The sequence below is a fragment of the Neopelma chrysocephalum genome, unplaced genomic scaffold (assembly GCF_003984885.1).
Source record: "Neopelma chrysocephalum unplaced genomic scaffold, ASM398488v2 Primary Assembly neopelma1_96821, whole genome shotgun sequence".
Lineage (NCBI taxonomy): Eukaryota > Metazoa > Chordata > Aves > Passeriformes > Pipridae > Neopelma > Neopelma chrysocephalum.
The window spans coordinates 453,780-525,868 of NW_020925465.1; the positions used below are offsets into that span (position 1 = coordinate 453,780).

Sequence of the window (72,089 nt, forward strand, 5' to 3'; positions counted from 1 at the left end):
GGAAGAAAAGAGCGAGGCCTGGCATGTGAGGAGTGAGGGAGTGGTTCTGCAAATCGAAGGGTCTTAAAAAGGCTTGTCCCTCCCAGTCAGGGGTGCTTGAACCTGGTCACGAGTTCGGTGCACCCAGCGCGCTGTTAATAAAGTTCTTTGTTTCACTTTATTGGGCCATCTTCTAAATTTTAATTAGAGATATTTCTCACAGTATGAAAACACATAAAATGTAATTCAGAACCTTCTTACACAGTTGATAAAAGTTTCTAGAAAGGCTGCTTCCTATAAAGCACTAATTATTAAAACACAGATTCTAAGGTCAAATTAAAAGACTTACATGAAATCAAATGTCTTTCTCCTTGTGCTAGAGGAACCATACTCTAGGAAACCAATAAACGGGACAGACTTCACCTGTCCTCTAAAATATGTTTCACTTACTACACACACGATTCTTAGTTCCAGCAGGGCCTCCTCTATGACACCCCAATGGTTCAGATAGAAAACGTATTTCCAAGTACACCTAGTCACGCAGGTCTTTGCACCACAAATTGCCTGAGCCAATACATAGTAAAGCTGGTTGGGAACTTGACAATTATCTAAACAAACAGTGGCAAACTTTTGCAAAAGCGTGATTAGAAGTTAATTTCAATTCTTTTGAACTGTCCTGCTTCAGCCAGCACTGAAATGATAGTGGGGAGAGGAAGCAGTCGTTAAAACAGTTAGGCCAGAATTTCCGTCTAAGAGGGCTGGTCCCACCCAGTGCTGAGCACCTTCTGAATTAATTTCTCCTCTTACTGATACTCAGCTGGTTTCGATAAAAAAACCACTCTTACTACAGTTCTGGAAACTCCAACTGCTCTCAGATCTGTCTTGAATACTAATACAAAAACTCAATTCTGGTGTCACATGACACCTGTGCTGATGCTGAGAGATGCTTTGGATGTTGTTAGCATGAAACAGCGCAAAGTGTTAGCTAAGTGAAAATGAGATATGAGTGGGCAATCTCATGTTAGCAAGATAGATCAATGTTAGGCTGCAAAGAATGATTTAGAGAAAACAGAAAAGGGAGCAAAAGAGTAAATGTAATGGTCTGCTCCACATTCTAGTTTGTGCCATATTTGAACCTGCATTGGCATCAGTACATTATGCTGCTGACATGCACATTGGAGGATGCTGTGAGCAAAATAAATTGAGATCTCCTCCAAGACAAAAGCACTTCAAAAGCCATGGATAGTTGGGTAAAGCAAAATACAACATGGAAACAATCAGTGAGAAGTGGGGTAGGACCCAGTAGCAACTGCACGCTCAGAGAGAGCAAGTACTCGTGACACAAGCAAGCGAGGGCTGCTGACTTGGAACATGGACAAGGGCTGTTTGGGTCTGAATGCTACCAATTCCAAATCCAGAAGTCTCTTGAATCAAAGCAGGAGATCTCTTGCCTGTGACACGTGTGCCAAGATGAAGCAGAGCTCCTAATGAACTCCACTGGAGGGACAGTTGGACAAAAGTTCCTGTGAGTGGGTATATGTCTTCTTTTGCATTTGTTATTTGCATGTTGAACTTACCCTGCAGTGACACACTGTTTCTGGTCTGTGTGGATCTGGACATTTTATGAAGTTCCAACACCTGGCCTTTCTTTTGGAGGCCAGCTGAAAATTTTGTGAGGAATCGGTTACAGATTCTGTGTTTCCTGGTCCTTGCTTAATACTTGCACGCGTCCTGCTTTGTGCATCTGTGCTATTTGCAAGCACTCACTTCCACCCAATCTCCCCTCTGTGTAAGTGGGAAAGAAAATCAGGCTTTCAGCATTTATTTCTAACTCTTCCCCAGCTGCATTTCTCTATATCCCCAAGGTAAATCCTGCACAGGAGCAATAGAGACCGACCTGTTCTTCAACAATTACTGCTAGCTCTAGGGGTGCTCTCTCTCTCCCCAAAGACTTGAAAGCATTCAGGCCATGAGTTAGTTTTAGGGCAATTCCACCGGAGAAAGAGAAGTAGACTTGGAAAACTTAAGGTTAAATTTCACTAGCTAATACTTTATTAGGTTTTCCATGGTTCTAATCTGTTTTGTATGAGATGTGTAATCTACCCACAGAGAAGCTGCTTCATTTGCTTCAGCAATCATTATTTAGGTACCTGTGTTGAAGTAGGTAACATTTAAAGAAGACTTTAAAATGGTCTGTGAAACATACACATAGAAACCAGACAGGTCCTGAAAGGTCCTGCTGAAAGCTTTGTTAGTTTTTCTAGGAGACAGTATTTAGGATAAGAGAAGTTAGTGTAAAACCAGAAACAAGCATGTAACAGGTTACGTTTAAAAAACAGAAGACATGAAGTTTCTGTAAGATGAGCAATGACATCAGTTAAGCTAGAGAGACACACATTTTGCAATCTGTGATGTTTGAAAACTAGGCAACAGCCACAATTGAGCATCCTATACCCTGGTAAGCTGTTTACCAGGCCAAGATGCAATTTTCCAATAGCTTCAAGCTAGTACTTAAAACTGCTTCTCATGTTATGATACAGGAGCAGTGCCAATAGCATGGTTGCAAAAAAAAAATGTCAAGGATACACTCAAACTGAAGTGAGGCGATTTTCATCAATGAAGTCCTCTGCCTGTCATTGTCTCATTCTTGTCAAACCAGATACATTCTGAGTTTGAGAATGACCATGGTTCTCTGCTAGAATGTTTACTTGGTTTTAGTAAAGCAGTACATTGAATTTGTATCTTCTTGCTATCACACCTGCAGTTCTTCCTACAATACCTTTCTTAAGACTGTTTAGAAAGACAATTAAACCCACTTTTATTTGGCCCTATCTTTATATAATTAAACACTTACCTATGCTTTTCTTGCCAATTACTATCTCTGTTGTATAGTCTGCTGGATAAATAACTCCCAACACATTTCAGAGTATAAAATGTATGCTGAACTTTGCAAAAAAACCCTAAACACTACCACTGTTTTACTGACTTTACATACAAATTCTGCATGAGACACCTTCAGGTATCATGCCTATGTTGACAGAGCAAGTATCATAGAAGATGCTGGAAGGCATCTTCAAAGACCATATAGCCCAGTCCTTCTGCCACAGGCAGGCACACCTTCCACTAGACCAGGTTGATCAAAGCTCTGTCCCACCTGACTCTGAACACTTGCAAAGGTATTTACAACTTCTCTGAGCAGCCTGTTCCAGAGTCTCACCACCTCCATTGTGAAAAAATCATTACATCCAATATAAATATATCCCCCTTCAGCTTAAAACTGTTGCCCCTCGTCCTGTCATATGATGTGGTGAAATATCTCCCTCCATCTTTCTTATAAGCTCCCTTTAAGTTCTGAAAGGCCACTGTAAGGTCTCCCCAGAGCCTTCTCCTCTCCAGGCTGAACAACCCCAACACTCTCAGCCTGTCCTCATAAGAGAGGTGCTCTAGTCCTCTGATTATCTTAGTGGCCCTCACTGGACTTGCTTCAACAGCTTTCTTACAGTGAGGACAGCAGAACTGTTTGCAGCACTCCAGGTGGGAGTGCTCACCAGAGGGGAGCAGAGGGGCAGAATCACCTCCCTTGACCTGCTGGCCACACTGCTTCTGATGCAGCCCAGGATGCAGTTGGACTTCCGGGCTGTGAAAGCACATTACTGGCCCATGTTCAATTTTTTCATCCACCAGCACCCTCAAGTCCATCTCCACAGGGCTGGTCTCAATCCCCTTTGCCCCATCTCAAATGCAGCACCTTCCACTTGGCCTTGTTGACCTTCATGAAACTTGCACTGGGGCCCACTCCTCAAGCCCGTCAAAGTCCCTCTGGATGGCATCCTTTCCCTCTGGTGAATCAAGTGCACCACTCAGCTTGGTGTCTTCCACACACTCAATCCCACTATCTTATTTCACTGATGAACATACTACACAGTATTGGTCCCACACCTTTGAGGGACATCACTCATTACTGGTTTCCACTTGGACATGGAGCTATTGACTGAAACTCTTTGGACACAGTCATCCTTACCTAGTGTTGTTATCTAGCCTTGCATAGGAAGAATTTATAACAGAAATGTGTAACAAAACTCACTACCTATGGACCTGCTCTGTGCCACTGTCCAGTGACAGTAAGTACCCAATATATAAAACAAAAAAAATCAACACAACAATTATCTTTATATGTCACTACCAAATGTAAAAAGAGAAACCCAAGGGGGACTGAAAATGGACACCCACAAACAACTTTCTCTTGGAACAACCAAATATGAACTTCCTGGCTCCAATGTATTTCACTGCAAGTGCCCAGGGGACAAAGATAAAAATGGAAATAATTTCTAAGGCCAGACATCCAATTTGGTTTAGTGAAAGGCAGCAAAATGTATGTTCAAGCTCTGCCTCCTGCAACGCGAGTTCTTAAAAACACCAGGAAATACAGAAAATTGGTTAAACCACTGTCGCCAGCATCTGAAAAGCACTTGTACTGGTTTTGCTAGGCAAAGTATGTCCAAATCTAAAGGCTTTCACAGCAGGAGTCTGGGCATCTAACAGAACAAGACTATCAAGGTAAAATGCTTATATACCTTCTTTCTTCTGTTTTCCTTTGGATTAGTTTTTTTTTTACATTACCGTGAGAATCCTTACCTTTCACGTTTCTGGTATCTTCCTTGCTTGCCTTGCATTCTAATCCACTTGTCTCATCAATCCCTGTTGTTCAGGAATTTAGAACCTAAAGTTCTGAGCAACACAGTGTTTCTAAAAAGTGGTCTTTCTAAAAGCAGTGCTTATAAGGTATCACCACCAACCTGTCCCATGAATGGCAAAAGTCACTGTGAGATAAACAAAATTCATGCACTAATGACTAGAAGTAAATAAAAAACCCCCAATTTGCACACAGCTTGGAGAAGCATTTAATTTATTTACTAGACAAGAAGCAGCAGGTTATTTTATTAAAGTAAAATTATATTTCAAAAAATTGAAATGCATACATTCAAAGCACTGGAGCACATTAATCACTTAATACAGAAACTAAATTTGGAGTTGTTCAGTGAAGCAGAAAATGGCCAGCATAGTGGGACACTGGCACCAAAGTACTTCTAGGTACACTTCTGTAAGTCACATAAGTACATCTTTAGGCACAAATCTGGCTTAGGTATTACCTCAATTTTTTCAACGAGAACATTAATTAATTACACAACTGCTGCTGTGACAGAACCACCACAATTATTAAATCATGTCTTCTAGCACACAAATAAATACACTGCTTTAAAAAGAAATAAACAGAATTAAAAATAAGGATAATGTATAAAAATAGCATAATTTTTATTTGATATGGTTTGCTCAGTTTTTCTGCTATGTTTCAGAAGTGAATTATAATCACTTGCCGTATTTAAGGAAAAGATGGAGGTAGAAACAGCAACACAAACAGCCTATCTGTGAATCTGCTTTATTTTCTTACCTTATTTTATGAAACTGCAACAAGAGTATTACCTAGACTTTAATTTCTACCATCAATTAAAAGGTACTACTGAATAGAGCATACTGACTTTTTTCTTCAACCACCGTCCGATCCAGCTTGACAGTAAAGCTATTTCTAGTTGAAAACATACTCAATAGCTAATTTTAGCCATCTTATACATTATCAAACTGATAAAGATTTTAACAGCGGCCTTACATATTATCACTGGTTAACATTTAGTCCATTCTTTTATGCCTGTAACAATTTTTGGAGATAATATAACCTCTGGAAGTTCACAAGTGATCCACTCTTCCTTGTAAGCACTCCAAGATTCATCCAGGTTGTTACTGCTTTGGCAGGATGACCGAACACTGCACTGTTGTCTGAAATACAAAGTCACAGTAGATGAATGCTGCTTCTGCCAGTGCAGGGGGAATTACTTTTCAATGTAAAGGTAGACTACATAGCTTCCATTTGGATTACAAATAGGTGTAACCCCTTACCTGTGCATAGTTATCTCCAACTTCTTCCAAACCACAGAATTTAAAAGAATTACAAGATGGGCACACCCACACATGGAGCTGTCACTAGAACTTTTGAAAACCTATGTGACACGCTGATTGGTATTGAGAAAAACAACCATATTGCAGAAACACTAAATTATGGACTTTGGGCTCACACGATACAAATGAAAAACTGTGCAGCTTGCTTTTCTTGACTTCTATACGATTTTTCATCAGTTTGGAAGTACAGCTATTCAGAAAATAAACCTTTCTCTAAAGGTGCACTCACTGGGAGTGAATGCAATCAATACTCAGGTTATGTAGGGAGAGGCAACTTTGTCATTAGCCACATTCAAGGGCAGGACCTGAGAAACACTTCAATCTCAGCTTTTGTGAGAGGTCCTTAGCCTGTAAGTACCACTGCATGTGCAGACCAGTGCAACTACAGTTGAAGTGAAGCCTCGATGAATTTTTCCCCTCTGCCTTATTCACCTGAGCCAGTTTACTCTGGTCACATAAGTACATTCACTGATTTCACTGAGATATTTTTTGGGGAAGAAAATTATTCAAAAATATTTACAAGATTAGAGTTCTACATGACTACCTTAGGAATGTCAGTTTTAGTTTGTGATAGAGCAGAAAAAATGACTGAAAAATATTAAGCTTTATGCCCTTCAACCTACCAAACATAAATGCCCAAGTGTGTCAATGATGAAGTATGTCGAAACACATACATACGGTATCTACAGATACCTTACCTAATCTAAACTATTCCACAGTATTGACTTACCACAACTCTCAAAATACAGCATTATTCTTTGTATCAAAGGTCTGCCAAATACCATTTCAAAAAGGCTAGTACAGAAGTTCAAAAAAAGGCAGGTAGCATCAGCAGGTTTCCTCACAGAGACAAGAAATTTACCTGAGGAGCACTCACAAAAGCTCTGACACCTTACCACAAGCAGATTTGCTTGCAGCCACACTGTAAGAAAAATCAGTTTCCACAGGACATCCCTTTTATCATTTTAGTTCAGATTCTCTCCTGATCCTTATGGTGTTGAACCTTATTGTAAGAAAGGTACAGAGCTCAATTCCCAGTTATTATTAGCTAAAATTCAACAGGACGATTTTTTCCTCTCTAACCAATACTTTTCCTAGCAAAGATAAAAAGGAGTCTATTATATCAGTTCCCATTTGAAATTGTCTGCTGTCACCAATTCATTTACTGCCTTCAGCAATGAGACCATGTTTTACATGATAAGCTTGTGGTATCAGTGCAGTGGCTTAAGTTCTCGTTGCCTTTGGCATCTCTTCCGAGTGTCATCCACAGACAAGCTTTGGTTTTACTGAAAGAATTCCTAACATGCCTGCTCTTGCTTTTCGATTCCTTCTTTGTAGCTTGTCCTTGCTTCCAACCCTTGAACGTCATGTTTTCACACAGAGCTCTGTTTCCTGTTCAGTCAACTCAGTTTCCTGATTGGTCTTTCTTTGGATCAGTCCTGTACTTGGAGAATGCTGCCCTTAAGGACCTGCCTGATTTCTGGAGCTCCTTGTCTCTTCAGAGCTGCCTTCCATGAGACAATACTGCACTCCAGCACCTGTACTCTGCTAACTGCCTTTCTCGCAGTTAGGATGCAAGAATCCCATAGGATGTCAAACACCACTATTTCATGAGCATTACAGCAACAAGGACTCCCTGAAGCAACAACTCAGCCTCGGGCATATTGATCACCATAACTGGTCTACTCTGGCCTCCAATCGGGAGGCCTGGAGACACACCATCTATAACGCTGCTGATGCTTTTGAGAAAGCACGCAGGATCACCCTTGAGGAGAAAAGACAACGCAGAAAGAATCGAGCCTTGCAGCATATACCATCTAAGGAGTCTTTCTGCTGTGTCTTTTGCAACCGGACTTGCCTTTCTCGTATTGGCCTTTTTAGCCACCAACGCGCTTGCAAGAAAAGTGGGTAGAGCCCTTCCCAAATCTTCGTTCGCGAAGCCTGGCCATGATGATGATGACAGCAACAACTGCCAGTAATTACCACCTCACTACACAGCTCTTCTCTGTGAGCAGCATATCAAGCTGTATATCACCCATGACTGACCCATCCGATCCAGAAATTTCCCTGATACCAGCTAGAAATCACTTGGACCACTGTGATCACCAGCATGATCTGTGTTTCTTCATCCATGACGTAAATATCATGTGGTAGTACCCTGTCCTGAAAGAGTAAGGGCTTTAACCCAAGACTGGAGAATGACCTCTTTACAACAAGAGTCAGGAAATATTGGTCTAAAGACATCTTAAGCAGTCAGAAAATTAGTAACTTTCAAATTATGACTAAACTCACCGGCATATCACAGATGAAAAGACACATGAAAATGAAAGGGACCTTTAGCAGAAAAACAGCTCTTGGAGATTTTGCTTTAACACTGCAGTCTTTCCTAAAGACTACTGTGAGATTCAGAGGTCACACCAATGCACGTGTGTACAGGTGGGATGCATAACTCCACGTAAGGAGAGAGAGAAATGCAGGTGGGCAAAGAGACTGGTAGCATAATTTCTCCTGCCTGGTAAAGTTCCTTCAGTCACAGCAGCCAGATTACAGAGTTTGGGAAGGAAAAGCTCTTGTGTCCATGTAGAGCTTTATCATTTTACATGCTTCCCCAACACTAGAAACAGACATTGGCAAATGCCCACTTGAGATACCCAGATGCATCTTGGATATAGGCTGTCAGTGACAGCAGTGTACCAGCTGCAGTCTTATTCAGCTTGCCCCTTGTCTGTGTTCCTTAACACATTACTACAGGGCATGCAAGATGTGCTGCCTTCAAGCTCTAGGAAAAGGTACCTCTGGAACAGATCAGTTAAAAAAACCTCACCATGTGACCTTCAAAACTCCCAGTGTAAAATATGCAGAAGTACACTACAAGAAAATAGTTTTTTAAACTCTTTATGGTTCACCTACACATTTGTACAGAAGCACATACTTATATTTCTCTCTTTGCTGCATTGCAAAATTGCCTCTCTAATTCATTAACCCAGAAGCCTAGGATCAATCCTTCATCTACTTTACTATCATTTCATTCCCCCAAAACGACGATTTTTAGCCTTTCCTGATTTTCCTATGTAAAATCAGAATAAGCCTCCAAAGCCTTTGGAGCTTTAGAATTTTGTCACTTTTCCAGACTACCTGGTTGTGTTAAATCATAAACAGTTGTGACTCCTACTCTCTTGACATAAAATTTCAATCCCCACTGCCAATACCTACTTTCTGTTTCCAGTTCCTCAAATGCCTTCAGATCAACTCCCTTTCTCAGTATACTATCACTCAAACCAAGCCACTATCTGCAAAGAGCAAAAAACCCATAAGAATTGTCAATCTCAAGTGAAACTACCCCATTATTCATCATTGATAATGAGGCAGCACTAGATGTTTAAGAGAAAAAGGGTTTAAGAAGCTACATTAGGATGGAGTGACCCTTCCTCTGGGGCTTCATATTTTCTTCCCTCGGCAAATAGTACTTCAGGGACTGAGTTGGAAGAAACACTTTACAATGAACTGAAAGAAGGGTTGGTGTTCATTAAAGGGGAATCCCACACACGTAGTGACAGCTCTCTTTCACTTCTGATGAAGATTCAAGACAATAATGCAAAAGGAATGCAAGAGGACACTGCTCACTGAAGTACATCTGTCAGAAATGGAGGCAGATCCCTCAGTACTTTCACAGCATTATATAATTGGGAACCATTTCCTTGCATGTCAGTATGAAAAAGTAGCTAAGGAATACCTAGCATATGTTTTAGACTATTTGTTCAAACTCTGAGTTTTGCTGTATAGCCAGGCATCTGTATCAAAAAGAGCAGCCCCATCCTCTGAAAATGTTGTTTTCTGTGGATTAGAGAGGAGAAGGAATACTGATTCTGTTGCTTCCCTTATCCATCCATGACACAACTTTCTAAAGAATGCAGAGGGGAAAGGGAAAAGTCAGTCACCTCTCCCAAATATATAGAGGGGACATTAAAATAACTGGTTCAGATAACCAGGAAGAAGAAGAGTCATAATTCAGACACTCCCAATAAAAAGTAGGTTTTTCAGTGAAGAATCAACAAGACTAATTTCAAGGATTTGGGCTAGACTTCCACGAACCTGACCTGGTCATGTATGCTTAAAAGTGTCTGAGGTGAATTTTGCTTCATATATCTTTCCCTTAGGACACTGACTAAACTAGAGATGAGAATCAGTGACAAGAGAACCACACTGTAAACAAACCCCAAAATTTGATTCCTATTAGAAATCATGGAAGATTTTTATAGCACGTGCAGTTCTGCTCACTGTTGAATTTCAGGGACACACTTTCGGTAATGTGAAGACATGACTTATGCCTGTGTTCATCTTTCTTACCCATTCAAATTACAGTCAACACAGTGATTTTTGGAAAAGAGGAAGAAAGAACCTAACAGAGGGAAGCGTTATCAGACTGGATTCTCTCAGAAGTTTCCTCAATAGGCAGTTTCCTCCTTTTCAGACAGCTGCTGCTTCCACCAAGAGAGATTCTTGTGGCCCACTTCTGTCTGCTCTCTTTCACACTCCAATTATCTTTCCCTACCTCCCACACCACCTCAATATAATTCTCAGTTACGTTCACACTACAAGCTCTTGTACTCTTGGGAGTAGCTATTTATCAAAAAACGCTTGTTGAGAAGTTGGGTAGACATCCAAACCATTTAAACATTGTTTTTTCCCTCTTGCTACAGCCACAAATGAATCTCAAGCATGCTTGTGAAACAGAGGAAATACAGAACATGTAAGTAAACCTTGTCTAAGGAAAAATCTGCCTAAAAATTCCCTTGGCAATATGTTTTGAAATGTTTTTCTTTGTCGTTTTTTTTTCATGCACTGTGGATTTGAAACCTGTGGGAGAACACACTTCCAATAATTTCAAACCCATATCTTGTAACAGACTCTTCTTCTTCTACATATTAAAGTCAGCACAATGCTTTTGGTTTGGTTCAGTCTTTTCCATTTGACTCTCCATTGTGCTAAGACCAGGTTTTTCATTCGGATACTCACATATATTTGTATCTTACTTGTGCTATGAAGGATAACACTTCATCAACCATATATAGCTAACCATTTTTTTAACCTTTCATAAAACTTCTTGTAAAACTGAAGCTAGATCTTTGCAATAAAGCTTGCAAGAATCTGGTAGAATGTTTGCCCATCTTGGATGGATTTGGTTTCTTGAAGCATCTACTCTGAAACATTGTGATTTAAACAGAAACACTCTGTACCATACACCTGTGTTATGTACTTATACACATACACTGTTTCTTGTACTCATCAGCCTCATGAGTGTACTTACTTTCAGGGTGTGCAGGGTGTTGGTCCATTCCATCGAACCTATCTGAGGTATAGCAGTAAGGAGTATGCTAGTAGCTTTATTTGCATTTCCTTTCAGCGTCTTTAAAACTTTATCCACTGAAACCTAGAAATACAATAAAACTGAATGATGTCTCTCAATTTTGATGGCACACGTTTTTAACAACCAAATAAATTTAACTCATAAGTATAAAGGTGAAGCCTTACAATGTCTTTTTAGACAGTAAGAACACCTTTCCTCTCTGTGTGTATGGTGTATATTTGTGTATTGAACACAAACAGGAGAACTAAGGCATATGTGCTGTTTTGCACAGAGCTGCAAAAGAAAAAACACGAGACCAAATACAAGAAGACAGAGCTCATGAGCTTCATACTCAAAGACCATCTGATTCAGACAAGAGGAAACAAAATGTTTGCTAATATTGAGGCAAGTTTGTGAAAACGAAAGAGAGCAACAACTGACTCGGTTCCTACTTTCACAATCATACATCATGAATACCTCAGGGATACTGATGTAGGCAAGAACAGATTTAGTTCAATATGTCATCTCTTACCAAAACCACATTCTCATTCAAATCCCTGATGACAAGACCAGAGGAAAGAAGTTTCACTCACTGCTTCTTCATGTTCCTTCCAGCAGTCATAATCTGTTGCCATGGCAATACTAGCATAACTCATTCCAGCTTCCTTCGCAAGAATCACTTCAGGCACTGTGGTCATGTTGATAACATCAGCTCCCCAGCTGCGAAACATACAGCTTTCTGCTCGAGAACTGAAACGTGGGCCTTCAATTGTGACCACTGTCCCCTTGGAATGACACTGGAGCCCCAGCTTCTTGGCAGTCTCAATAAGAACCTGCAAAACATGCCAACATTAGGAAAAGGAAATAATTCCCCTCCCGCAGTGCTTTTGCATCCCACCAAAAAGCTTATATACAAAAGAAGTTAGCTTTACGCAAAGCAGTCAAACTTCATACGGCTACAGCTGTCCAAAACCAAGGATCAGTTTAGTTTTCCCCACCCAACAAGAGAAATTAAGAGTCCTACCAACAGGAACAAACTTGAACTCATTTGATTTTGTTGGTATCAGCTGGATTATTGCTTTCAGTGCAGATTAAGAAGACTGGAAAACAGGATTTTTTTGCATATTTAGACTGTGCTTACACTGCAAACAGAATGGTGGAAGTGGTCCACTGAGCACTACATTATCACGTGGCAGAGTTGAGCTAGTGAGAACAGTAATAGGAAATTTATGTTTTGAAGAGTTGTGGTCAATGGGCCACTGTGCACATGGAGACCAGTGATGAGTTGTGTCCCTCAGGGGTCGGTACTGGAGCCAATACAGTTCAACATCTTTGTCAGTGACACAGACAGTGGGATCGAGGGCATCCTCAGCAAGTTCACTGACACACCAAGCTGTGTGGTGCAGTTGACAAGGTGGAGGGAAGGGATGCCATCCAGAGGGTCTTTGACACACTCAAGAGGTGGGCAGATGCAAACCTGAAATTCAACAAGACTGAGTGCAAGGTGCTGCACCTGTGTTCGGGCAGTCCCAGATACAGCTACAGGCTGGACAGAGAAGTGACTGAGAGCAGCCCTGTGAGAAGGACTTGGGGGTGATGGCTGATGAAAAACTCAATGCGACTCAGCGATGTGCACTGGCAGCCCAGAAAGTCAGCGGAATCCTGGGCTGCATCAAAAGGAGCATGGCCAGCAGGTCGAGGGAGACGATTCTACCCCTCTACTCAGCTCTTGTGAGACCCCACCTGGAGTACTGCAAACAGTTCTGGGTGTCCCCAAAACAAGAAAGACATGGAACTGTTGGAGCAAGTCCAGAGAAGTGCCACTAAGTTGATAAGAGGACTGGAGCACCTCCCCTATGAAGACAGGCTGAGCAAGTTGAGGCTGTTCAGTCTGGAGAAGAGAAGGTTGCATGGAGACCTCACAGCAACCTTCCAGTATCTGAAGGGGCCTACAGGGAAGCCAGAGAGGGACCCTTTGTCAGGAACTGTAGTGATAGGACAAGGAGTAATGGGTACAAATTGAAAGAGCGGAAATTTAGGTTACATATTAAGAAGAAACTTTTTACTATGAGGGTGGCAAGAGACTGAACAGGTTACCCAGGGAGGTTGTGGATGTCCCAACCCTGGCAGTGTTCAAAGCCAGGCTGAAAAAGGCCTTGAGCAACCTGGTCTAGTGGGAGACATCGCTGTCCATGGGAGGGGAGATGGAACTAGATGATGTTTAAGGTGCATTCCAACCTCTTAACATTCTGTGATTAATTCTGTGCTGTAAGTTAATCTAATATTAATCACACCTAATATTTTGGTTTGTTGCTGATGTTAATTCTGAATCTATGTTTAACTGAATGTCAATTATTACACATTGTTAATAAATCAATAGACAACTTGAATTGTGACTTGACTTAAACCACAGTTGAGGAGTACTTTCCCAAAATACTTTATAAAGTTCCAATTTTACTGCCTATAAGATGTTGCATTGAGCCTCAGTTTCTGAAAGCACTAATAACCAAGGCACTCCGTGGTATTCAAAACTTCACAGTTGGAGGAAAAGATAAACTCAGTTCAGATGCTTATTTAATTTACAGTGCATAAACCAACTAAACCAGAGTATTTTAATGTATTTGCAAAAATGCAACATAATATAAAGTTTTCAGATGTTTTGATGTAAAATTCCTTAAATAGACTGTTACATTCACAGTTTGGACTTTATTATTATTGCATTTATTCATGAAATTCCCCTGCATTGGGCCGAAATTATTCCAACTATTTTCAGGGATAGTTTCATGGAAAAAGTTTAAGTCACTTTCGTCTGGTATTTCAAATAAAGTAAAAATATTCCTTCTCAGCCTCACAAAGAGTCCAAAACCACGTCCTTTAAAACATCTGTTAGACTGATTAGAATGCAGATGACATTATGCTAATGAGATTATGATCACATGTGAGACTGGGAAGTACCTAAATGTTTTTTCTCTGTTTGAAAAGGTGCATTTCTCTGCTGGCTTTTCAAAAACTGTATTACCTTGTCTACAGACAATAACATTGTCTCTAGCTAGTTAACAGCTGAAAGAAAACTAGTTTAGGTGTATGTCTCCTCCAAGCCCAGAAAATGCCTTATGCATGAGTACTTTTTTTTTAAAGTGAGAGTCAGTGTGAAGTGCTGCCAATCACTTCAGAAATAACAGTTTTCAATCAATTTCTTAATAAACTCCTTGTATCTGTTGTGACATGACACTATGCTCACAGTTAGAAAGCAACTCTATGCCAACTAACTTTTGGTAAGAGCATTGACTAGATTCCTTTTTGCAAGAAAAATGCAAAGTGTATAATTTGCAGCTCAATAGAACAAGGTCAAACGCATGCATATGTTTAATATGCAGTGGTTTGTTTCCTCATGAGACTTGAAATATCTTTAGTTCATTGTAAAACATCTCAATTCCCAGTGTGGACTTGCTGATGGTTATCTTTAAACCACAGTGTGGCCAATTAACAAAAATAGCCCACAAGGACACTGAAGTGAATTGGTGTCAAAAGCAGAATAGATCAGTAGTACAGACGTTTGTATGTTCTCTGGGTATAGATTGTGCCACCTGCTTCACAACTGAGCTTTGTCTTGCTTGCAGAGAGCAAGTCTGTTAGATCGATATGACTGCTTTTGTAAGTATTTCTGTTCCCCTGAAGAACATACCTCCTTGCAGCTTCTGATCAGAGCATTCAACAATAGCACAAAATATGAAATTTAACCTTCACCTTCCTTTTTCCTCAACTCTAAGAATACACTAAGACGACATATTTAATTACAGATACAGCCCTCCCAGAAGCTTATAAAGGTATTGGAAAACAGAGAAATGTTTCACACTCCCAAGTCTAAGTGGTTATGAACCCTGAAAATCCTGAAGTGACAAAACTGAAAGCAAAAGTTAAGAATAAAAGGTTACTGCAATTTGGCATGTTTTCACATTTAACATCCGAAGCCTTCACTCTCCACCATCACCCAGCTCTACAATGCACAGACCTACAAATGCTATACTGTAATTTCTGTGAATGCTAAAGTACTATTTATTTAAATATTTGTATTAAGTATGTGGAGTGCCTCTACCATAGGTGCAGCTTTATTCAGAACAAAATGGAACCAATTCCTAATCCTAACTGCTTTGTTTACTTCATTGCTCTCTTGGCCGGTTACCTGATAAATAAAGATCTTTTGTCCATTTATTAAGACTCTAGGGAAATCTAGGTTGCCAACTGACATCTTCTGCATACTTCCCTTAGAAAGACAGACACAAGATCTTTTACTTCCCATGCCTTCAAAATGTTACATTTGTCCTTAATATCATGACATATCGGAGAAACAGGACAAAGAGGTGCATATTGTGACTATATTCTAAGAACACACAATTAGACTAATATATCACAAAAAAGTGCCATAAAAATAACATTTCTAAACACTATTACAAAATTCACTAACCTCTCTGGTTTTGGTGCAGAATGGCTCTGCCATTGGAATATGACATACTCCTGGAAGACTGGAATGTTGCCCATCATATAAAGTACAATGTCTTTTAGTTGTCCTAGAAAAGCAGTAACATGCTTAGAGAGAAGAACGGAAATAAAACAAAAGAGAAAGCAAGAAATTTCTACAAATCAAAAATCAAAGCATCCCTGGGAGGTGGGTGGAAAAATCAGTATGATCTTAATGACCACCTGTAATCCTGTTTTGTCTCTGTTCAAACCCTTCAGAATTGAGCTCAAGACTATAAAGTGTTACTCCAGGAGCGCATTATCAAATAATTAGAGAAAATCTTTTATTAACAAGATGCTGAAATGCTTATTTGTTCCTCAGTATTTTCACAATGTTCCTCAGCTATGTCCACCACATTATGTTGCAATTCTACCCAAAAACAATCAGCTAATTTAATAGTCAGGCATGTAACCTCCAAAAAAAAGAGCACAGTAAGCTTTCAAGAAGGCAAGGAATAAAGTCTGAATTACCACAAGGCTAGTCAAAATAGAACTTGTTCATATCATTGCATTCCTACAATGAAAGGATGGGAATTTATAGGAACAGCTTCCTGCACAAAAGAGGTGTGAATTCAAGTAGAAAAATTTGGCAACAGGTTGTCTTCTTGTTCTCAGAAAGATCATGCCCACCCAGCACTGGCAGCTCCCTGGTAGGAGAATCCTTTTTCTCTTTTCTTTCAACTGAGAAATTGTTTCCATGCATGCAAATGGCCAAACATGCTGCAGAAATTACCATCCAGCAGGTCATTTTGGAACACACGGAACTGTTGCCCAATATCACTTTACCTTCAAATGCACCACCTCAAGCTAACTCACCCAATTGGATGGCACAAACCCTCAGGAACAAAACTCTTTGAGACATTCCCTTCTTCCTTGCAGGGTGTTACATATTGTACTTTACAGGAGAAAATTAAGACAACAGCCAAATTCAACCCACAGTTAAAATACAAAACATCTACTGCTAATACTGTTTACAACAGCCCCCCTATACAAGTTAGCAAATATTTTTTAAAAAAGGTTTAAAACACAAGTTATATGTTGAAGTAGGTTTGGGAAAAAAAACCAAACAAAACAATAGGGCAGCCTTAAAAATGAGATTATAAAATAGCAAAGAGATCAACAAATTAAAAACATATGTAAAATGGGATACACTGTTAAAATCAGTGGAAACACTGATATTATTTTTTTCCTTACAGGATACTGAAAAGGTGCAAATAGAATGTATCTGATTTTTCACACTTTTCTTACTCACCTGTCAATGAACTGGTCAATTATGACAAGATCACCAGGTTGTATTTCCTCTCGTAAGGAACCACAGGCAGTAGTCACTAATACGTGGGAACAATTTTCTTCTTTCAACGCCCAGATATTGGCACGGTAGTTGACGTTCGATGGCATAACTGTATGATGCCTTCCATGTCTGCAAAGGTACATGTTGCAAGAGAGTAAAATAAATCAGACCGAAATTGCCTTCCTTCTCCCAGATAAAGAGAATTCTGAGAAACATATTTTCCCTAACAATACTGGAAGTGGAACTGATCATTTCAGCTACTTCCAGTGTACCTTGTTTTCCTAAACATACTAAGGTCCTCTCAGCATTCAATTTAGAAACAGTGGTGTAATTTTCTTTTTAAATGCAAAAATTTTTCAGTTCAAGACTGTAATGAAAAGAATCTTAAAAATACAATCCAAATATACTTCAGCAGATTCAAGAGTAAAATAAGCATTTTCCTCTGAATTTTCTAAGTCAGCTCCATAGATTCCAAAACTCTTTCCACACACTACAAGAAATTTCTAAGATTTATATACACCTCTAGGAATTTTCCTCCCAGAAGTGCTGCTTGTATTCCCCCACACAGAAAAGAGTAGCCCATCACAGAACACTGTGTTCTAACCTGTCATCTTTCCAAAGAAAACAGTAGAATCATCACATTTTTCTCTTTGCTTTTGAAGTTATCTGACAGCTTTCATAAATTAAAAGAATGACTTCACACTGCTGCAGTATTCTTCTTCACCAAGACAGGAAATACTTAGTCTTGTAAGCACAAGCTTTTGTGCTATCTCTGCCTTTGCTAAAGAAGTACTTCACTCATATAATGATTAAACACATTTGAAAATTATTTTCAACCATGTAAGAGAAAAGAAGGACCTTTATTTCCCAATTGATTTTTTCAGAGATCAAAAAGTCCTAAGAATTTGATCATTTGGGAACTGAGAGTTGCACACAACATGACCAAGCACTGTCAGGGAGGATTCCCATGTTGTCATTACCATTTCTGATAAGCTATTAGGAATGCAGATTTATTGCTTAATGTTGCAGTTGCTGTCATAATCCTCTTCCAGAATACATGTGCCTTTTTTTAATTTGAAATTTGACATTCAGAAACCAAAACACAAAATGAAGTTTTCAGGTACCTTAGCCCTAAAAGTAAACTCACAAAGGTCATATATGAATGGTCATAAATTCCAGTGAGGAGGTAAACCACAGCCAAGTTGTTCAGACATCTCTGGCTCAAGGTCTAGTTTGACACAGCACAGCTATGATATCTTGACTTAGCATTTCATTTGAGAAAATGAGAAAAATGTTGGCCAGTTGTAAAAAAATACATGAGCAAAGTCCACGAAAGATAAGAAAAGTAAAACCACAGACAGAAGTGTAGTTGCAGAGATGGTTACCAGTCAGCAGCTTTAATGGAAAAACACTGGCATGAACAGAATCAGGGCCCTGAGTGCACCACCGGGTCCTAACTGCCCTGGCCAGTCTCACCCTGGGCCTCCACCCAAACTGGAGGTGCTCCTGCCTCCAAGCTCAGACCCCAGCCTTCACTCCTGGCCCAAGCCATGCCACAGGTGTGCCTGTCCCCAGCCCTATCTCCCAGACTGTACTGTGTCTGCAGTCCGAGGTGGGCTTTACACACACGCTATAGCCTTGTCTCCCATTTCCTACTGTTCCTGCCTGGACTTCCTGGATGGGTCCTGGAAGATCCCAGACAACTTTACTTGTCTGGGCCTGCTGCTGTCATTAGTATCTGGCTCTGCCCATGCTGTCTAGATGTTGAGAACCGTGTTAGTATTCTTATGTTTAATCTAGTAGCACACTGGTCCTAGACATCCTTGGTTATATTAGTGAGAAATTGCCATGCACTCATCTGCAGATCCTGCTTCCAGAGTCTCTTCTGAGTATAGTAAGAGATGTCTGAATCATTTAGCGAAAACTGCAGGGGATGCAGCCCCCTAAGCAATAACTGTAACAGTCAGAGGACTCGATAATCAAAGGAAATGATTTGGAAGAGTCTACAGTGGTATTAGAGACAAAATTCATCTGGAAACAGGCATTTTCTCCATTTCACAAAGGAAATCTGCAAACACAGTGAGCAGGTTAATTAATTAGTAAAGTTATCAGCACCACCTACCTACCACCAGAACAGGTGGCCTTGCAGGCTGCCATTCTCACTAGGGCAGTACCTCCCACTGGATTTCTCTTTCCCAACCTAGACAGTATTTTTAATATTCTCTGTCCCTGCAGCATCAAATTTGCTCAGGAAACAAGAGAGACTTCTGCTTGACTTTGTTAGCAACCACACAGAGCAAGATGAAGTCACAGCAGAAATTCAGTTTACCTAATGTAAAGAAAAAAACTCCTGAGAAAATTTTAAGACACATAATATAAACCCCCTTAAAATGCTCATTTACCTTGCTAAGAGCACACAGTCCACATTTTTGATCTTTCCCAAAATCAAAGCATCTGATGGCTGCAAAACAAGCAAATAAGAATGAGTCACAGCCTGACAATCATATTAGAAACCTTTACTACTACCCAAGTATAAGCACAACAGTTATGAAAGGAAGTACTAGCTACCACTGTGGTCTCACATTTTCTTAAGCTCAGCTCTGTAATTTGACATGGTAGATTAGTAAAACAGTCTGGTACAGGAAGATCAAATTTCAGACCAAAAGGATTATCACAATTTTCTGTGTTAATGTACTAACATTAACATTGCAACTCTTTAGGGTTTGAAACCATAATACTTTCAAACATATCAAAAGAGCATTTCAAACAGTGCTTAATAAAAAAGCAGCATGTACATGTTCCTGTTAGATTGATTAGCATGCCTCACTCGTTCCTGTAAACTTGGGTTGCTTTTTGCTAAACAAGTGCCACTCTCCACTAAAGTCCCCTCCCAACATAAATCACATTTAATCTGTCCCTTTCCATAACACTCGCCATTCTCTTCTCAGTCTTTCTACCAGGGGCCCCTATCTCAAAATAGGGGTGTGCAGAGTTCTGGATTCCTCCAACTCACCCCCAGCTTCCTGAAAAAAATCACTCTTCCCTGCTGCTGGAAGTCCTGCTTTTGGGAAGTGAACTGTGATATGACAGAGAAATTCTGGTACATCAGTGGCAGAGGCAGTGTTGTATTTGCTCAGCCCTGGGACTTCTCTCACAGCTACACAACAGGAAAATACATTCCTCCTAACTACCAACCAGCTAGGATGACAGAGCATTTTCATTTTAGCAGTCTAGCTGGCACATGTACCCTGCCTTGGAGACAGGACATACTGCCCACACCCGGCAGCTCCCAAGTCATCAACCACCATTACAATAAATTAACTGTGCTGTGGGCTGTATTCTCCTCCTGGGCATTAGGAATTAGAAATACAAAATATGTCTAGCTTCTCTTTTTGTTAAACAGCTACTAATAAAATTATGATTTATTTACTGATCACAAGTTTGCAAGTGCCTTGAAGGACTCACACATTTACATCTAGAAATGTCCTGTTGCAGGCTACTTGATAAAATACAAACAAAATTATAATGCTAGCTGCAAGATTTCAATCAGAACTTAGTTTTACAGCTGTCAATTCTATTACTCACTAGAAAATTTGCAGAGTTCTAGAATAAAGTGATATGTGAGTCCTATGTAGCTGCATTTTGAAGATACCAATTTCTAATAAAATCATCACCTTCTACTTCCTATTGCACAGATCTTTTTGGCAAATATTCACGTGAAAGCTCTTCAAAGCACCACCAACGCTTCAATTCTGTCAGACACATATTTACTACTTTTTTTTTTACGGGAATGTTCCAGAACATTTATTTTTAGAACTGCAGTGTATTTTCACTTCCTTTGCAAGTCTCCATTTAATATTAAACAATTGATATTTAAATGTTTAATCTTTACTGCACCTTACATATACTCTTCTGAAGCAAATATTCCTTTAAGAGTGAAATTTCAAACAGGGCAAAAGCCTTGTTGTCTAGTTGCTAGCTGTGATGTTACAACATTCCATAACAAGGAAGGTTCACAATAATTAGCAACCGGGGGTTTGTTTTGTTTACACACATTTGCTGTGTGAAGTAATAAGCACTTAGTTCACAGCAGGATACAAAAGTACTCCTATAAACTAAAGAGGACGTCCAGCAAAAGTCCTTGCCTCCTATTCAAATCAAAAGTAAAGATTAGTAAGTTGAAGACTGGACCCTTTGCTTTAGAAGTGACAGATTTAAATTTATTGTGGGTGGTAGATTTAAGTTTATATTCAAGGAAAACAAAAATCAAGGAACACTTGAGATGAAAAGTATCCAGAGGTTCCCCAAGCCTTCATTTAACCTGTGAGCTAGTTTACAAACCAAATTATGCACCTTGTTTTCAGGAGGCAGAAGAGGTGCGTAAGTGTTGCATTACATGGTCTGATTTTTCCTGATGCAAGCACACAAAGCTCAATTCAAGGCCAAATTCCCTCCTGCTTTGTTTGCCAGATACACCTATGACCAGAAAAAGAGGGGGAGCCCCTAGAATAATTTTCTAGAACAGGAAGATATTTTGCCCAACTGGGAAAAGGTGATTCAGAACCAAGATCTGTCATTCAGAAAGTAAAACAATCTAACTGAACTTATATTCTGAACAAAGCTCTGTAGTAGCTTCAAATTTCAATGATGAAGATAAAATTGCTCAGAACAGCATCTATTATCCTGTAGGAGAACAATATTTTCCATATGTGGAGATAGAATCCCCAATGGTTTCAGGGTGTTTTCAACAGAACACCAAATTTTTGATGCACTGAAAGCGGACAAAGGAGAAAGACAGTTGGAATACTAAGAGCTGTAAGCTTATTTATTTTTTTAAACTAATGTAGTGCATTTTCATTATCATTAATGTAACTTGAAAGATCATAGGAGGACCAATGTCAACACAGAGAACCACAAAAACTACCACACTAGTTTCCTGTAACCTTTTCCATATTTCACCTTAAAAAAATATCTCCACATTCCTTAATATTTAGTTTTGTTATCAAATGATTCTTATGATTTGAGAAGGCCAAGTAGAAGACAATTCAAGGACTCTATAGGAACAAAATGTAAGCTATATTCTTTCTAAAAGAAAAGAAACAGCATTAAAGACACATCACAAAGGTTTTCAGCCAAAAATCTCTTGGCTATGTTCTTGCCAAGAAACTTAAGAATTAAACTCCAAAATTTATATAAAGTAGAATTGTACAGTTTGCTTTTTTACATGATAGAAGGAAATGGACATACTTTTTTAACTATGCCTTGCATTTTCCTTTTGACATCCATTCACTTTCACTCTTCCTACTTTTGCTTGAACTAAATAGGCTGATGTTGCATCTCCATTTCTCTCAGAAAATAAAGACCAAAAAGTTCTGAAGTTTATTTAGATTAAGCCCTTTACCTCTTAAAATTTCAGGCAGATTCTCTCTCCACTGATGCCACAGCTCTATGACAAAGTATCTTTACAGCAGAAAAATCCCCATTTGGTTTTCTTTCAAGTAACAATCGAGAACAAGACACATCTTCAGAAAAAATACTAACAAACCACAAAGTTTTAAACTTTTCAAGGCACACAAAAAAAACTACAATTGCTCTCTTGCAATAGTTGCTCTTCTCAATTCTGTAGTTCTAAAATGAGAGGCAGGTTGTGTAACCCTCCTCCCTGAATACTAAAAAGTCTCAGCAGCAAAATAAGTGAATTTTGATCCACCTAATGATAACAGTTGAATTTGTGAGGTTTGTTTCTGCTTCAGCGGAAGTCCATCAACTTGACCCAGTTCAGTGCACTTTATGCGACTGTAACTCATTCACTAAGCTCTGCACATCTTACACTAAGGCTGATCCATCAGTTGCTCCATGAGGATGCAAACTGCATTGAACCACTGAAGTTGATGTGACCTTATAGAGGAGGGAATGTACATGAAACAAGCATCAGGTCAATGGCCTCATTTCTTAGAAGTTCAGATCTAAGAGAAGGAAGACAGGCCATCAGGGTTAAGGATAAAAATTTGCTGTTTGGCTGTGTTCTCTTTCACAGTCCATCCAGGTCAGCTTCACAGTCCCAGTTTAACTCACCCCACTTTCTGGAATTCATGCTTGGATTCTTACCATGACATCTCAGTTATACCCCCACCTCCCTTAGACAGAAAAAAACTTTAATGAGCTTTTAAGTTGAGCCTATGCTAAGTACATAATAGACAGGCTCAGACAAAGCCAGTCTATTGATCAAGGTTTCTCACAAACCACAACAGGTACCAAGATTTATTTTCACCTATTCATGTTGCATTCTGTGAAGAACACAAAAAAAAAGACACCAGCTAATCTGCTTGCTAAATGAAATTTAAAAGCCTTCCATATAGACTGAAGATACAAGACTGAGGAAGCTTTTTCTACTCCCTTGTACAGGACCTATCCTGCAAGTATTCCCACTCCTCTCAGTAACAGTAAATCCTCCTGCACTGCAGAATTTGTGTCACCCAAATCCTGTTGCATCTCAGTGCCATGACACAATAGACCTTCAAATGCTGTGCTGCCACTGTGCCCTTAAATCTGATCCGAACAGAACCCTCTGAGGGAGAATTGTTTAATCCTTCCTAGATAGTAAGGGTTCAGTTAATACCTGCTAAAAGCATAGTGTTACTTTTGCTTTGTCAGCAGTCTCCAAACACATCCGTGCTGTGAACATTCATGACTCTCAAAAACCAGGGAATGTACGGCAACTGGTTTGGTTTAGCCAGTGAATTCTCCTACAGAACAACGCTGGCTACGTTTGGAAAGTACAGTACAGAAAAACACAGAAGGCCAATTCCCTTCATTTTAATACAGTTTGTTGACTCATTTTGAAAGACGGTAGAAAAGTCAAATGTGTTTTTTCTGATTATGTTTTCCCCTCCCTTAATCTTGATCTCCTTCCCCTTCTTGAATGGTGTGCACACAAACTCCTCTTGCTTTTTACATTCTTACTCCCACCTTAAACCATTTTTGAGGGGAGGCACAGATTTAGATGTTCAATCACACACACACATCACCACTGAGCTTTCTGGTAAACTTTTACTCATAAAATAGCACTTGTTACCACATACCAGATGTTTTATTGTTATGTATACTAGCTTACCCTGCTAGATTTCATAAGATATAATTCCAATGGCAATAATAAAGCACCCAGACTCCCTATGTCTTATGACATTACAGAATATCTAAGATCCAATTCTTCTGTGAACTTCCTGTGTCAACTAGAACCTCTCTCACCCTTAATTTTCCTCATCCTTTGTCTTGCCTGTTTCTAGTGAAAATGCTTTGTGACAGGACCTATCCTTCACAATACCACCAATGCTGCATACAGAGCAACAGCCTCAGCCTCCACTTCCTTTTACTGAGAGAAGGGACTGAATCAATGTGAAGGAGAACTGTTCAAGAACATCTGTGTCACAAAAACAGTCTCAGAGCTTCATTTGCAAATTATGTGGTTATAAGCACGACCTTACATTAGCATGTAAAGCATAACTCAGTAGTTACAGGGAAAATGGTGGCCCATATACTTCAAACGACAGTTTTCTGCAATTTGAAAAGGTCCCTGGATGGATCTGACAGAATACAGGTCATATAACAGCATAAACTTGAAAGAGAGGGTTTATCTCTTGATTGCAAATTCAGGACTGAGTTTGTAAATTCATCCAATCTACAAATGAGAAGAGGTGTAGTCTCCTTTGTACATCATCTTTACAATACTTCATTTCTACAAATTAACAATTACACAATACATAGCAAATAAAAAGAACTTGTGCCGGGACCTCCCTTATATATTCATTTAACAGTTTGAAAATTCTTAAACCACACACACACGCATCTTGAAGAATGGCAGAAAGTTTCATAATAAATAAAAAGGTTATACAGACCTTGCCATAAGGAGTGTCAACATATTTTTCTGTTCTTCCTTCTAAGATATCCGGATCATCCAGGCCAGTTCCACCGATAATTCCGATCTTACACAGAAAGTACACATTAGTCTTCTTGCAATTTACATTTAATGGCATGCTGAAAAACTAACCAGCCAGCTACAAAATGTATTTTTTGCTCAAGATGGGACTAGACTACAGAACAACAAAACATAATACGCCCAACACAGCTTCCCAGAATGGAAATTTCAAATAACTGATTTCAAACAATTGTATTTAACTTGCCAATGCCTTACCCTATGATTTTCTCTTTGAAATACCAAATAAAAAAAAAGCTATGGAAAAGTGCACAAAGATGTGCCAACTCAAAATTTATTTCCAATATAAAAATGAAGAGTGTTATTTGGGAATGCCTCTGATGAGTGTGAAATGCATGTAGAAAGCATATTACAACAAAGGCTTCTTGTTTACATGGAGAAAAACAGTCTTATGCATAACCACCATACTGAATAGCAGGCTGTCGTGGTTTAACCCCAGCTGGAAATTGAGCAGCTGCTCACTCAAGCTCCTCCTCTCTCCCCCCTTACCAAGTGGAATGGGGAGGAGAATCAAAGTAAAACTTTTATGTTGAGATAAGAACAGTTTAATAATTGAAAATGAATAAAACACAGTAATAATGGTAAATTATAATAACAATGAAAACGAAAAGGGGAAAAAAAGTAATGCACAGCACAATTGCTCACCACCCCGACGCCAGACCTCCCCTTCCAAACCCCAGATCAGATCCCCTTCTGGGTAACTCTCTCAGTTTATATACTGGGCATGATGTTCTATTGTATGGAATATCCCTTTGGTCAGTTTGGATCACCTGTCCTGCCTATGCTCTCTCCCAGTTTCTTTTGTGCACCTCCTTCCTGGCAGAGCATGAGACAAGAAAAAAAAATTCCTTAACTCAGGATAAACATGACTTAGCAAAAAACTAAAACATCAGTGTGTAATGAACACTATTCTCACTCTAAATCAAAAACACAGCACTGTACCAGCTACTGAGAAGAAATTAACTCTACCCCAGGACACAGGCATTACTATATAGCATTGTACATCCAAAATAATGAAAACATTATTGAAAAAAAATTTGACTTGACAAAATCTAAGAAGTTCCCCAACTAAAATCCCCATTGTGTTTTGATACAATTTATAGTGAAAAAGCATGAAGTGACTCACAATTACTACCTATATGTCATCCTTTGGTAATCACCAATTTCTTGTTCTCACTCATCTGTTCTAGTTCTTTTGTAAAAAAGGAGAAAGAAAAAAAAAGGCTAAATTGGAACATATGTTGTTACTGAGACTAAATTTGCCTGCAATTTCATCTTCCAGCTAAAGAAAAATCCATCTGAATTTTCTTGTTTCTAGTTTACAATGGGAAAGTAACTTGTTTTTGTCACTCTTTAGACAATTCAATTTTCAATCAAGTCAGATTTTCTCTTGAGTTCAGAACACTTTTAGCTCTTTGGATGGAATGGGTACTGTCAAGCTTTTCACAACTGAAAGCTTAGTAATGGTATTCAAAAATGATGTCACTATCACCACCGAGAAAATGCTCTTTTTTTTTTCCTTCAATTTGTTGTTGCAAAGTTCGTATCACTTTCATATTGAAGAATTCATAACTGATTTGTTTATCATGGTAGGAAAAATTTGAACCGTTCTGACATAACTTGTTACCACAAAGACTGAAGACTTCCCAAGTAAAACCTCCAGATTTCAACATACAACACCCCCGCTTCCACAACACACACAGAACTGCCTCCTTCTGTGTTCATAGAGACCCCATTTGTTCAACCACTGTATTAGCTGGCTATCATGCATTTCTTTTCAACAAGCAGACGCTCTGTGGTCTTCAATACACACCCGATACTTCTCTAAGGAAGCTTTCCACACCAGATGCTGTAAACCCTGATACGATGAGGTAGTTTTAACCGATCTCCTACTTCCTTTTGCTACCCCCCTGTGGAGCACGAGGAGCAGTGCAAAGGAAAATAGCATTAAAACCTACGACTCCAATCCTGAACACACAGAAGTATTAGGGAAGACCTAGATCGTTGTTTGCAGTAGTATTGATGGTCTGTTCCCACGTTACTCGTGTTGCTTAGTTATCACGAACATTCAGACTGTTAGGTTTCTAGTGAAAATCCAGAAAACTATATACACTTTAGGATGAATAAAATACAGCCTTAAGAATTATGGAAGGTGTGCAACAGGAGCAATCATACAACACAAAATCAACAAAAGACCATATTTAACATTGTTCTTGCATGCATTCAGTAAACAGGGATGATTGCCACACTAACAGAAGATGTTACCAAAAAGGTGCTTGTTTTTTTCCTTTGGTTTTTTTTGTTTGTTTGATGGTTGGTTTTTTTTGTTTGGTTGGGTTTTTGTGTTTGTTTGGTGTTTTTTAAATCTAAGGAAAAAATAGTCCCTTCAGTAACCGAACTAATTTTAGCTTCCTATAACACTTGTTATGACTTAAGTATATTCAAAAGGGAATGCCTACCTTCCTGAACTTTTACATCTGGCAAAGTGAAAGCTGTTGGGACTGAGGAAAACAGTGCAATGCTGGAGATATCAGCTACAGATACATGATATAAAAGTTATTTTGGAACTGCAATGCTTTAAGGTCCTTATGAACACACAGATCCATCACTATAACAGACTGTCCCTGTACCAGAAAGCAGCACACCTGACCTGGGGCAGCATAGGCCTGGTGTGGTTGCTTTCAAATCTGCTCTCAGGCTTCCTACTCCTGCAGCTTCATCAATATGTGCTTGTGCTGCACTGTTCATTTCCTGAGAAGGCTTTAACACCAATGGCCATGCTGTCAGAAATGGCAGCAGTGCAATGAGCTTGCAAAATATTCACAGTTCCCAGGGTGGAGAACACAGAGCACAGAAGAAGAGCTGGACTATGTTGATTTTGCTCCTGCCTTCTTCCCCACTGCTAAACACCTCAGTGGCCGTCTGGTCAACCCTCAGGCCACCAAAGCAACATTGGCTAGAGAAATGCTGGGAAGACTTATAATTTGCTGGAGTGCTATTCCAGTGGAAGGCAAGTTAGACCAGCAGAGATTTTTGAAGCAGCTGCTTCTCCAACCATGTAATGTCAACTTGGAGCTGGCAGCTCTAACCCTAAATTTAAATTTATCTCTCTGACAATTATTTTTCCTCCAGTATATATAATCTCCAGAAATATTATCTGCATCTGGGAGCAAGGCAATCTGATTCTATATTAAATTCTGCTTTCCAAACCTTCTACTGAATTACCAAAAGGAATGTAGATGCTCTAGGCTCAGTGGGGGAGATACCCTCTGTTCTGGTTTGGACCAGGACAGGATTAATTTTTGCAGTAGTCAGGAGGGAGCATGGCCAGGACACAGAGGTTATTTTATACCACCTCACATCATTTTCTGGGAGAAGACCCTTCCCGAGGTAGTGCGAAGGTGCAGTGCTGAGCATTTGCATATGAATCTCTCGCCTCTCTGGTACACTTTCCTTACTAATATTGTTGCTGTTACTGTTTGTTTTCTTACCGCTGTTTCCAGTAAATTGTTCTTATCTCAACCCGTGATCTGATCTTTACCTTTTGTGCCTCCAATTCTCCTCTCCATCCTATCATAGAGGAGGAGGAGGGGCGAGTGAGCCAGCGGCATGGTTTGGAGTGGTTTCAATGGGAACACTAAATCGAAGAATATCATTCCTAAACCACGACATCCTGTCAAGGGAGCTGAGTTCTATTCCCACCGAGCCCAGGCACGGAAGGTATGGAATGGTAGAGAGAACTTCACCCGGGGAGAACCGTCTCACCTTTCCTCAAAAGCCAGAGACAGTCACATCTAGGAGTGACCTCAAGAATGGAAAGATTGTATGCTCCATTCCAGACACTGATTGCATCCTACAAAGGGATACAAAGGACATAACTTGTAAAAATTAATGGAGGCTGTATCTAAGGATATCTGGAATTAAATCTAAAGTAAAATGGTATTGTAGTAGAGTGAAACATGAATTATTTTAATATTGTCCACCTCCACATTGGGATGAAGAGCAGCAAAACTGAAACCTAACAAAAAGTTATCACACCAGTAACTAAAAAATCAAAAGCATTTCTCTGTGGGAGTCCAAGCAACAATCACACTGAAGCATATGCCATTCTTCACCTGGTGTTTGTTGAAATTCCCCAAGGAGGTTTAAGCACGAGCATAGAAGTATCAGTGCAGTAACAGCCTACACTTGTCCATCTGAGGGTCCTAAACATTGTCATGGTCACCTACGAGTCTCTGTGACAACTAACGACCAACGAATCCCTCTGTATTCCTCTCTTCTGTTTTGGGGATATGGCGAAGAGGGAGAGGATGGCATTACAAAGACTTTCGCTTAAAGAAGAAGAACATCAAACTGCATTAAGAGAATAAACCTGTAAACTGAAGACAACTTGGAACTGTTCTCTACACACCAAAACAATCGGGCGAGTTACTTCACCTCAGAAAAGGAATTTGTAGTTTACTAAAACGCAGTCCCGGGGTTTCAGCCTGCCCACAGGCCTGCTCAGCGCTGGTACCACCGCCGCTCTGAGCCGCTTTTCAGACGGGGCGGGCAGGTCTTAGCGGGGAACTTTCGCACCGCTCGCTCCTGCTGCAACTTCGGGCTCCGTGCACATCCACAGACACAGTGCACAGTTACGAACCCGGCACGGTCCCTCTCACTGACAAACCCGACACACCGCGGCCGGGTCGGATACCCGGAAATTTCAGCAAAGGCCTCCGGATTTCATTAAAAAAAAATTTTAAAAGATGGTCTCTCCCGAGACGGCCGCGGCAGCTCCCGAACGGCCCCGCCCGCGGGAGCGCTCGGCCGGGCACCGCCCGCCACCGCGGCCGCTCTCCCGCCCGGCACCGCCGGGCTGCCGCGCCCGCTCCCGGCGCGAAGGCGGGAAGGGCGGCCGGGAGCGGGGAAGGGAGGGAGGCAGCGCTTCCGGCCACGCGCTCGGCAGCGGAGGGAGGGTGGCGGCGGGGCCCGCGCCATCCCGCTCCCGGGGCGGGGGGCGGAGGCGACAGGCGGGGAGGGATTGCGGGCGGCGGCGGCCGCTGCCCCGCGGCGAGGCGGAGGCGCGCTTACCTTCACGGGCCCCGAGGCGGCAGCGGCGCTGGCGGCGGCCATGTTGGCGGGAGGGCGGGGCGGTGCCGCGGGCGGCGGGGCACGGCCCCCGGAGAGGGGGGAGGGCGCGCTTCCCGCCGCTGGGGGGCAGCACCCGCCCGCGCTGAGGGCCCGGCCCGCCCCGCCGGGACAGCGCCGGGACGCGGCCCCACTGATCCCCCACAGAGCTCCAGCCTCGGGAGCACTTTTGTTATTCAGTCAGTGAGAATGCTGCCGTGTTTAAGTACCTCTTGAATTCACGACCTGAGCACACGTCCTGCTCTCTTCCTAATCCTTCTGACCTGCACGTTTAGCTGTGACTCTCCGGGAGCATCCGCTGCTTGGGACGGGAGCGGTGCTGCGGTTGGCGTGATCGCAATGGTTAAAGGTGCAGGTATGTTCTCGAGATGCCAAGCATTGGCTCGGTCTCTCTGGAAACTTAACTTTCAGACGGTTCATATTTCGGTCAGACCTCCTTCCCGTGTTTCTGGAGACACAGCGGTTTACTTGACTCCCCGCCCCAAATTCATCAATTTGTCAACAGAAGTGGAATTGAGGGTGATCTTTTCAATACCCCAAAATGATTCTGAGAACAAACTGAAGCATGTTTGGGGGGGAAGGGGAAATCCTTTCTGAAGTACACATATATAAAAAGTATATATGTTTAGGTCTCCAAGCTAAATAGAGCTTCAAGTGATAGAATAATGTAAAAACTATTTTATTATAATTACAATTTTCCTACCTGTGGTATTTTTCTTAATTTAAGTGGAACATTTGTTTTGCCATAACACGATCCTGCATTTTGAGAAACATCAATATGTTTATGTATTTTGCTTCTATAGGTAGGTATAAATATCAGATGTAGAGCTTTCGAAAATAGCTGTTACCTTGTTAATTGGAAGTACGTAAAAGTGTTTCACATATTTTCTTTAAAGCAACATTATCTATTGGAGACACCTCGGGCACCCAGACATGCCATTCTCACATGCCCTCAGTGCTACCTGCCTGTTAAAGAAATGTCACATATCTGCTAGTAAATGAAGACTCAGACTCGTCACTGAACATATGTCCTAGATTTTAGCTGCTAAGATCTTGAGGCAGTTCTTTGTATACCGAGAGGAAAAGAATATTCCTGATGATCTGAGACGGTAGCAGCTAATGCTGAACTTGTGCTTCAACTGGAATGTGCTGTCTGTGCAGCTTTAAACACTTTATCCTCTTGTCTTCAGTGTTTGTTAGAGATCTTCATGCACTGCTGAGATGTTTGTCACCAGGGCTGAAGCCTTCTTGCTGCAGTTCAAAATGTAGATTGTACTGATGAGAAATATACTTTTGGAAAATTGTAGTTTAATAAAGGGAGAAAGAAGGATGTGAGTAAAGTTACATGTTAACTTCTTCAGTGTGAAATTACACTTTGTCAGGTGAAGTTACAGTTAAGTTCTTCAGTGTGTAGCCATAATACCACACTAAGTCTGAAACTTACAGTATTTTTCTCATTGTATTGAAGTTATATATTCTACTCTTAGTGTACAGAATCTCTTAGTGAATAATTCCTGGCAATTCCTTCTGTTTAATTCTACTACAATGTTCATCCATTGAATTGATTTCAAGAAGCTGTGTCAGTTGTGTTGCAGTACTCCTCTTTTACCACAACTATGTGCAATCTATTTGCTTTTTGAATATGAGAGCTCACTTTGTTTAAATAGTGTGGAAGTATTCACTATTTAAACTCTCAGAGACAATTGGTTCTTACTTCTGTTTAAAACATGCTGGCTGTTCCTACACAGGCTGTTCATGGGAGCTTGATACTGTAGCTGACCAGAGAGGAATCAGCTTTCCAACTTCACGTCTGTGGATTCTCTGTTACTTTGTGTGTTTTGTGGGAGTATTTCTCTGCATAAAGCTTTCCATATATCCACATTACATGTGAGCAGCAAGCAGGAATTGTTGGAATTGTTGTGGAATTGTTAATGACAGAAATAGTTCAAGAAAGGTTGAGATGGAAGCTAAAGGAGCTTCATTAGGTGGAGTTTCTGAAGATGGCTGATCTGAGCCCGTTTTGGTGCAGTCCTGACAATGGATGAATAGCCTAGGCTCGGAATCAGAAAAGGAGCTGAAAAACTACAGTCTTGCAGACAAACTAAGTACCTTTTCACATTTAATACCATGTGAGTTTCAATTTAGCAGTTTGCTAGAGGAAAAACCTGTATCAATATGAAATTTTGCACTTCTTCAAGTGAGCTGTTTATCAACAGTTAGTGAGTTCCCATTACTTATATCATTTTATAACCTGGATTAAGGCATACATGTATTTAAGTCTTCTGAATGATTTAACTAATCAATAACAGGTAAGAAATGGTGCTCTATGAAATTAACATTTTTAAATGTTTTCATTTCTATAGACCATATGCTTTTTTATTTCTCAGTTTTGAATATCTTAAAATTAAAATCCCGTGATGGGATTCAGAGGTGGAATCCAGTACAGTGACTGTTCATCAGTAAGATGTAATCTAGAATTTTTTAACACAGCATTTATTATTGTGAGAAGTCAGTTTTCTGCAGCAGCCATTTGGATTTGGAAGCAGGTAATCGAACACCACTCCAACAATACCATGATGCTCAGGAAAACATGATGAACTTACTCTCTTAAAAAGACACAGGTTAGAGAGTTCCTATAGAAGTTGCAGTTTCAGTTCACAATTCCATTTATGACTTTATAGAAAACCTTGAAATAAAGTGATAGCTTTGTATATTCCTAGAGGTTGAACTTTGTACTTCATGTTCTAAGTGATGGAATGTAAATCCATTTATCTGAATAAAAAACAGTAGTTTACTGACATTTCGCCTTTTCAAAAATAAAATAAATGCACAATTACTTGAAATCTCTTTGCTTTGATTTCTCAGGTTGTCTGTGTCTCATGGACAGTGTTTTCTTAAGTTAAAATAATATGTAAAAACTAAGTTTCATTTACACATTACACCATTCATAAAATACAAAAGAACCCTTAGATGAAAATAAGTAGTTTATATATCAGATGAAGGCCTTTTGAACTTAAATGTAAAGCCATTTTTTATGTCATTTTTTGTGAAAATTTTGATGAAAATCCACATGTAGTCAGTGCCTGAAAACCCTGTCCTTAGAAGTCTGGGAAGACCTGACAATTTAAGTTTTGTGCAACTATGTTAATAGTTTTGGTCATATGCCTCACAGAGCTTAAAAATCTTGGTCAAATAAACTGAAACATTCTTATTAGTGTAAGAAGCACTTTAATACACAAATAATATAACATTTAGTTAAATATAGAAAACAGTCAATTTATAAGAAGGTAATTCTTTACAGTGGAAACCAAAGTTGAGAGAAGATCTAGTATGGGCAGACAATTAGGACTTAGTGACCCTTGAGTTTTAATACCTCTTCTGACATCAAATACTTTTACACATTTAAGTAATTTAAACTCTGTCCGTCCTGTAAAGTCATAATCATGGTGATAATCAACCTTAACTGCGTTAAAGGAGTGTTTAGATTAGCTAGAATGTATTTGTGAAAATGCTTTGAAGATGAAAAGAACTGTTTCAAGGTAAAAGGTCCTACTTTTTTCTTTTATTACAAGAAAAGTTGCTGCAAAGAAATACCAGTGCTGTGTACACTGTAGCTGAGCTTTGAATTGCTTTTGCCAATGCTACTTCAAAGAAGCAATATTTGCATGAAAGAAGGGAAAATAAAGGCTCAGTCAAGTCCTGTTTATCTTCTACATTCATTCGTGCCAATCTCAGTGTCATGAGTTCCCATTATGCTGTACTGCTTGTAAACTTTCCTGTTTCTGCCCTACAAATTCACAGAATTTCTTTCAGTAGTGATGGAGTATTACAAACATCTTAAAAGAACAGTATCTTCCTTGTCCTTCTGTATCAGCCAAGACTTGACCCATATTTACTTCCAAAAGGAAGCCCATATTTAACCATATGCCCTTACTGTGAAACTAGCTTTCTCTTGAATATTCAATATTAATTTCATTTTTTCTCCTGCATACTGGAAACAATTTGTTGGGCCCTGTCCCCAGAGTAATGATTTAAGATTTCAATTGACTTCAAAAAAAAATTAGTGTGTGTTTTGTGTTAGGACAAATAATTTTCAAGCGTAAATAAGCTTCAAGGCTACTGTATGTAAGCACCCAAGGGTCACGTTCAGGAATAATTAAAAAACTAACTTTCCAATTTTTTATTATGATCCACTGCCTAGAGTTTATTGTTTCTACAGATCTCTCATGGAGCAGAGAGGTCTGTTAACCTTCAAAAGCATGTCAGCAAAAGGCTGATGGAAGAAGTTCAAAAAACCTTTATAACAGCTGAAGTGAAGTTGTCTGTCTTTACATTGACTCTTCTGTGGGACTGTAACATTTTACATTGGTCCATTCCTTTGCAAAATGAACAGGTTTTTTTCCCTAATTGGAAACAAGTGGAAGTATCTTGAAGGGACCATTTTAGAAAAACGAGCACCAGAAAATTCCTTCCCTAGCACGTTTTTTTTTCCGTCAGGGAGGAACCATCAAGAAGATGACCTCATCAGCTTCAAAACTATTACCTTGAGCACTTAATAATCTTAATGCAGTGAAGATTGCACAGTCCACAGACAGAGCAACTCCACCAATTTCAGGTGAAAGAAGGAGAATTTTTAAGCTTACAGATAATTTACTGATATAATAATTTGAAAAGCTTCCATGCAAACAAGCATGCACTATGAGATCGGGTATATAAAATCTGCAAGATAAGGCAGTGAGGTCAAGGAACTTGACATTTGACGTTACTGACATTAGTTCATAAATCCATACTTCAGTTACACAGGCGTACTTTTCTTCCTGATTGTAACGTACAGACTCAAAGTCCCCATTAGCTTTAGTGATGACACAGAAAAAAGGGAACAGCAGATCATGTAGGAATGGTTACAGAATATGAGCATTATTTTAATTAATAGCTGTATTGGTCTGCTAGTGTTAAGACATGGACTTCTCCCTAATATTGCCCCCATACCAGTTAATTAGTTTTTGTGCATGAAGTACATGAGTGCATTGTATCACCTGTGCATAGAAGTGTTTATAAAATTAATCTAAGTAGCTAGACTAAAAGTTGCTTCTCCATGTGGCTCTGCTGAAACTTGCTCATCTACCACATATTTCTACTTCCAGCATTTTTTCTAATATGCATATCAGCTTAGCACTACATCCACCACACAATTATTAAAAGGGGAAGAATGAAAAAAAGATTGGCATAAAATTTTCATTGGTTTATGTTGAAGTGTAGTTATTCAAACCCCATTTGGATTTTGTTTACCCTTAACCCCTCTTTGATTGCATTCTGACGTCAGGTGCCTTCCTTGGATCTGCTCAGGCATCACTTCTTTATGACTTTGATGACTAAAACTTAGGTCCTGGTGATTGTAAACTGCATCCCAGGGTACTGGCCCAGAAGGCACAGTGACTCAGAGGCATGTGACGCAGAGTGCCTCCCCCTCTTCCTCCTGGCCATGGGCATGCAGGTACACACTGCTGGCCTAATGCATCCTTCAGTTACTACATGTTCTTGCAGCTATCTCACACAGCCTTGCTCTGAATGGTAAGTAGCAGGAGTGGGACCATATCTTCACCTTTTTCATGCCTCTGCCTGCTCCCACTTAGTGGGCTCGAAGTACCATTTCTCTGTGGTTAGATCACTGGTCCAGCAGGTCCTGTGTGTAGGTGACTGCTCACTCAGTGAGCATTTTATCCTTTGTTTTGAGGTTTGCTGGTGCTTCTAGCCAACATCTGCTATGGTGTGCCAAATAAAACCCACATCAGTGTTTCATGTGAATCCATTGCAAGTACAATTTATGTCCTTCAGCAGTGTGATTTACCTCTGCCTTTTTATTGTGTGGGTGGCTTCTTTGTTAATGTAACCTGTGTGGCAATCCTGGTTAAACCTTGGTTATCTTCTAGCTCATCATCCTGCTTTAAATAGCAATTAAAAATTAATTCCATGGATGTTCAATGAAAAAGAGTTTGATGCATCTTTATTTTGCCGTTCTCCAAAATATTAAAGGAGTCTTGAGATAATAAGGCGACAACTTAAAAAGAATTTAATTCAGTAACTATTGTAAAGTATTTGGAGTGAATCTGAAGAGGTATATAAAAGTTTATACCTGATATTTTAGTTGATCTAATTTAGGGTGACTAACACAATGGCCTCAGAGCAGAAAAAAACCCCCTTAAATCACAGGACATATTACTTTCCAGCTTAGTAAAGGGACAATGCTTTGAACAAAGACTTCATATCTGCTGGTATCCATTATTTGTATGGCATTTATCCTATTGTAGTTGAGAAACATGCAACATTTTTAAAATGCTTCCCCAAACAACACCCAAATGAGACAGTAAAACTACTTACGGATGACAAAATTAAAGGCGTGATAAAAAAGATGTCAGGATGTCAAAATACTGAACATCTCAGCTGGTTCTTAACTCTCTAAATAGGTGATGAGTTAATGCACACTTTGTAATGAGATTGAAGTATCCCAAATGTCAAGAGAGATATCAGGAATAACTTTTGTGTTGTCTCTGCTACAGTGTGAATCATTTGGCAGTCAGCCACCTGAGCAGGAGAGCTGTGCCACTGAAGGAAGTAGTTCTGCCATGGTCGCATCTGCAAAGAGAAAGAAAAGAATTTCCCAAAAGTCCTTTTTCAGGAGAATTCTCTGGGTCTCAATCAAACACATCACTGCCCAAGTGTCTGAGTCTCATCCAACTCATGGCACAAGGAGAACAACTCTTGGATTGTAACAGGTAATCTCCGTGTTAGGGAAACTTCCCTGTCTGATCATTGAAGAGCCACTCTGGCAGTCACTCTTGCACCACCTGAGTTGGGACTAAAGACCCTTCACAACTACACACCCCACATTCAGAAACCAGACCAGGTTTCCTAATCGGCTCAAATTTTCCCGTAACAGAGTCTCAGACATCCAGGTCTTTTAAATAATTTAATCACGGTGCAATAACTAAATAACAAAGTAACAGCCTGAGCTGGAGCCTCTGATGAGGAGCCCCGAACAAAGCAACCCCTGGGCTTTCATACCCTCACAGTCTAAGCACACATAAGTCTGGGGGTCATTGGCTCCTACTGTGTCTCGGTGTCTGGTCCCCTGGCTGCGTCACAGGTCCCTGTGTCCTTCGTTGTGCAAAGGGTCAGCATTTCATGGCCTCTTGCCTCAGGATCCCACCGTCTCACAGAGCTAAACCTGCAGCTCCCACTGCAGCTGCACATGGAGCTACCTGCACTGCATGTGTTCTTTAATATCCTTCAAATGCTTATGTGACAGAAGGAGTTTTCAGCAGCTGAAATTTCATCTATGAAGAAAAGTCTATCTAATTTCCACTATTTGCCTTTGAGCAAGATTTAAGAGACAGCTGTAAGGTAAAAAAATCGCAGTTCTTGGGATCAACATCCTTTGCTGCTGTTTTTTAGCTGCTGAAGTAAGTCGAACATGATTAACAAGAGTATTACTGTGCAGGGTATCTCTCTTCTGAAACTATGCCATGCTGTAGCCACCAGTATATCTTTGAAAGGAAAAGTCTTTAGTGTAGACAGCAGAAGTGCTGTTAATTTTTAGAAAGAAAATTTTTGCATATTCTATATTTCGCAACAATTGGACAGGATCCTGTTTCACAACCTCCTTCTCATTCCCTGTAACTCTCTGGGCAAATTGTTAACTATTTGTGATTCTTGAGATGTCAGCATCATGAAGATGGTCTTTTCTTCAGACAGCTTGCTGTTTATGCATATCCTAACAGGAAGAGAGGATAGACAGAATCAGAAGCAACTGAAGATACTTGAGCAGTGAAAATACAGAAAAAGAATCCAGGTTGTCTGAATCCCAATCCCATTCTTCCACTGAGCCAGACTAAGTTACAGCCACTGAGCTTCCTCAAACAGTGACAAGTTGTAGTGGTCCAAATCCTAGTTTTGAACTACTTTTTTTGTTAAGAATTCATACTAATGCTGCTATGCTCTCATTATCCCTCCACCCTATAAGAGCTCAACCATCAGCACCCCTCCCTGCTTAAAAAGAGGGCTTTGCCAAACCTTCCCCAACTATCCTCGGGACAATTTGTAAGACAGATTTAAATTTCAACGACTTCAGAAAATTCTCAAACAATTGTGGAAAGCAGAAGGAAAACACCAGAAGACTATGATTATCTCTAGATTTTATCTGCTTGAATTGAATGAACTAGGAATCTAAAAAAACCCCCATGGATAGCACAAATTGTTTGACAGATTTCTGAACCCTGTGGAATCACTACTGTGCTTCTAAAAATGTCTTTTTTTCCTGCTTTCTTGTTTAATAAAAGTAGATTTATTTAACAAGATCATCTTTTTCTAAGCATTTAAGGTAAGTCTTTAGATAAAGAAAGGGGCAGGATTATGCTGTGGTAACTGATTTATCTTGTTACTATTATAGTAATATAGTAATATAGCATTACCAAAACCATTCAAGTTTAAAAAGTTTCAGCAAACTGTGAAAAACTGTTAGCACTGTAAAACCTCCATTGATGAAAGGTTTGCATGTTGATAGTTCTGCCATGAGGAAAAAGCAGAGGTCTAAAAGGAAACAATGCACAGACGTATTGTGGGCCCCTGTAGGGATGTTCACAGAAGGCCTGTGATTGGGATTTGTGCAAAATTAGGAGTTTGTGGTGGGTTGACCCTGGCTGTGTTGCAAAATGTGGAATATGTAAAAAAATTCATAAGAAGGGATGTTTTCTGATGTTTGATTTTTGTGTAGTTTCAAGCCTAATCAGCAAGAAGGGAGATTTAATCCATGAAACAGCAGCTAACAAGCTCTAAGTGATGTCCATGTGTTAGAAAAGCAAATGACTTGTCAGTAGAATTGCCTTGTAAGATTTAGGGCTGGGCATGCTTCAGTGATCTCAGACCTAAATGGAGGTTAATAAAGCTTGGGAAGAGGGATGTCCACTGATAGCAGACACAAAGAATGCAGAATTTATGGGCCACAAGGACATTTGGCAGAACTCCCAAGATAAGGAAGAAACTAATAAAGCCAGCTCAGCAATTGTGCTGAAATCAGCTCCATCTGGGTAAAAGGTAATTCCAGCAGGGGGATCTGCGACCACCGACTCTGGACTCTGGACCAGGGACCAAGAAACCCATCAACTCAACAGAAGAGACTGAACATGCAGACAACTTAGCATGAGGAGGGAGAGAATAATTAATCAACAGAAGATAGAATACTAATTAATAAGAGAACTATGTAATTTATAGCCAATGTACAGTAACTCCTTTGTTTGCTAAACTGTATAAACTAGTAAAAAGTGTTGATAGTTGGTGTGCTTGATTTGTGCAATATCAGCAAACACCCAGGCTTGTACAACTCTGAAATAAACAATCAACTTCTCTCTCAAATGTGTAATTATTGGCTTGTTGCACAGCAGGGAACAAATCCGATTTTTATGAACAACAGTTGGAAGCCAGGTGCCCACCAAGCCACTCTATCACTCCCTTCCTCTGCAGGACTGGGGGAGGGAAGAAAATAAGATGGACAAAAACTCAGGGGTCAAGAGAAAGGCAGTTTAATAAAGCAAAAACAAGGTCTGCACATGGAAGCAGAGGAAAACAAAAAACTTATTCTCTACCAGCAGGTAATGGGCAACCGCTTCCTGGGAAGCAGAGCTTCTGTACGTGTGATTGCTCTAGAAGAGGAACATCATAAGAACAAACACCTTCCCCCCCACCTCCTTCTCCTTTCCCTTAGCTTTTATTGCTGACCAGACATCATATGGTATGAAATATCCTTTTGGCCAGTTTGAGTCAGCTGTCGTGACTCTGTCCCCACACAAAATCTTGCCCACTCACAGCCTACTAGTGGGGTTGGTATTTTGGAGAGAGAGGCTGGTGCTGTGTGAGCACTCCTCAGCAGTGGCCACAGCACTGGTGTGTTGTCAACACCTTTCTGGCCACCAGAGTTCACCACAGCCCTGTAAGGGCTGCTGTGGTGAAAATTAGCTCCCTCTTATCCAGATCAAAGACAAGAGTTGAACAGTCTGAGAGACAACATGGTTGAAGAGCGTTTCTCAGCAGTCTCGAAAGAGAATAGGCCACATTTTACCAATTTAGGGAGAAGCTAAAAGACAAAAATATTTTTGGAGGATGCGTTATGAAACGGGGGTACTTCAGCTGCTAAATAAAGTCACATCTACAGAAATAATTCTCAACGCCCTATTTAGAAAGTACTTGAAGTCACTGCCTGTAGTGGGGCTCTCAGGAAACCAATTTCAACAGGTGTGTAGGAAAACTTCTTATATTACAACAGATTGCAGGATCCCATGACTCATTTGAATTGTGGAAAGGAAGGATGACTGGGAGAATAAAGAAATATTGGCAGAATAACAAAGTAAATGTAAATTGATGTGTGAGCAGGCAGGACACAGTACTATCCTGGGTGGGTGAACATACTGAGGGTTTGAATGTGCTGCTTACTACTGTTGTGAAAAAGGCACGAGTTTAAATGGCAGAAGTGGGGGATTTCAAAAGCTCTTGGCAAAGAGCTACTGACTCATTGGGAACAGTATGACTTAAAACCCATCTGAAAGACAGCAGATAAAGTACTCCTTTATCTCTGCTATTATTAATAGCTGAGTCATAGACTTTTGAGTGAAATTAGCCCAATAATAATAGCTTGTTACATAAGACAAAAGATAATGGCTATGGAAGGGAAGAAAAATAAACAACAATTTAGAATACACAACTAATATGTGAGCTTCTTTGACTTGATTATCTAAATTATTTTTCAGCTGATATTCTTGTTAGGGGAAATTTCTGTTTAGTTATATCTCTAAGTCAGTAAGAAATTGAAAAGAAAGCAAAATATTCTTGCTATTAGTTGATGCTCTGCATTGTATGTGCTCTGATGTTTTGGACCACAGCAGAAGAGGACAAGACCTATGGAAACAGACGTGCGTGTAAACGACATGTTACTTTGTGCATGAGCAGAAACAGTTCTTGAGGAAAACTTTTTTTGAGGAAAACTGTTCCTTAAAGGGAAATTGGATCAAATACTGCATTTTGTTATTCAGGTTTTTGGGGTTTTTTGTGGGTTTGGGGGTGTGTGTGTGGTTTTTTGTCTGTTTGTTTATTTGTTTGGATTTTTGTTTGTTTGGTTTTTGTTTTGTTTTATTTTGTTTTACTTTCACCCAAGACGGCACTTAGCAGGCTCTAAAAAACAACAACAACAAAAAAGATCTAAGGATAAGGTCTTTGCATAACACTTAAAAATGAGGCTTTCTCTAGTCAAGATATTGGTTGTAGGAGTAGTTAAAAACAGTGTCAAATCCCTCTCATTATATGGCAAGTAAACACAATCACTTTATTTTGTTATACTAGAGCAACTGTTCTAGAGAAGGGCTCGTGTTAATCAGGGAAGATGACAAAATTCCATGCAAATTCAATGGCAATTGTTGGGCAATATACCTGATTATAACATTTAACCTTTATAACACTGTTAACCCAAGCAGTTAATTGGCTCACAACTTACACATTGACTAAACCCAAGATTTTTTAAATTTTGGGTAGGAGTGCCTAACACCCATATCTAGCTTGTGGATAATTGTAGGGAAGTTAGTTATATTTGATGTTTTGCAAAATAACATACAACCATTCAGTAACAGCAGACCTTAAAAGAATGTCGCAGTTAAATACAGCTTAGCAATGCCAACGTGACAGTATTTCTTATGCTAAATGACAGTTGTTTAAACAGATACAAAAACAAATCATCCCTATAAGTATAAATATTTTCTTATCTATTCAAACAAATATGGCACGTAACAGTCACTCATTGAAGAAGCATGATTAGACTATTAACATTTTTACAGCTCAGTGCATTCTTAATAATAGACTGGATTTGTGGGAGCAAAGAGCAACAATATTTTTTAAAGCTTTTTGAACACAGTCCATCAGCTGCTTGTAGAAGGGAAAGCTGATGTAAAAGAGAACCACATTCTTTCATGAACTGAAGATATCTAACATTTAAGTAAAACTTATTACAAGAGGAATGATTAGCAAACTCATTCAGAATCTGCTTCTCTAAATCCTAATAATTTCTGTAAGTTGGAAGTACTTTATTCCAAAGAATCTGCCATGTTCAAAGTAGAAGAGAGAGTTGCCTTATATTTTATTACCAAAAAAAAAAAAAGACAAGTCACAAAATATTTCACCTTCCCAATCTTTTGACACTGAGCTCAACCCACCACTTTTGCTAAGCACTCATTATTAGTATCAATTTTGTAATGTATTACTGAAAGGAAACTAGCACTATTTATGAATTCCTTTCATTTTGTATCACAAGCAGGGTATGAGAATGTTATTACTTCAAATTAGACGGTGAATCATTTCTTGCTTGACCTCGTGCAGCTTAAATTGCACACGTATGCCTTACATTACTTTTCTTCAAGCCCAGTCACTGTGAAAATAATTATTTCTGAGAAATTTCTGAAATCACAAACACCTACAAGATTCAGATTAGATGTGGTATTTTTTTTCTGAAATATTAGGCACTTCTCAAGGATTTTGAAATAAATCTAACATGGAAAATAAGTTATTTTTTGCTTGTTTGTTGGGATGATTGTTCTATATGACTGAGTAAACACGATTATTAAATGCCCATTGACCTTTAAGCATGGAAGCAGTCGTGCTACTTTCAGTGCTTGTCATAGAATCAAACAAACCCTGTTCAAACAATATATATTAATGAAAAATTGAAGAAAAACACCTATGTAACCATTCCACCTTTCAAAGAGTGGACTAAGTCTTGAAAGTCCAAATAGTTGGACTTAAAATATACTCTGGTGACTTTGGTGAAAAACACTCACAGCTATTTGAGAACCAAGCATCCAGTGCCTATTCATCAACTATATTAAGGATTTGATGTCCACACTGAAGTGTGATAATCAGCAAACAAAACCAATGGGGGAGAGGCACCACAGGTGGCCCCCCATGGCCAAACCTGAACTATATCTGCCTCAGGAAATGGGGATGTTCCTACTCTTGTTCATTTAGCTGCTTTGCTATGCAAATTCTTTCATGGGATTTCATTGGGAAACACCTGGTGAAATGGGTTTGGCTGACGTGGAGCAGGAAGTTTGGCAAGCACTGCACATGTAGTTAGTACTTTTATGCACTGGTGGAAAATCAGTATTTGGCAGCATGCTTTACAATTGCAAAATTTGCCTTTAAGGAACTAGAACAAGGCCAGTGTTATTAGTCTCATTTGCTGCCTTATCTTGAGTTTCCTTGAGGAAACTGACCTGTACTTTTTGATTTTTTTTGCAGGATATACTTGCATTCTTCTAACAGCCCTGAAGAATCAGTGTTGTGTTGTATAATACAACCCTGTAGAAAAAGCATGGGAATGTGGGATCACCTGTTGGAATCCTGCTTACATACAGAAAGAATGTAATTGTTTCACAGGCCTAAAGAGCACATCACATTACTTATAAATACAACTTATTACCTATGGATTAACTACACATCATGAAAAAGAACTATTATTTTACACTTCACATCAGTTAATGTATGATCCTATGTTTCTGAAAAAAGAGTACTTAAAACGTTCATCTAAAAATCACCAAATGGTACTCTGATGACTTTTGTGTCCAAATATGGAATGGCTTTTCCAGGCAGAAAATATTTCATTGCATTGATGGAACTTGAGATCTGTGAAGGAAAAAAAAGAACATAATCATAATTGAATGCCAAAACTATTACAAGAAAAATGTGCAATTAATATGTTACGACTGTATTAGTGCATAAATCTTAAGAAAATGTGGAGGATTTGGACATCCTCCTACATGACACAGTTCTATGGTTGTTGCTACTGAGCTTTGTTAGTAGGACTTAAATGGCTGAAGTGTTGAAATTATTGGTGGAGACATATTTACAAATTGGTGAAAGGAGAACTATGGTGGTATAACGCTGATTTTATCCAGTGTATTGACACTTTAAGGGTCAAGTTATTGTGTCTAGTGAATAAATGGATAACATACTCGTAGAAAACCTTTTTTTTAAAAAAAACAGTCAATTCAGATTTAAGAGCCAGCACATTAGAGGGTCTGGAGCACAAGGCTTATGAGAAGCAGCTGAGGGAGGTGGAGTTGTTTAGCCTGGTGAAAAGGAAACTGAGGGGAGACTTTATCCCTCTCAGTAACAACCTGAAAGGGGACTGTAGGGAGGTGGGAATCAGTCTCTTTCCCCAGGTAACAAGTGACAGGATGAGAGAAAATTGCCTTGAGTTTCACCTGGGGATGTTTAGATTGGATATTAGGAAAAAACTCTCCACTGAAAGGGTGGTCAGGCATTTGAACAGGCTAGAACAGGGAAAGTGGTTGAGTCATCATCCCTGGAGCTATTTAAAAGATGTGTAAACCTGGATAGTTCCCAGAAGTTCTACTTCCTCTGCCACCAATGTAATGCAAAAAGGTGACTAATGCTGTGTGACAGCTCATTCTGGTGAGGCTGGCATAAATTTAATCACTAAATTAACAGTAAGTGTCCTCAAATGATTAATGTCTTCTGTGCAAATTGGGCACATATTTATCTATTAATGTATATACTTAACACTATGAAAATGCCGGTGTTCCCAAGAAGAAATTATTATTTTAGGGAGATATTTCTACAAAAGTTTAAATAAAACATAGTTATGGTACAATGTAACTGAAAAAAAAAGCAGCTCGAATTCCTTTTGTTGAAAAAAATGGCTACTTCCATCAAATGCACCTCAAAATAATTCTTAACATTTGGGAGAATAGGGGAAGTAATGGAACAAAAATACATTGTGATGAAGAAATTAGTATCGACTACAAAATCCCGTGTCCACCACTTAGGGAGGACCAGAATTATTATCAATACTTAGTAAAGAAAGAATAAACTCAGCCCACTTTAAATGGTCCTTACTGTGTCACATAGCCCATCGTTTGACACATACTTTATAAATCACAAATGATACAGAAGAAGAATCAAAGCAAAGGGAAAATATTTATATAAATTTGGAAGAAGAAACCCAATGGCTGTAGGAGTCTCTGTTCAAAGCAGGGGAGAGGGGACCACTGAGCCATAATAAAACCTTTATGTAACTTTGTTAATATTAATATAACAAATAGGTTTAGCGTTATCTGTGATGAAAGACTAATATACTAATGTACCACTGTCCCAGCCTAACTATAAAGCCTTGGTATATCTGTAAGACCACAATTAAATTGCTGATATTGTCATGAAGAGATTTACTGTCCTACTAATTTAACACAATTTGTAGAACTTAGGACAAAAAGTGCAATAATGGCTTGGTTAGGATGCCTTGAGCAACTATGAAAGCAGAGGCCACCTCTGACCTCTGAGAGGTTTCAGGGAATGGTCTCGCTTGGGGAGGAGCTGCATGATGAATACACAGTAATAAGAAGATGCTGTGACACTTCACTTTTGGATCGGCTCAACAAGTGACTCAGTAGTGATGAATTTGTCCAGAAAATGGAGGAAATGAAGCCCAGAAAGCCATAGGTCCTAAATGGACAACCCAAATTGTCCAAGGTGGGGGAAGGGTGGGGTCAGCAGAAGAAGGTTGGCATTTTTGCCAACAGGTTGTGAACATCAGCTCCTATGGTGGCTGTGCCCTTTTCCAGATCACCTGGACCATATGCAACATCCTGACATTTTGAGCCATCACCAGGGATGCTCATGGATGAAAGTAGGATTTTGCAGATCTTGTGACATCAGGAGAATACAGGGATTTGGGAGCAGCCATCGTAGCTATAGTAGTGTGCTGCTAACTCTTCCATGACTGCATGCCGCTAAGGCTGTTGTAGCTATCCACTGCCATCATCAAGGTTATTTTATAGTTATCTTACAGTTATCTTACAGCTTAATAGTGTTCAACCATAACTGTAACCACTATTGTCATGCTGGCATTATGCTTATATATTACAGTTGTATAAACTATCACTCTTCGTATGCTATTAAACATCATATAGACCTGACATAGTCATAGTTCTTTTTCTCTGGGTAATACCTCTGCACACTCATTCCTCCCTACCACCATAGCTTATCTTCTTACCCCCGCAACATAATTGATTTCCAGGACAAACTCTGTAAAAATTTCCACCTGTGCCTCCTCCACCCACCCCTAGAGGCACCTATCAATTATATCTCTTATACTGTATCAGCACACATAGTGACATTTCAACATGCCAGAGTGGGCAGATGGTTTGTTAATAAGGTCTGACTTTCTAAAATGCCTCAGGTGGTCTAAAAAAGGAGATGTAAACAAATCAAACAATAAAAAAAATTATCAAGTGAAAAAGCTAATAGAAGATGTGCTGGGGTTAAGAGTGGTGGGTCTACTGTTTTGTTTCATGGCATGTTAAATTTACCAATTAATTCTAAGTAATTAGAGAAACCTGTTTTGATGGAGGACTTGCAAATACTGGCATGAACACGATATTCAAATGCTCTTCTCTGGACAGTTGTGTTATTTGCTCTAATCTATGAAGAAAGCCTCTTGATGCCCAAAGATAATAAAAATTTGTAATAACATGGAGAATTTTCTCTGTGCTAGGTAGAAATTTAACAGTCCAAACAGGTTGACTAAATGACTCTTAGCCCAACTGTTTTCTAGGATAGCTATTTGAAGGCTAGTACATTCGCCTGGTAGCACATCTCACTGAGTAGCAGACTGAGACTTTTTTATGCCAATGTACAGTCCCAAGTCTAGCAACAAAGTGGTCTTTGATGAGTTTCCTCTTGCCTGAGGGAGACTAAAACCCAAGAACATGTGGATGAAACCATTTCCATACTAGTACTGGCACAGATCAAAGAGAAGGAGTGAGGAAAGCTAACCATGGACTGTTTCATAAGGTAATGCCAACATCTGCATTGTTCCACAACCAAATCTCTGACACTTGGCATTAAATTTTTACTTCATCATGATAATGGAGTAGTAAGGTGCTGAAAATATGAGAAACCCTATGTTCTTTGCCTTCCATGGGCAAGACAAGTTGACATTTGGGGATGCTCTCCTCTCCTCTTGAATGATGAAAAGAAAAAAGCAAAATTTCCTGACAGTTTTGAGTGCTTGAGAAAAGTTCATGTCATGACAAACTGTTATAGGTTATAAATCCCATAGGGGAATTTTTTTCTTCCCCTGCTCCACTCTAAGAAAAACAGAGTAAGTGGGGGAAGGGAGTCAATTAGCTTTACAAAAGATCTGGCTGGCAACGCCAAATTCCTAGCAAACGGCCCATCAAAGGCTGGAGTGGGGGAGCGATTAGCTTTACAAAGGAATCTAGCTGGCCGAACCGCATTCCTAACAGATGGCCATCAGAGGCTGGGGGAGGAGGAGGGGAGTTTTGGGAGGGGGTTGCGGGCTCTTCTGGGACGGAGACAGGGGTCTGCGTGCGTGCATTTGGAGAGAAGGCCTGGAAGTCTCTCTTTCTGGCTTCTTGTCCTGGTCAGCCCTGACTGCTGGCCTCAACCTGCCTGCGAGCTGCCTTTTGTCTCCAACCCGGATCTGCTGTGTTTTCATTGGAGAGTTGCGTGCCCACGGGGAGAAAAGGGAGGAGCCTGGAGACACCATCATCTGAGACCAGAGTCACCACAGAGCACTGCAGGCTCTGCACCTCCAGCGATCCAACAGCGCCTCCTGCCAACCGTGATTAGAACTCCGCTAAAAGACAGAGAAGTATTCAGACTGTTTGAAGGGGGATTTTGGGTACAGGACTATTGTCTAGTTTTTCTTGTGTTCTGTTACTGGTTTTGCCAACATACATATATCTTTTAATAAAGGGTTGTTATTTCTTCTGGTTTTTTCCACACTTCCTCAATTAAAGCCCCTTAATTTTGAACTTACAATTGCTGAGAGAGAGAAGTTTGGTCTATCTCATACCTCATCCTCTTTAGCAAACATTCCAGTCTCTTCAAACTGAGACACAAACATGGAAAACTCTTGATGTAACAAGTGTTCCTTTGCAATTCTCCTGTTCATAGATGGTGTCCTATTAACAGTTAAGTAGTCTCTCCACCTCCTCAGAGAACACTGAAGGGTTTAGTTACATTTCATGTAGGATTTCCTGCATTCTTGTGGCTTCTACTCTTCTTGTAAAGAGTAAAAAAATTAAGGCAAAAATAATAATGCACTGCATGTTACAAATGCAGAAATTCCTGTCTGAAGAATTCACATCCAGAGTTAAGAGAGGCTGAAAATAAATACAAAAGAATCTAGAAAATATAAACCAGAAGAGGGCTCTGCCTACAGATGAACAAAAATACAAAGGAAAAAAGAGAGAGAGAAAAAAATTTAGAGCCATCTGGAGCTTGATATTATGCCTATTCCTGCAAGATAGATTAAAAAAGTGAATCCAGCTACAGACATTCTAGGTATAATCACTATTTCATCTTGCAAATATGTTTGCATACTCAGAATGCATTTAGCCCTTACCAGGGACCCCAGCACCCATAAGAAAAGGCCCAGATCCTCATACTTACCCACTCTGTGTCTACAACCAGCAGCTGCAAAACAGAGGGTGGCTTCATGTCTGTTACCATCTTTCCAAGGAACATCCCAGTCACCCAGCCAAGCACTGCCAGGGCACAGCAATTCAATGGCCATGGCTCTTTCCTCCCAGTAAACCGTCAATTTCAGGTGTGCTTGGCGATGCTAGAATAGCAGAAATGGCTAGGGCATACTGTAAAGAGAAGCTAAGTTAAAGTATTTAAAAGCAACAGTAAGAACACTTTTGATTTTTAAAAAGAATATTTTCAAATCAATATGGTTGAGGGTCTATGAATCAGTAATATTGAGTTTCTCTCTTGAATGTTGAAAGTATTAGGCAGTCTACTCTTACTTCAACAAACATACATCACATAAACTGCAATACAAGACTTCACATTTTGTAAATGTCTTGTTCCATTTATGTCTGAATTTTTGTGATGTTTATTTTTGCAGCAGTTGAACAAAACTGTATGTCATATATTAAAAGCATCTGTAGTTGTATTTATCTGCTGGATTAGATTTGGTAACTGGAATAAACTTAAATTTTATATCCTTCTTGCCCTGGCAATACCTGTATTTCCATTTCAGAGAAAGCATTAGAGCTACTTTGGAGCGAATTAATAGCATAATAACTACAGATAAGTAGAATGGGTAACAGCAGCAGAGCCCAAAATATACACCTTCACTTGTTTAGGAAGTTTGCTCCATAGTCCTCTTAAGAGTACCTGATGGCCACATGTAAGCAGTGTACATGTGTGTCTGTGTCAATGCTTACAGACCAAAACAATCATCTATAAGTGGGGCATTATCTTTGTATGCATGAGTTCAAAAATCATGTCATGATCAGTTGATTTGCATGTCACATGCGTGTCACATCTACAGGTATTTTATTCCTCTAAACCACCTATTCCCCAGTAACCCGTGTCTCAGCCACAGCATAGCCTAGGGCACGAGCCAGGAATTGAAGTGCATTGCTTTCCTTTTCTTGTTGTCTAGTGCTAGACCTTCTTGACATTAGCTTAACAGAGAGAAAGGGCTAGAAGCACTTCTTGAAGCTGTACATGCTACAGAGGTGCAGCTTGTGCTGTGGTTTGCTGTCTCCTAAAAGCTCCACAGCCACCAGTCCTCTGACTTCTCCAGCCTGTGACATACTCCCTCCCAGACTTGTTGCCTGACAGTGTTTACAGGCTCTCTTGGGAGAAAGTCCTTCAGGAAGAAAGAAGATGAGTATTAGGTTTTTTGTTCTAAAGAACAATTACTGCACTTCACCTTCAGAACAAGTTCATGCATGTGCTCAGGTTGGTTTTGCCTCGCTTTGTTTACCTGACTTTCTCATCACCAGTCGTATATTGATACGTGTGTCTGCTGTAAAACAGGTAAAACATGCAGTTTAGTGAGTGTGAAGAGGGCATGGCTTTGAGGAGGGACACTGTACTGACCTTTAATATCTGTGTGAGTTTGATCCATAATTATGTTTCAAACTTAAAATTTTTTAGTTGTTTTTCCATGGCTTTATATCTGGGGAAAAGAGCTGAATTCTCCAAACAGAGGGTGGAGGGAAGAGCAGGAGCCAGCGGCAAACACCACCTCCTGAGCCGGATAAGTGGTGAGCAGCATGGACCTTGGCTCAGACCTCTGAGGCAGTCCCTCCTGTGTGTCTGGTGCCAATAATCTAGCTATATCGTGTCTTCCAAAGCCACATGTGTCCGTGACATGAGCACAGCTGCTGCCTACAGCCAAAATGTGAGGCACTAATGGGCTGAAAAATTCCACTTTTCAAGCATGTGTTTATAAGCCAACTGGATGCATGTCTGACTGCAAAATTTTTTTTGAAGAGGTCTTTGTACATTTCACTAGGTGCCTCCGAGTGTGTGATTTCAATAACATGATGATTGCAGATGAAGTGAAACTGATGACAGGAATTAAGTCTGGGACAGAGACGTGGATCTGTTTAAGAGGAAATACTTGGCAGAACATGAAGGTGTGCAGAGGGAGAGAACAAAAAATGGGAAGACTTGAGTCTATATGAAAACTCTTCTTCCTGTTCCAGAAACCCTTGGACACCATACTGCATGAGCTATTTATTTTTCCTGATGGCTAACTGAAGACTCCACACAATCGACACTGTACCATTCATATCAACCCTGAAGCAGAGCCCAAGCCCCCTGGAAAGCCTCTCCCTCTGCTATAAAACTGCAGCTGTGGAGCAGTTGCCCTGTAAGGAGCACAGCTAATAAAGCCCAGTTTTATGTGGTGTGATGTGCTACATCCCCTTTGCCCCCTCCTGTCACATCACATCACATCACAATCACATCACATCAATTACATCACATCACATCGCATCCTCTTCCAGAAGGGGAAAACCCTGATTCTGATGGAGGCCCTGCTCCCACCCTGGGCAGAAGACAGTGCATGGCCAGGAGGTCTCTTGAGCATTACATGCACAACTGCAAGTGATGGTTGGTGTCTGTGATCCCCTCTCTGCAATCTCACCATCAGTGTCCCTCCTCTGCCTGTGTGAAACACATCTCTGAACTTTGCTGCATTGATTCAGACTTGGTCAATGGGTTATTAAGTCATGGGCAAAAGAAGAAGCTAAAAGAAGTGAGGCTGCACAGAGAAAGAGGTCAGAGAGCTGCATTTTACCTGTGAAGCTATCCATTGCTGTGCATGCATGGCCTCCTGTCAACAAGGGCAGAATCCAATTCTCCATCCCCGCTGCCACTTTGACCATGTCTTGTATTAGGCAGTTTTATTTCCAATAACATTCAGGTTAATTTTCTCCAGGTTAAAACATCGCTGACCACCATCCAGTTGTCATCACTGGGTTCCTGTATTGGGTTACTTCACCCATGTCCTCAAATGAGTAAAAAAATGCTATGTCTGATTAGGACCACTTGAACTGATAGTGGTCTGTAGAATTTATTTTTTTGAATATTATATGAGATACTCCTATTTAACCCTCAAGATTACACAAAGACAAGGCTACATGACAGGGACAAGGTAACCACAAACTACTCTTGGCCAGTTTCATTCTCACAAATGAAGTCTTGTCCTGTCTCTCTCACGTCTCTTTACGAGGTTTTGAGCCATCCCTCTGTCTTGGCGGACTTTCCCACTTTTCTTTCTTTATGCTCACTTGCCTCCCAGACTCTCAATTTGTGACATTGAATAGACTGTCTTATTGTCTGTTTTCTTTCTCAAGGATGTGGCTATTCCAAATGGCACATTTCATTTCTTCAGCTCTCGAAATCCCACACTTTCATCACAACATTATCATCCCAGCAAGTAGGAGCTTATATCAACATTTTCCATTCCTTTTTTGCTGCTGCAAAAAATGGCATTCTTATATTGCAGCTTAGATGACTTCACTCTTTTTATGATGACACTGCTTCCCTTTTCTTTCTCGCCAAATACAGTTGACTTCTTGTCACTGTCAAGGCTCTTCATGTTCCAGTCTCTACCTCTCTCTTTTTGTATTGATAAGGTGACTGATACTGCAGAGTAGTTCACAGTGCCAGAGTTTTCTCCATTTCATTTTTCAGGTGAACATCTTCATATTTTCTCTCTCATTGCCTTTTACTCTCAAGGGAGATCAGCAAATCACATCAATGAGACTTGCTATCACCTGGCTCACACCAGTAGCATCTGTGTAATTGCCTTAAACTTTAAGTACTTTGTCAGGTCTTTAAAAAGCTGTTATTTCATTACATTTTTGCACAGAGTACAGCATAACTAAGCTTTCTTAGGCTCTCCGACAATACAAATATAACTCAAAACAGAAGGAACTTACATGTCTTGAAACCACTGGTGCCCACAATCAGTGGTGATCCCATGTTTACTGTGGCTAGAAAAAACTGAGCATTTTCACTTCTGGGTGTGAATTACTATCTTATGAATTCAGGTCTGCACCGAGATGACACATTACTCACGTCATTAACCTTGAAGTCCTAAGGCACTTTTCACAAGCTTAAAGCTGAAGGTCTTTTCAAAAGGTTTCAGAATGTGCCTATAATCTTTAAAATTGCCACTTCAGTTTAAAGTTGTACTTCAGTTTCATGAAACCTGTTCACATGGAAAAAAATAAAATCTTGCTTCCTAGATTTAATTCCAACAATAAATGAGTTCTTTTTAAGTATTACTGCAAAGGTTAAAGGAGACCTTAGAACTAGGGCAAATTGAGCCAAGAGAATATGCGGTGAGGAAGCAAGTAAATTTTGTCAACAAGAGGGAAAAAAATAGGGGTTTTTTCCTTGTCGTTGAGCTTTTACATAGATTTGTTTTAATAAAAGCCTTTATGTGTACATATTGTCGCTTCACTGTGAAAAAAAGGCATGAGGACTCCTTGTGATCTAAATTAGGAGGAAGCTGTGAATAAAAAGACTGGATCTGTGCTACATGAGTTTGGGCAAGTCATTTTACTTCTCTAGGTGTCAGCCTCTCCCACCAGAAAAAGTCAACATTTCCAAAGCATTACGGTCTAGAGAGAATGAGCTGTGTGCAGCAGAACACCAGTTAGTATTACTAAGTTTCTGACAAATCAGAATGTCTAAGAAGGCAGAGAAAAACGGTGAATGTACTGTTTCATCCATGACAAGGCTATGACTTCATGCACAGTCGCAGGAGGAAAGAGATACTACTAAATAACTGACAGAAGGGGCAAAGAAAATGAGGAAAAACAAAGCATGTATACGTTTTGCATGTGCTGCTGTTGAAACACTAGGGAACAAACTCCAACCAATCTTTCAGACATTTCAAAAACATTATGTCAACCTTTCCATCTCCCCCCACACAGTGCTCTCACTCCTATGTGGTTTCTGTCCTATGAGGTCTCTATCCTCCTCCACAATGCATCAGAAATATCTAATCATTATTATTATCATATTTTGTCAACTGTAGTATTAGGTCAGCTCAATCAGATGCAGGCAGTGAGGTCAGCATAACGCATTCACATGATGACAGAAGCAGTTTGCTATGCATAAAGGAGTTGGTTATTGTATCACTTTTAAATTTATAGGTTTAGTTCATCTTAAGCCAAATATCTAGTTATTTAACAGCTGTTATGAGTCAGCCAGAGAGAGGATTAGTTAAAAAAAGTGTGGTGGTAAGAAATGCTTTAATCTTGAGCTACAATAGAAGAACAAGTCTGATCAGGCCGTATCTAATAAAGGTGGTTCTCCAGTAGTACTTAGGAGTTTATCACTGGTCATACAAAGCAGGAGATGGTTTGATATCACTAATCCTTCCATTTTCATATTAATCCTAGAAATTTCAGAGATAGGTGGGGGAGGTTTTTTTCAGGGCATGGTGCCATGCTTAAACATTTTCAGATAAGATAATTTTACAAATGGATACTAAAGTGGTTTGTCCTATGCAGACCCTTTGTATACTTATCGACCTGTTCATGACTCAAAGTTCTTGGGATTTTCCATTATGGTAATATTTCAATGACTTCTTGCCAGCATGTCTTCATGTCACCTCCTTTATAAAGGAAATGGAGACATTGAGACATGAAGTCGGTGAGGTTTTGTCTGTGTCTTTACATCTAGCTAAGATGCACAAACCGAATGCAAACTGTAAAACAGTCAGAATGACTGATGGAAGATAGCCCTGTTTCATAGTTTTCCAGTCTAATGGCTCCACACCATGCTTATTTCAGGTTTAGACTGCCAGAAGAACAGGCATAGAGGAGAGGCGTATCCAGGCACTGCTATACTATTATTCCTGACATTCAGGTGGTCACTGATGCCACCAAGACATGTTAGAGCAGCCAGTTAAGAGCAACACTGGTACAATATAAAACCACAGGTATGAAAATGCTGATTTTAACTACTCTCCAGACTAGAGAAATAAGATCAATAGCAATGGCCTAGAAAAGTTGTGATGGATAGCTGCTAAATGCCTCTTAAGTTATGGGGCAGGGTGTGAAAATCAGTATGCGATCCAAGGATCTGTCAGCCTTAAACACCTGCAGCCCATAGCAGCGTTGTCTCTGAAAAATTTTTCTGAAAACTGGAAAATCTGCAGAAACACCCTCACATAGAATTAAATTCCCACTGCTGGGAAAAGGTTAACTCACTGCTACAAACTGGAAGCTAAATAAATAAAACTAAATTGCTAGTCACATTTTAGGGTTGTGCTAAACTCAAACTGTGGCTACCTAAGCAATTTCTGAAAATCTGGACTGTGCAAGTAGTCAATCACAAATCAGAAAAAGGAACTACAAATACAAGGCACTAAAACAAAGAGAAACTTCTTGGTAAAGTACCAAAACTGTTGTCTTTATGCCACTTGTTCCTAGCTTTTGCATTTCCTATGTGGATGACAGGATGGTTGGAACAAACAGCCGGAAAAGTGGTTTGCATTTGGACATGTAAAACATTTCTGTAACAAAGATTCAACTTTAGTTTAATGTGAGTCCCACTGATTTTTTTTCCTCTTCTCATTAATACCCCAGCGACATCATAAAAGATATCCCATAATATCCCTCAGATTTCTGTAACGATAATAATGCTACAAACATGAAAAAAAAACCCAAACTAAACCAAAATAAATGAAAACAAAACAGACAAACAGAAAAACAGTGAATTAACCACAAGAGACTTATACACTTTAAGCAAGAAATCCAGCTCTATTCTTGAGTAAACTAGAAACCCTGAGGGAAACTCCATAAATCTGTTCTGAAAATAGGATTATGAGTGGGGTTTTTTACAGGAATGGATGTTTTCTGGTTTATAATTTTTCGTATTATTAAGGATTATGTGCTGCACTCAGCCTGATTTGCAGCCTTGAATACTTCATGAGGAGTTTTGGTATTGGTCCTTTTCACGTGGTCATCCCCGTCATGGAAGTCAATATACTACCTGGGAATTCAGGACAGTGCTGGAAGCTGATTTAAAATCTAACATTTTTCAGGGACAAATTCTATCTTCGTAAATCAGAATATGTTAAATACATTCATCATTTTTAAGCAACGAAGTTATCATCTAGCCTTTTGGTGGTGGTGCTTCTCATAGACAATAGCCACCTCCATTCACATCAGAACCCAATAAAAAATGATATTTCATTCTTAACATGGCTGCAGAAATTACCTGCATCAGGAAGAAATAAGGAAAACACCTAAACTGAGTCTTCATTAATTTTTAAGAGATCAGTTTTTCACATAAAAACGAGGAGGGAATGAGAGGAAAGCAAAACAAAAATAGTTGTGAAAAATTCCAGAAATACATCCTTCAAGTAGAATATGTGTTTCTGTCCTCTGACAAGCAGGGACAGAAATGAGGCTGCACTTCAGTACATTGCTGTACTTAACCTAAAGACCAGCTTACTCCTGAGAGATGTCTGCAAACGCACAACTTTAAGCATACCCAGTCTCAATATATTCCAAATTCAAAGCCTTTCCTGGTTTTAGGCATTCTTTTTAAGGCTGTACAGAAAAAGAAGTTATCAACATCTTAACTAAAAAAGATACTTAAAAAAAATAATAAAAAGAAGGTACACCCTCAATTATCATGGAAATTTCCATGATTTCTTCGAGAAGAGCACAACACCAAGCAATTAAGTCCCTGAAACATTGATTCGGATCACATGATTTAATTAGCAAATTACACTTTTGTAGAACTTTTCACAGAATGATAGAGGAAAAGAAAGTAGGTCCTTAATTAGTCATTCTAAATTATCTCTCTTTTGGAATTTTTATTTAATGAACAGCCCTGATTAAGTTTGTTTCATTAAATTATGAGATCTGAATCATGCTATGAGACCTGTACAGACTTATGAATTTTAAGGGGTAAGGAAGTTAGTTCAATATGTATCAGCTTGACATCTACATTATTCATCTTTTTTTCTAATGTGCTTATGAATTGCTGGTTTGTTACTTTAATAAAAACTGTATTATTGTATGACTGCTCTCCTGTTGTCTTTGTCTGTAGCCTGGTGTTATGAAATAGCAGGTATTTGTAGAACCCTAATTTTTAATCACTTAGATATACTAACTGCCCTTAAGACCAAATGCTTGTCACAAAAGAGTGTTTGAAATATTTATTTATTTTGATCCATAGAGTGTTTGAGATTTTGGGGGTTTTTTTGTTTTTTTTTCTGATTGTATCTGTTTTGAACAAAGTTACAAGTTATAAAAAACCAGAAAAATAAATGAAGATAGTTACTTGGTAAGAACCTTTACTGTTGTGACAATCATAATGAGATAGAGATAGGGTTCGCCTCTCATTAGTAGAATAGCTGTGGCAATCTATTCTTTATCTCAGTGGAATTCTAGTCACAGTCACGTTTCTTTATCTTTCCCATTAAGCATTTAGACACTTTGAAAGTTCTTTAAAGATCAACATTAGGCAATTTATATATAAGGAATTAGAAGAGAAATGTTGCTATGCAGAAAATTACATATTACATAGCACTATAAGGCCGAAGATAAGAGTTGTAAAGCCAAGGCGATCACAATAAGTGTGCATCTTGAAGAGCAGTTTTTAAAAAGGCCCTTGATTCATTACAATTCTGACAGTTTTTCCTTTGTTCATGTTGAGTAATAGTTTATCAATTGAGGTTCTTCTACAGTAATCCAATGTACAAAATAAGTAAGGATAAACGAAGGATAAAGTTATGAGGATGAAGTTATTCAGAGAAATAAATCAGGTTTGCTTTTTCTTTCTTGACAAGATTTAAAATTTAGCTTCCATATTGTTCTTTTGTTGCAATAGATGTTTCTTACAATTACTAGAATTTACACATTATATCATTAGAGTTATCAGAATAACTAGGATTTACTAGAATTCCTAGATTTTACAGTGTTATCACTAGAATACGCCCCAAACACAGGACGAGGAACCTGTTAATTACAAAAATAAAATGTCTATAATATTCCACGCTTGTTTCAATAAGCGCAAGCTCGGAAAAAAACCTACAAATATTAGAAAAAACTAATTGAATATTTCTTCTTTAATTTAAAAATACTTTCCTTACCCAAACAAAAACATACCCCTAAATACAAACAAACCAGATGATTCTCCATTCATAACAAGACACTGAATGGTTTTGTTCATAAGGTGAATTCATTTTCAGTGTTGTCACTGTCAGCTACTGCCAGAACAATATCGCAAATTTTCAGTCAAGTTTGGTCCTGTGTGGGTAAATAGATTTGTGTTCCTTTAAATGCCTCTGTGTCACTCATGTAACATTTAATACAACCAGCTTTAAGGGTAGACAAAGAAGATATAAACACAAAGAAGCAATTTCTTCATCACAAGTTACCTGAGAAAATTCTTTTCCTGCTGAAATCGCTGTCTTAACTCATCTGGTATTTTATAGAGAAATTGTAATGGCTGGTAAGGTGAAGTGTCTTCTATTCCCCCTTGAAAATAGACTGGTTCTAGTCTTAATTTTATTCACAAAAGATTTCCTAATGTGCTGTATATTATATAAGCCATTTGGATTTATGATTCATAGTTGTTTCATGTTTGCCTCTCAGTTTAAAAAAAAGAAAGAGGATTTTAAGTCTAATTTTTTAATAATTAAATCAATAAGAAGCAATTCAAGTTTAATGTCTATTGTGATAAAGATTAATCCATAACAAGATTACAATTTTATAACAAAACAGCTGAAACTAAACATTTCTTCAGAATTATATTGCCCCATACAAACGTTTCACTAGAGTTCACTGTATCCCCAGATACACAAACACCATAGCTTTCAGCAGTGACCTGCCACACCAAAGACTCATCACTGGTTTTATCCTCACTCAAGTATCAATGTAAGAGAAATTAGCTGCAGTGCTGCAGCACCTCGACACCCCAGTAGCAGTTAAACTTCCCAATTCCAGGCACAGCCCCAGTGCTGGAGAGAGACACCACATCAGCCTCTGCAGATGAGGCTCGCACAAACTACTGCAAGTGGCAGCAGCAAAAAAATCAATTCAATTATCCTGGTTTATACCTAAGAAAACAAAGATCTAGGAAAATAAGGAAAATTAAATGAGGGGTCCCTGGTAGAGAGAGGATCTGAACTGAGATTGCTGAAATTTGGCTAGTGTTGGGGTACAACTATGCCGAGCTCTCTTTTATTACTAAACAAAAGCAAGTACCTTTCCATGACAGTGAACAAGTGTCATCTATACTGGACTGTAGGGCAGCCCCGGGTCAAACACAAACTGCCTCAATACAAGATGCAGGCAAAGTTTTCCTTCCGCTTATCAGAAATTTAAATCTTCTGGCTAATGCCTCCCAAACTACTCAGCACAGGATTATAATGGAAATTTCCCTCAGTTTTCACTATGGATTTATTATTGTAGCTCCACAACTTGGAGCTGCTGCAGGACACATTAAAGTCATACAACAGCATTTTCCCTGAGTAGGTGTATTCAGCTCATTTAATAAAGATTATAAGTGACTGCACCCCTTTTTTGGCTATGACACAACTCAAGGATAGAGAAATTTAATAGCATATTAGTCATCTGCCCAGAGGTGAAGTATTTCATAATGAACTGAAAAGCCAGAAAATTGTGTCTATGTGTGTGTTTTAATATTACTCTGTTCCTACTAATGAAATTTATGCAAAGCACCACAAAAACTGATGAGTGTACATCCATAACGTGACTGAAGATGTTGCAGGTTGCGTTAGGGTGAGGTGTTAAATTATTTATTACATGTCAAGTTTGGGTTTTTTCTTTTAATTGCTTTCTTGGTATTTTGAAATTATTCCTGCATTTAGTATGAACTATTAGCATAAACATCAAGGAAAATGTCACATGTTTTTGTTCCTGCAGGTAATGGATGCCTTGCCCAACAAAGAAGGCAAAGGCAGGAATATCCAAAAACATCTGTAGGCAGCGAACTTTGATTTTTTTCATCTTTTAAAAAACATTGGGCAAGCTAGGTGTGCATACAAGTGAGGGGGAAGCAGGGAAGGACATGGTGATTCAGAGGACTGGCAGTGGAATAAAAAAATATATGGAAAGTTAGTTTTGCTTGCAGGCGTAAGGATGGGTGATGGCATGGCAGAACTGCTTGCTCACCTTTGGAGCCTGCAGCCCTGAGGTTTGCCCCGTGTACCTCACAGGTGTTGGGCTGGGCTGCAGCTGATGTAGGGGCACCATGACAATTGCTGAGCCTACCCTCGTCCTTGCCCACAGACCACCAAGGTGGCACTGCTAGTGAGCACCAGGAAGCTGGTTTTCCCACCCTCTTTGACTTAGCATAACTGTCTACACTTCTGTGCTGTCAGCCTGGTGCTGAGGAGAAATAAGAACGTGCCTTTTACACCCAGTTGGGAGTGGAAATCAGCTCAGGGTCCAGCAAGCCAAGAGGGACCAGGAGATCTGCAATCCTCATTCCTTCATGTGAGAGGAAGTCCTCCCATTCTACTAAAGTATGTATGATACATGCTTCTGAAAATCCTCCAGAAGAACAGATCTCGAAAGGTCCGTGTCTGGCAAGACCCTAATTCGTCCCGTGGAAACAGCTGCTCATTTTGGGGTTTTGGTGGGGGCTTGAGGAATGAGAGATGGCTCCCTTTGGCTGGAATGCCTCCCCCACTGGAGGATTACTCACAGTGCCTGGGTGCCAGCCAGGAGCTGGATGGCAGGGTGCTGCCTCGCAGGTCTTGTGCTCCTCCTGCAAGTATAGATCTGCAATAGCTGGCACATTCCCTGCTTTTCTGAACAGCAATCCCCAAGCTGGGTTACTGAGCATGCTGGAGAACAAAAATGTCCACCTCCTTCTTCATCCAGCTTTGAGTTGAAGGCATCTGATACACAGTCAGGGACAAGCTCACAGGATGTCTTTAGTGACCATCAGTTCCCTGTGGCCGGGGAGAGATCGAAAAGGGGGAAAGAAAAAAATAGTCTTCCATTTTTCACTAAAGGTTTTTTAAAATTCATTGGTAGAGCCTTGGAAAGTGGACAATAAATTGATGCCTTTACATATAATTTTCTGGATTTTTATTGAATAGCTTTTAATAGGACTTTTACCAGTAGGTATATTGTTGCATGAGAACCTAGTGACTATGGAGCATTTTAAAACCTACAGTGATTATCAGGTTTTCCTTCAACCATCTTCATGGCACACTTTATTTTTGTTGTGTAAGTAAGGAGAGGTTAAGACAGCCTGGAATAGCCTCTTGTTCCGCTTAGTGCACAATGCTTTGTGATTAGCAGCTGCACATTGTTTTAAGAAAGGAGTGGTAAAAGCTACAGATGCAAACAAATGTGCAAGTACGTACTGCAGGCAGCTCTGCACATGCTTAGAGCAAAGTTGTGCTTCAATGTATTACTGGACTGATATATGACAGTACAAATTATCTCCCTACAACCAAAATCAAGATGGTTAGACCAGCTTAAGTCATGTGTTTGGTGTCTTAAGGGCAATTTTATTTTAATTTATTAAAATTCATATACAAAACTTATGTATAAATCTAGATATAATATAAATGTATTTATGTATGTGACATTTATTAAAATGGATCATATACAAACAAAAAATACCCTTGCTCTTAATCCCGTCCACAGTACAGCTATCCATTTTTTAATTGTCCAGAATGCGCAGTTTTGTAGAACCAGGCTTGGTAGACCCCGAAAACTCTTTTTAGTTGATTTTGAATTTCTTTCAAAACCAGCTCTCCCGATCTTTATTTTCTTTTGAGTCATGCTCAGCACTAATGACGTTGTAAGGCTGAACGGAAACATTTTGCTTTTTTCAGGTTTTGAGGTTTACAGAAAACCTCTTTGCAAAGATGATAGCTTTGGTCTTGAACATGTCTCATACACGAAATTTCAGAGTACTTGGAGTTTCTCTGTCCCTAGTGAGGGAAAAGCATATTCACTACTTTGGGAGAAGACAGAATTCTTTGGCTTGTTGAAAATCACCTTTCTGAATGCATACCTGGGCACATGAACACTAAAAATTGTTCTTTGCAGAAACTAGTGGAAAAATCTCTAATGTAGGAAATTAATTTCTTTTCATGTTAGCATGATATTTATGGAATTCTAATGCACTTTTTGCTGTTTTAGACCAAGTACATACAGTACGTTTTACCTAACTGTAAGGAAGATTGCTTTTCTGATTTTTAATTACAGTTATGTAGAAACAGCCTCAAAGACAAATCTGTGCAGCATCAAGGCACAAAGGGTCTGATCCTGTTATATATTGACTAATATCGGAGATAAATCTTTTTAACTTCAAACAAAATTGATATTAGCCTGTGCTTCTCCAACTACTGCTTACTAATAAAGCATTGTTTATAAATTATGCTACTCCTACTTACATAAACCACTTTCACCTTTTTTGCAAATCTCTCAGTTGAATTGGCTGGCATGATGCTAGTAGGAAGCTCAGAGACAAAGTTCAAACATCTAAATATTTTTCTTCTGAAATTAAACAGTTATTTTCCTTACATTGCCTAGCACAAAAATGCGATTCCTGGGGCTTATACTTTGACTTTGCATGTCAAAACTCAGCTTTTCTGTAATATTCCTCCTGATTTATGGCTTTAGGAATGATTCAAATAAACCCCCTTTCTGTTTGTGGTTTTGGTTTTTGTTTTTTTTTTCCAAGCAGACATACAAGTATGTGGTTCCCAATTTTTTCATTCTTGTTTTTTTCAGTTTGCTTCATCTTGATTTTTTTGTGTCCCAAAATAGGTCATGATCCCAAGGCAGTCAATATGCCTGCTTTTCTTCTTTAAAAATTATTTTAACACCTAATAAAAAACATTAATCATTGAGAAAGAGGAACTTACCCATTTGTACAGAAATCTTCAAAAGCCACATAAGATAACAACCATACATCATAAAAATAATTTATTGAAAATAAAAGCATATTTCAAGCTTACAGAGGATTCTACTGACAAATTAAAAGAGCTGATGATGTCAGAGTGGGCTATATAAACACCATTGTATGTATAGGTCACAATATTCACGCACATAGGTTAATGAGAAAGTATGAACATGGTCCCCAAGAAAGGCTAAAGATTTTGCAGGGACTTCTGTATCTCACCTCAAGAATAATTTATAAACAGAAGGGAAGAAAAAGACTTAAGTCATATAACACAGGTCTAACAGTCCCAGACATCACATACCATGACTTCTTTTATAAAGGATCCTACAGCAACTTGAATTACTTCTGAAATGTCTGTTATGAATTAGATTAAATATAATGTCTCTTTTTTTAAGCATCAGTATGCTTTTGTGAGTCATTCTTACTCATCCAAGCAACCTGTTTTTAGTGTAAAGGGATGGTAGATTGATGCACTGCAATTGTACCTATTTTGATTTTTTTTTTAACAGAATTACTACCTTGCTTACCGTGCACCTACTTGTTAGGTGAGAAGGCATATGCCTTAAAATGTTATAAATTATAGCAGGAATATGAAGTTCAATCACAGTATTGCATAGTCTTATGGACAATAATGGAGATCTGTCAAAGCAAACGATATCCAGTGTTTGCTCATCAGCCCTACACAGGAACACTCCCTTTCACTACAACAAAAGATATAAAATAATAAATGCTGTACTTCTTGTGATATTAGAAAATGGAGGAAAAAGGAACACCTAGTGTGCAAATGAAAAAATATGCTAAATATGTCAGGAAAAAAGAGGATGCATTGATTTTTGCAATGTCTTTGACCACCCCGTAAGTACGTTCAATGTTCTGCATTGCTGTGTGCAATTCTGAATAAGCTATAAAAAAAAATAATTAAAAAAAAAATCCAACAAAAATAGCATCCAAACCAAAAGTCTTCCAGAATACAGCATCTTGAATTTGGGATAAGAAGAGTAGAAATCTGCTTCAAATACATTAAATTTTTGAGAATATTATATGCATGGAAGAAAAAGAAGAGGAGCAGCTGTGGCACTTCAAAGGAAACACCACAACTTATTATTGGGCAAAAAAACACGTGCTCCATCCTACAGCTCTTTGGGACACAAAATGTGGACCCAAACTGGGAAAGTGTCTGGGAGCAGAACTAGGATTCCAAAGACATGCAGGAAAATATATAATCTTGGCTATGACTCCTCCAAACCCAAGAGCCCATGGTGGCTCTGAGACATGTAGAGCAGGAGCTTTACACAAAGAGCTGCAGGCAACAGGTACGAGCTGGGAACACATTTCTGCAGCAGACACTGGTCAGGAGGGTCTGACAGAGCCACAGGCTACTCCTGAAGACCAGACTGTTCATGCTGTGGTTCCCTTGGCTACTCCAAATTCTATTTATCACTTTGAAGCTTTATATGCTGCCTTTTTTTGTTTGCAAAGTGCCTCTAAGCACTGTGGAAGACTGAGAAGTAACGGGAAAGAAAGTAAGTGAAAGTAATCTTTCAAATGTTACTGCTTGGGAGGACTCCAAAATGACAAAAAGTGGTTTTGCAGCCCACAAAGTCTCACTTCAAGGAAAAGACACATCTGCTTTCATGTTTTTGACTTTATTTGTACTTTTTATATGTGCTTATATATAAATATAAAGGTTTGCATGTGCATATCTATGTTTGGCATACACGGAACGACAGAAACATAAAGGTTTCCTCTCTTTCCTTATTCAGACAAATGTTAATATAATGGATTACATAGAAACCTCTTAACATAAATTTGGTTTTAGTGCTTTTATTTAAATTGGTATCTAGAAAGAAATACCCTATCCGTGTCCTGAAAAACTGCGGCAGGGACCTCTGGCCTAAAATGATTTCAGTTCTCTCTAAAAATGGCCAAACACAGAGGAGCAGAGACTGCAGTGACAAATACACCAAAAGCAACCTAATTAGTATGACATTTTTGTCATTATGAAACTGGCTCTCAGCAGTACTTCATCATTGAATTAGCATGCTAGCTTCTCAGTTTTCAAATGCTCATTGAGCATGCACAATGAATGTGAGACCTCTCACGTTAGAGGAATCTTCACGCCTGATTTTGTTATGTGTATACTTGAGATGCTGTGTTCATCACATAAAGCTCCCAAGTAATGTTAAGTAGGCAGTGTCAGGGTTCAAACTGTGGTTGCATGAATGTTTCTATTTCAGCTTTACAGTGTCTCCCTGACATGTCTGAATTTTGTATTACATTAATATGTAATTTATACGCATATACACATACATGTGGATGCATAAGCGCAAATGCTTGTACAAAGGGAAGGAAACATTCTCATCCTTGTGATTCCCTGCTCAAGAGGAAATCTGACCTAGGAGCCATGGTCAGCATACCCACTATACTTATTTCCAAAACATTAAGATCTGTTTTGATTTTTGGTGACTTATGTGAGTCTTAGGTGATCACATATTTTTACTGTTCTTCTGTCAATCATAATCAATAAGTAAAAATCATGTGAATTACTGTGATACTTCACATGTGCAAGACATAGTTTTCAGCACTGAATACCTTTGTCAGTTCACATCCTCCCAATTTTCTTCTCAGTATAGACAGGATGTGCAATGATGCCTGGTTTCAAAATTATTTTTTCAATGCTTGGTCTTTTACAAACAGCGGGATTTTGCCTTTGACAATGTGAAGTTTCAAATTTATCTCAGACATTAGAAAGAACATTAAAACTACAGCTATTTTTGCACCACACAGAGCACTTAATATAATAAATGGACTGTTTCAAGTCATACAAAAAAAATTCTTTTTATTGCTCTTCAACTGATTTCTTGCCTGCCCATATTTAGGGGAAAACTTTAATTTTGTGCTATAAAGCTCACTGAACTCAAATAAACATTCTGAATCATTCCAAAATTAAGTCATGAATGGAACAACTGTGCACTTTTCATCTAGTCTGACATGTAAGCATACATAAGCACTGTAAATGCAAATATTGTAGCTGCAGACAGATTAGCACATGTTAATATTTGTGGTTAGAATTTGTCACATTTTTGTCATTTATCTTATTATAGTTTGTCTGAATTATAAGTACAGCATCAGATTGGTAAGAGTGATAAAGGAAGAAGAGTATAGGCAACAAGAACCAGTAGTAATTTATATCAACCCTAAAAAACTAGACTGTGATGTTGCAACAGTTGACTTTTGTTGGCTTTATAGTCTGTTTTGCTGTTAACACTAGAATTATCCCTACTCTTTTGGAAGTACCGAGTTCTGCAGGCTAAAGTTCTCTATCCAAACAATATGTTCACTGCAGGCAACAGAATAAAACCCTTCACCAGGACACCAAGTGCACGGGTAACCTCGGAGTAAAGAGGATTGCGTGAGTAAAATCCCACGAGCAAATAATTTCAAAGATCTGGACCTAGAGCTACATTCCAAATATAAGAGTTGAAAGACAAATTCTTTCTTGCATGTTACATGACAAAGTAAATTGTACTACAAGGTGTTGTATAAGATTTTAAAAAAGCAGGAACTTGAATACAGCTGACATTATTTTAAAAAATTGGATTGCAATAAAAGTCATATTTAATTAGTCTATAAATACCATATTTCACTCGTGCTAATTCATCCATTCATTGTTATACCTAAACATGTATGAAATTTGGGATTTGGGTGATGGAAAAAAGAAAATACCAGAATTATGCTCCCTCATATCTAAGTAACACTTCATTTTCTTGTCCCTAATATATTGAGTCTGATAACAGATATTCTATCACTACAGTCCTACAAACCAAGGTACTGATTGAGCAACCATACCAAACTTTGAAACAGCAAAGGAATAAAGAGTAGATCTCTCATGTTAGTACTCAGTATAAATTTTATTTAACGTGGTGATTGAAAGGCAGATCAAAGGATCAACCAGAATGCATAATTTCCCAGCTGTGTAGTGACGTCTGCCCACATTATTCTCTTAATACTCTGTTTAATTTTCCAGGAAGAAGTCTCTCTAAATCCAGTGCTTTGAAAATCACAAGCCACACTGCTTGGCAGCTCTCAAGTTGTTCTGAACGGTAATATAATGTAGTTATCATTGTAAGAGGATTCTGGGGACTCGAAGCCCTTACCACATGCATTTCTCTGAGTATATGAGTAGTCCAAGGGGACCAAATACAATAACTCCCGTGCAAAATGTGTGGCTCGATCTGAGGCCAAGAATTACATGTGTAAGAGAAGAAAGAGAGGAAATTCCACAACAGTGACTGGGGCACTGTTAGAAGGGTAAAGGTGCCAAGGCAGCAGCAGCTTCCCTAACTACAGCCCTGAGCTGCACCATTTAAAGTTATCGTGTTTAGTTTCAAGTCCATTACACATAGGGTCAAAGGCTGAAGAAAAGCACCTCTAAGATGACAGTGGTGGATTTGGCCCATCACAGAAAGCCAAGGTTATGTTTGCAACCCCAAAAACTGATCATTACTTGTGTGTTCGAAAGATCTCGAAATCAGCAAATGTATCTCTGTGATAAAAATTTCTGTGCCAGAAACCATACAATTGACTCAAAGCAAAAGGCATTTCAAGTGAATCATACATTCAGACAAGCCCAGACAGGACACCCGTAAGTATCTGTTGGCCATCATAATGGTTATCTCTCTTTAGGAACTTCAGTGTCAACAGAACCCCTGGCAAACACAGACCTATCTTACATGCTGGGCCCAGACCTGTTCTCTTTCCCATGGTAAAATTTCCACAGGTAGCAGTGGAAATTTTACCTTTAAGATCTACTCAGCTCTGTCATTCGTATGGAAGTCAGAGCTCAGCCTTCTGTAGAGAACAAATAGTTGCACACATCTTAATATTTCTCTACACTGTGTCCTAGCTAGAGAGAGTCTAATGGAGTGTCTGGGGAACGGGGAGCAAAAGAAGAGGAAAAAAATGTGGTCTCCCTCCATGGATGCAGTTTATGCACCAGCTTATCAATCCTTCTTCCTCTACAGCCATGGCCGAGTTACTCAAAAGAGGTTTTTCCCCATGCTCAACATCTGGTTTCTACCATCCTTAAATGCCAAGTGGATAATTCACTAAAGGCATCAAGAAAAATGCACTGTTCAGCTCTTAGAAGTGGAGGTTACAGTCACCAACAGAGGGGGGATGGACACTCTCATCTACAATGTGCCAAAACAGACAGATTAAGCTTGTGCTCCTGTAGCTAAGCAACACCGATTCAGGCTTATGGGAACATATCAGATGGCCACCCCTTTCAAGTCATTAGCTAAAATTCTATCCAATTCTCTAATGAGTCAGGATCTTCCACTAAATTCAGCCATAGGTTCCCTTAAAATGGAAATCGGCTGATGATGAGGTGGAGCACTAGTAGAAAAACTTAACTGATAACCAAGGTGTGGAAAACACCTGGTGAACTGAATCCGAGGAGGAGGAATTTTATCTGTTTACATGTTTTCCTGTAGTTCCCACTGGATTTCTAGTATCATATTCAATCCAGAAAGCTAGGTATCCTCCACCTACAGGATTGCTTTGCTACTTTGACCAGAACTCAGATATTTCTCTTGCTCTGTTAAGCTGCCCACTTGGCAGCAGTTGTCGTCACAGAAGACAGGTGTATCTGGTGGGACAATGATTTGCACATCTTCTTCATGTGTAGCATGAGTTATAAAACTTACCCATAAAAACTTCAGAGATCATCAGGCAGAATACTAAAGCAAAATCTTGCTTACAAGTAATCATTAAGTCTTGCAGCTTCAGATATCTCTCTGTTATTTCATTGGCCCAACTATCCTGAATTTATTGTCAACAGAAAACATTGCTTTGTACTCCTCCTAAGAATTACCGTGGATTTGTTTTGGTGCCAAACCCCTGCCATTTTCCATCCCACAGACAGTTGAAGGCAATAGATGTAGCAATTTTCAAAATGCTGCCTTGCCTCTCTGAAATTATGTGGATAATGGGATTGTTTTCCATGAAGCTCTTTGTGACATTCATTGCAGAAACTGCTGCCCAAAATCAACAGAAGGAACTCTAACTGTGGTCCAGTGTAATCCGTGCATAACCTGTATTTTGATATTTACTAACATTTAATTTAATTCATAAATAAAAAATAAAATGCATGTTGAGATTTTAAATTAACAAATAAGCAATAACTAATACAAAATATGTTCTATTTCATGAAAGTAGAGTCTTATGAACAAATAGCAATTGCACCATAGGTGCACCCAGTCATGGTGGGTCAGCAAACTGTAAGAAGGACTCTCTAGTCACGATCAAGTAATGATGATGTTTCATCTTGGGCTTCAGTGATTAGCCAATGTGCTGGATTTTGTGAGTTACTTTGATTAGGAGGGTGAGATGACAATATGAGTAACCTTCAGTTTTCTGGATATTTATTTAACAGAAGACACAGATATATACAAAGGGTTTTTTCTGGTATGTAACAGAACAAGAACAACAGCATTAAATTTCAGTGAGCAGAGTGCTCAGAGGACTCTACGTTTAAGAAGACTGTGACAATTCCCTCCTCCTTGTGTTATTGGAATCAGTTAAATCCCTGAAACTACTCAGCTCTGCTGTAACTTTCCAGTCACCACTATTCAAAGTTGCATTTAATGACCCCTTCCACTCAGCTTGCAGGAAAAGATGCCAAACATAGCTACTGGGCCAAATCAAGCCTCCAGCTGTCTCTAGTTCACCATCTGATAGCTGGCAGGCATTGATATTCTACAGAGTAACAATTCCATTCCTACAACTGCCTTTTCTTCCACTGAACCTGGCAAAACATCACTAGGTCTAACACTAGAAGTGTAGACATTCAAAACAGGTTCAGACAGCTACGTTTTATAGACAGGGATGAAAAGAAAAACAATCAGGAGGTATGATATAATTACAGGGTAATAAAACTATAAATGTTGTTAATATATTAATTTAATATCTGGCTTTCTCATCTGGATGTACAAATCCACAGATCTCCCATTGTTTTCATTTTAGGGTGAAAAAGGTAATTTTTTTGACTGATGTCCATCAATAGACACATATTTTTTTCAACAGTGATACAGAATTAAGGATATCAGAAATATTACTAGGGGAAGCTCATCTCCCCACAGAGTAAGCAAAAAGCATAAAATAGAAACTCCCGTTGTGTTACAAAGATTTAACTTATTGGGGTGTGAAAAACACTCTACTGGAGGAAAAATATTTATATAAAAAGTAAGGAGAGCAAAATGCTACTGCTACCACAAGAAATGTCCCTGACATACAACTTCCTGACACCTTTCTAAACATCTGTGCTGAAATTCTGAAACCCTTGGAAAACATTTTGTTTCAGATGAGGCCCATAAAAGCACAATTGTCACAATTATCCTGGCTAAAACCTTGTCACTCTCAAAGCGAAGTCTCCACAGGCAGGAGAGGAAAGATCATTCTTGCCTTAATTTTGAGAGGAGCAAGGAAGTCAGCTAGTGACAGTGAGGGTAGTGAGCAGAGATGATGTTTGCAGGAAGGGATGGTATGACACAGAGGATCTGTAACACATGGCAGGAAGGGCTGGGTGTGAGAGAACTGAGCTGAAGGGAGAGAAGAGGGTGAGATGCAGAATTTGTTCCAGGGAGGGACTGTTGAGGACAAGAAGACGACCACAATAATCAAGGATGCTTATGTCATTTGGAGAGGCATCAGATGGTCATTCACTAAATTCAGAACAGGACCAAACTTTACAGCCAATAGGAAACTTGCAGAGGTTTGCCAGTTGCTGGTTTGAATAAAGTGAGCAACATAAGCCTCTGAGAATACCAGACATTTTTATATCCAGAATGAGACTGTGAAACTTGTTTTGATTTGCTTAATTTAAGCTACCATTCCAAAGAAGAAGTTCTGAGACTCCTTGGGAACTGGACACACTATTGTTCTTCATTTACTTTATTTTGTGCTTGTAAAGTACAAGGAAAAAAATGCTTCAAACGAAGAAGGAAAGGTGATAGTGTTTAAATGGCTGATCTTGAGTGTTCAAGAGAGAGCTTCTGTGTCTTTTTCTTGTTACAACAAATGCAAAGCTGCCACAAAGCACTCCACCCTTTATTTAAAGCGAGAGTTTCTGGATATGAAAATCACCAGACCAAAAGCCATTTATGCCGCCTACAGAAGACTGAGACATTCCAACTATGCTCTATATCATTTATCAACAATAATACGCCTGTAATTAGCTCATGGTTCTGCTGAAGTCTAAAAAGTCTGTTGCAGTTTACAAAAAAATCCACATTAAAAATCTAAACCCCAACCAACAAACCTTCTGCAAAATTATATTAAAAAAAAAATACATACACAGTGCTGTCAGGAGTTCTTTATGCGCCTAATATGAATAATTTTGAATCTCTGATAGGCAGGACACAAACCTCTGAATGACAGCAAGTAATATAAAAACAAATAAGACATAAAGCTAGGCAGTAGAGCAACAAGGTTCAGAATTACCCTGCGAGGTTTAGGGAGGTAATCCCATTTTGTCCCTGTGGGATGCAATGAATGTGTGCTACTGTGGATTTCACGGTATCCTTCAGAGTTTATATGCTGCTTTTCTGCATAATTGTTTGTGTAGGAGTTGAGAAGCAGCAATGTATTTTTCAGATTATCAGATGCCCCTTTGCAGATTATCACTTTGAAAGCTCATTGTTTAAGTATAAATAATCAGAGTGTCTGATCAGAGGACACAACATACAACTCTTCAATGCGATCTTCTCGAAAGATTTTGCCCCAGTTTTTCTTTGGAGAGGACACAGTGCTTGCTTACTTTTCTAACAACAGCATAATGTCAGCTTTGAGCAATTTTTGAAAAGAATATGAAACACTTCATAAAAGAGGAAACAGGTGATAAACTGCAACTTCTTACGTGCCTGCTGTAAAATTTTACATTGTCACCACTTTCAAGAGTTACTGTGAAAAGGATCACAGTGCTCTTTGCTAAAATGAATTATCTGAAAAAATACTGTCACAGTTATGAAGATTACGGTACTATTTTATCATACCACCTTAAAAGAAAAAGTATACTAATTTTAAAAAAATTCTATAGAGAACTCAAGTCAATAACATCTTAATATTTCTCTCTGTGTATATATAAATATATATATACACACATAGATATATAAATTTATATATATATAAAAAAATAAACCCCAGCCTTACCTACAGTGAAAAATCTTGCAGTCATATAAGAATGAGGTGAGATGAAGCCTTTACTCATAATGAGAATCAAAGAGGAAAGAAAGTGAAATCAGGAAGCTAGTTCCTACTTGAAAAACCACAAGTGTGAGGAAGGCTCTAAGTTTGTCTATGAATCAGCCAAACATCTGATCTCTGGGGGTAATTAACTGCCTGAAAATAAATGCATCTGGAACATTTCTGTGGAATAGGAGGTAGGAAAATATTAGAAACCACATAAATAACAAAGCTCAGGAGGCTTTGGTAGATAACTTCTG

At 39.2% G+C, this 72,089-nt stretch overlaps 1 protein-coding gene and 1 long non-coding RNA gene across 8 annotated transcripts; one reads left to right on the top strand and one right to left on the bottom strand.

Annotated features, from left to right (window-relative positions):
* Window positions 1–4,868: 4,868 nt before the first annotated feature.
* Window positions 4,869–30,271, bottom strand: MTAP (methylthioadenosine phosphorylase). Of its 6 annotated transcripts, none has more exons than XM_027670274.1 (10): window positions 30,214–30,271; window positions 28,906–28,993; window positions 25,043–25,129; window positions 19,550–19,608; window positions 19,270–19,422; window positions 17,109–17,276; window positions 15,804–15,906; window positions 11,932–12,171; window positions 11,300–11,422; window positions 4,869–5,811 (listed from the first exon to the last, which is right to left on the bottom strand). In XM_027670274.1, the coding sequence occupies exons 5-10, from the start codon at window positions 19,383–19,385 to the stop codon at window positions 5,773–5,775; spliced, it is 789 nt and encodes a 262-aa protein (XP_027526075.1). In that variant the 5' UTR covers window positions 19,386–19,422; window positions 19,550–19,608; window positions 25,043–25,129; window positions 28,906–28,993; window positions 30,214–30,271; the 3' UTR covers window positions 4,869–5,772. The 6 variants fall into 6 exon arrangements, with proteins under 6 accessions (XP_027526075.1, XP_027526073.1, XP_027526074.1 ...); XM_027670272.1 differs by having other exon boundaries at window positions 19,270–19,476; XM_027670273.1 differs by lacking the exon at window positions 30,214–30,271 and adding an exon at window positions 29,578–29,919 and having other exon boundaries at window positions 19,270–19,476.
* A 125-nt stretch (window positions 30,272–30,396) lies between these two features.
* Window positions 30,397–36,236, top strand: LOC113960638. Of its 2 annotated transcripts, XR_003532064.1 has the most exons (3): window positions 30,397–30,625; window positions 34,768–34,885; window positions 35,594–36,236. It is a non-coding gene; the product is annotated as an uncharacterized LOC113960638 (long non-coding RNA). The 2 variants fall into 2 exon arrangements; XR_003532065.1 differs by lacking the exon at window positions 35,594–36,236 and having other exon boundaries at window positions 34,768–35,068.
* Window positions 36,237–72,089: the final 35,853 nt, after the last annotated feature.

Bases quoted from the DNA above. Each gene is read 5' to 3' on its own strand.
- MTAP (XM_027670271.1), bottom strand. From the start codon at position 30,255: ATGGCCGCCGCCAGCGCCGCTGCCGCCTCGGGGCCCGTGAAG. The intron at 19,609-25,042 runs GTCTGTATAACC...CTTGTTTTGCAG, and splicing joins TTGACACTCCTTATGGCAAG to CCATCAGATGCTTTGATTTT. The intron at 5,812-11,299 runs GTAAGTACACTC...TTTGTATTTCAG, and splicing joins ACACCCTGCACACCCTGAAA to ACAACAGTGCAGTGTTCGGT.